Here is a 72,089-nt window from a genome sequence, read left to right on the forward strand (position 1 = left end):
AATCTTTCAATTAGGTTCTTAAAAGATCTAGTGACCCTACACACTTTGTTTTGCTTAAGACTCTTTACTTTTTCTTCCTTTAATATTTAATATAATAATGAAAGTGTCATTTTTAAGCCAATAATGATTAAATAAATGGTTATCAAAGCTTTCATGTTTATAATGTGTTTCGCTTTACATACTGATTTGTTTTTGCCATTTTTCTTGTGTTTTCTCTTTATCTCCTCCAATAGCATTGTAACTACTGCTTGCCACTTATAGAGTTTTTGTTATATATGCAAATACAAACAATTAATTTTATTTAAAAAATATTTAAATTATATTAGACGCTTACAACTATAAACCTAAATTAAATGAATTAGGATATTTTCTATAACCAATTAACACAAAGAATTAATTACTTGAGATCATACAAGAACCATACAAAGAAATATTACGAACTCATCCAAAAAATTCAAACAAAATATAGATACGAATAGATATGATTTTATCGGTAAATGAATCACCATAAGAGTTTAAACTACTAAAAGGCCATTGATAATTACAAATCAAAGTGAGTATCGTGAGGAAAACTATCTTCGAACAAAATCACGTATCCAAAACCAATATAAAGATCTAAATAAGAAAATCAACATAAAAAAAAGTTTTTTTTTAATATTGAATCATCTAAACTAGGGATTAAAAGTTACAAAATGATCTCTTGACTATAGGACGTTTTATTTTAAGTCTCCCAATTATTAAAAGTTACAAATAGTCACTCGATACATTGTGTTCCAAACTCGTCATTTTTCGTAAAAAATATAGGTAGTTTGAGTTGGATGTTAACATACTAACCGAGATATGATAGTCATTTAAGATTCTGAGATCATATTATATCATTAGTCATCAAGTTAACGTCCATTCAAACTACTATCGATTTTTTAACAGAAAATGACCAGGTTGGAACACATGAATAGTTGGGTGACCATTTTGTAACTTTTAATAGTGAGTGGACTTAAAAAAGAAATGTCTTATTGTTATAGATCATTTTGAACTTTTAATAGTCAGATGACTCAATAAAGTAACACCCTATAATCGGGAGACTATTTATGTACTTTACCGTAAAATTTAATTGATTCAAAATTTTATATATTACCTATAATAGCCATAAAAGTTTAGGATAATGTCTTATTACATAATCAATGACATAATAAACATGAACATTCTCTTTATATGTTAAACTTTAAATAATGTAGAATTCAAGATAAGGTCATATACTCGTATTTAATGGGATTTTAAAATACAATGGATTTTGTTTAATCATTATATTGGTCATAAAAGTTGAACAAGCAAAGGCTACCAAATTAAACTTTGCTTTGGGTAAACTACACGTTTAGTGCCCACTATCATTCTTGTTTGTTTGATCATCCAATTATTTCTTCAAAATTACATCTATATTACGTTTTGGTTCAGTTTGGTCACACACTGTTTAAAAAATAATAAAAATTGTTAATGCTCTATTTTTATTTTTTCAATGATGATGTAGCATTACCTTATGATGAAAGGTGATCAAAATAAAACCAAAACTAAACATTATATATGATTTTGAAAAAAACTAGTTGATTGATCAAACAAACAAAAGTAATAGTTGAGATACTAAACATGTAGTTTACCCTTTAAGTTCTTATAAATTGAGTTTTGTTTATTGTATCAATTATATATATATATATGTAGACACATGATTTTCGTCCTTATAATGTTTATATTATATATATATAATATTATTATTTTTTTTACATTTACAGGCCTGAACATGCGGCCCAACAGTGGACCCAACACCCAAGATCAGCTTACGTGAACCGCGTGGCCATCCGAGCTGCAGAAGGCTAGGGTTTCCAGCCTAGCAAGCATTTCATCTCGCCCGTAACTCCCCTCGGTCAGAGTTTCATCTCGCGCCGCAACTTCCTTGGTCAGAGTTCCCTTGCGCCTCACGCACCTCCAGCCGGTTTTCTCGGCGTCGTGATCACATGAAACAAAAAAAAAAAAAACGACCACATCAGAATCGGGACTCTCATCTACCAACAAGTTGAGTTTCACTCGGATCAAAACACTAAAATAGGACAATATTTTGTATTATAAATAGACGCATGTAATCAACACAGGGGGGTCTTACACTGGATTCACACACGAGATCACTGGTAACAGCTACTCACCACACAATAGCCAAGAAAGTTCAAGCACTTGTCAATATTTTCGAAAAAGATAAAAAGGTTTTTTTTTTTACCTTGGTTTGTGCTTCATCGTTGCATGTTGATTTGTTGCTGGGGTTTCGCTCGGAAACGACCAAAAGACGAACGGCTGAGGACCATATGGGTTTTTTTCGAGACTTGTTTTCGAGATCTACACCCCGGTAGGCCTATTTTAAAAAAAATCTTTCGGTTTTTGAAGAGGGAATTCAAAAAGCTTTTGAAAAAGTAAAATTTTTTGGGTTTTGCCGCCGATGACTGGCAGCCGGCGCCGATCAGAGGCGTCGGTGAGGCGGTGCCATCGGATTTCTGGGTTTGGGGCGACTGTGTTCTTCATTATGAAGAACACAGATGAAAACCAGAGAAGGAGAGACATTTCGGCGAGAGATGAGGATGAAATGAATTTCAAAACGTTTGGTTGAGTTAAATGAGGGGATCTGCGTGTTTCTGTTATATTAGGGTAAACTATGCCTTGTGACCCTCTGATTCCTAAACTTCCATTTACCCCCCAAATCCGATTTTTTAAACCCCATTCTCTTTTGAATTCGACCTTCAATTAGGGTTTTCTTCAATTTAGTCATGTTACTTTCGTTTTTATTTTTTTATTTCATAAATTATTATTATTATTTTTAATATTACTTTATATATATATATATACGTATTCATATTTATTTTTATGTTAATACTTTTTGTTGTGTTTACAAATTATTATATAGTATATATTATAATATAATTTTTGAAAAACATTTTTCGTATGAACTTTGTATTACAGATACACTACCAAAAAAGTCAAAAATCTCATAAAAAAGAAAAGAAAATAAAAAAGTATCGATTGTAATAAACAAAAATAATAATATTGTTTGCGTAGATATCGAATTTCGTCTAAATCAACGATTTAAGTTTGTGGGCCTTTCGAATTAAGGTGATTCTGGGCTTTGATTTGAATCTATGCTTTTAGGCCTTTAACTCATCAAATTGGTTTTTTCCAAACACCTAGGCGGGTAAATTAATTGATACAATAGACCAACATAGATTTTAATTTAGAATGACATTTGTTACAGTAAATAATAAACTTGTTACATCAAGGTGATGAGTTTGTTTGAAAATATTTTTTATTGGTATTAGGTATGTGGACTCCATGTAGATAAATGTTTTGATATTTTCACAGGGACTTGTCATGTTGAGGTAACGAGTCCATTGAGAATTTAATTTTTTTTAGTATTCATTAGATAATTTAAAGGTTAGATTGCAACAACGGGCAGCAGTGCAACGGTTAGATTGCAACAGTCAGCAGTAGTTTGTGGATGTTTAAAAACACTAGTCGTTATTATGTTGTGTTTTGGGTTATAAAGGGGTTTGAGGTTTAGGTTTTTTATTGTGTTTTGTTTAGAAAAAATTGAGAGAAATTCGAATATTTTGATTTTTTTTGAAAAATGTCTACATGCGATGAAATGTTACACATAGATGCTATTAATATTTCTTCCCTCAAGCTCAGTCCGGAAGAAGAACAGAGCACTCGTCAACGACGAATGACTCTTAAAGATCTACATCAACGAATTATTATATATTTGGCGAGAAGCTCTTGATTCGAAACCTACTAACCTGGGAACGAAAACAATTCCAAACGATGAGCTATGAGCTTAATGCCACATAAATGACTCCACTACACTACATGTGTAACACCCCCCAACCCGTACTCGACCCGGATACGAGTCCGAGATGTCACATTACCTTTTTAAAACATTACTCTTAACAAATAATAACAAAATACTTAAAATCATATTAAGAAAATACGATAATATACATATATTAATACAAGTTTACCAAAATACTCAGAGCATACACAACTTAACCCTTTAGTTACATGCCAACACCCATTTACATAACAAAATGACCTACTGATTAGGTTGCTTCTGATCTGATAGTTGCAGGAGTAATGCTGTCAGCTGCTTAACCTGTATCTTCTACTTTCTCGGATCCTACGCGTGAAACACTCACACGTTAAGTCATCGACTTAGTGAGGCAATGTAATAATAATAGCAAGGAACTGTAATGAAAATGCCATAATGATATGAAATGAATGAATCGTATACTAATCAATGTAGTTTATATCACCATGATCCTTACCCGTAAGCATATTACATTAGCTTTCACGAATTTGTATTAATAAGTTTATTGGCCCATGATACCATACTGAGAACCTAAGGTACGTGAGTATTGTGAGGTTGTGCACTATGCTGTCACCACAGTTAGTATAAATTGCACCAAAATGCTGCGTAGAGTTTTTGCACCGAAGTTCCGCGTAGAAATTTATCCCGAAGAACCGCGTAGAATTTGTCCCGAAGGACCATATATAAATTCCTTAAGAATCATATACATATGCCAAGGATCAATTATGTGTCTCAAAAGACCTCACAAATGTTCCAAAGAATATATATATATCCCGAAGGACCGCGTAGACCCTCTACCATTGGCATGCCAACTATACCTATAGTTCTCATCTACAGAACATGGGCTTTTACAATTCACATAATTCATATCGCATAGACATATCATTTCCATACCTTTATCACATAAACATTTCATTTTCCATACCTTTATCACATAATTCATATAACTTTTCCTGCATATTCATGTCACATAATGCATATAATATGAATTCATGTCAAGTATCATAATATGGAATGTGATCATGTATCAAATATTGAATCTAGACTTATCACAAGTCTAGAACTGAATATAATACTATATCCATGCTATGCATATGCACTCACCTATATTTCCTTGCTTTTTCCTCGATCGATCTTACTTGTCGATTGTTCTAGAACTCGATTAGGCTCAATATCTACATAAACATAATTTTCAAGATGATTATTAGATGCCTAACTCATGAAATTAACTTCTAATAGCCTAAACAAATTTAAGGAATTGATTATTATTTTTTTTCTTTAGGGGGAATCGGTTCCCTACTATGGGGGTATCGATTCCCCTCTGGCATTCTGGAATTTCATATTCGTTTGAGGGGGTATCGATTCCCCTTGAATGGGTACCGATTCCCCTAGCCCAAAAATCCTATTTTGAGCTCGAAAATCATCTCGTTTCAGCTCAAACCTTCATATTTTACTCCCTTTAATATTCCTAACTTTCATACACTTACTTAAACTAATTATTATCCATTAAATACCTCTAAAACTTAAAAAAAACCAATCCTCCATATAGAATTTAAGAATCTTACTCAAATTCCAACTTGTTCTAATTTTAATTCTATCACCTCATACTTCTTAATTAGCTTGATGACAAGTCAATTCCAGCTTCTAATTCTTATTATGACCTTTAATCCAAGATTTCATTCAATGGCTCCCAACCTTTAATCTCCCTTAACTTACAATTCTTTGAGTTTCTAAGTCCTTGTTTCTCTCCATCATCTTTCCTAAATCTTCATTAACCAAAATCATGCTTAACTCATAAGAATTAATCCAAAAGAAGACAACTCACCTTTGTTTGCAATCTTCACGGTTGAAGAAGAAGAAGAAGAAGAAGAAGAAGAAGAAGAAGAAGAAGAAGAAGAAGAAGAAGAAGAAGAAGAAGAAGAAGAAGAAGAAGAAGAAGAAGAAGAGAGAAATATCTGGAACCTTGTTTTCTCTCAATTGCTTTCTATGTGGTTTATAAAATAACCTTAAGGAATATTTAATTATTTCTCTTACTAAAAGACTCCCTTGCCCTTTTAATTTCCCTTATTTGCTTATCCATCCTACATGAAACATTCCTATTAAATATTTCAACTATTCAATTTATCTACTTTGGTCACTAAATTTTAAAATTTCATAATTTGATCACTAACCCGGTATGGAGGACGTTACAACATGCATCCATTAGCTACGAACACTTAATAAGTCATGCCATACTGTAACGAAATGCATTAAGCATAAATCATGGTAAAATATCATGCATCAACACATTGTACGAACATATATACATACCGGCCTTGCCATTTTATTATGGAAGTGCCTTAGCACTATTACTAAAGCGTCTCAACATGGGTACGGAAGTGTTTATGCACTGATACTAAAGTGTCATAGCAATGAGGGAGAAAATCTGGATATCTCTATTCTCAACATAAATCGAATATGCATACGCTCAAGTAACTCGGGTGTCCTCGTTTCCCGAGTGACAAACAAAGACTAGTCTTATGCCACTTGAATACTCATTTTCAGCAAATTGAATCGGTGTTCTCACTTATAGTCTTATTGGAGAAGTCTCGATGCCCTCATAACCATCTTACCAAGCTAAAAAATTAGTATGATTTTTTACCCAAACCAGGATGATGGTATCGATACCAGCCTAACAGTATTGATATTGCCCTTGTGGTATCGATACTATCCCGGTTATCAATACCAAAATAAAATTCGATGTTTCAAAATAATTCATAGTATCGATACTCCTATACTCTACCCTTGGTACCGGTACTCCCATGAGTATCGATACCAAAACTGACTAATGGAATCCACAAAGTGTCTTCAGTATCGATACTGCCATTGCCAGTATCGATACCTATTGAATGATTATTGATACCACTAACCCAAAATCCACTTTTTTAAGGCTATACGAAGGGTAGTATATGTATTGTTCCTCAAATATCGATACTCCTACCCAAAAATACTATGTTTAGGAACAAAAATGGTGTTCAAAGCCCCTTCACAGACCTCTTTAAGGCTTCTAAACATTTTTTAAATTTTATGGGAGTTTATAGCATCATAATAGGTCATTTTAACATAGTAGAAACATCAAAACTCATGTTCTCATCAAAACCCACAAGGACCCCCATTTGCACCCATGAATACAACGAGCAAGCAAACATAGTTCAATGACCTACATGTAGTAGAGGGGAGTTAGTTATCTCTTACCTTAACAATAGCTAATAGAAAATGGCTCCCTAAATCACCTAAACACTAACTCCTCTTTATTCTTGCTTTTGAGCTTTCAATCTCTTCCCTCACTAACCAAAAACAAATAAAAGGATTACAAACGTGCTTAAAGGCTCTAAATGAGTAGAAACGTGATTCTAAACATTTAAGGATGGATTTGGGACATTTCTATGCCTTAAACAAAAACCTCTCTAAAACCCCCAAATTTTTGCCACCATGTTCAAACTATGAGATTTTAAGCTAGAAATGAAACTCTAAGGAAGGAGATTGTGTAACATCTTCCATACCGGGTTAGTGATTAAATTATGAGATTTAAAAATTCAGTGATCAAATGGGATAAATTGAAAAGTTCAAAGAATTTATTTAAATGTTTAGTGTAGGATCAATAAGCAAAGAATGTGGAATTAAAGGGGCAAATGAGTCTTTTGACAAGGAAACAATTAAATATTAGTTGATGAGATTTTATAAACCACGTGGAAGATAGTGAGAAAGACCAAAAGTTTCCAGATTTCTCTTCTTCTTCTTTCTTCTTCTTTCCCGTGAGACCAAGCTAAAGGTGAGTTTTCTTGTTAATCAAATTCTTGATGAATTTAAGGTTGCTTATTGATCATTAGATGATAACTAAGCTTAAGGAAAGCTTAGGTTATCTTAAAACCATAAGATGATGGTTTAAGAAGGATTAAAGAAAGGAAGTAGAAAAGTAAAATCTTAGATTAGAGTTCATAATAAGAATTAGAAGTGGGATTTGAGTTGTCATCAAGCTAATTAAAGGATATGAAGTGTTAGAATTCGATTTAGAACATGTTGGAAATTGAATGAAATTCTTAAATTTTATATGGAGAATTGGATTTCTAAGTTTTAAAGGTATCGAATGGATAATAATTAGTTTAAGTAAGTGTAGGCAAGTTAGGGATATAAAAGGAGGTGAAATATAAAATGTAGAGAAGATTATAAAGAGATTTTCGTGCTTAAAATGACATTTATGGGTATGTGCATCGATGCACATTCAATGTGCACCGATGCATCAAGGAAAAATCCCAGAAATTGTTCGAGGTGTATCGATGCACATGAAGTGCATCGATGCACTCTTTTAAAATACAAACATCGAATGTCATCAATGCATCGATGCATAAGGAGTGCATCGATGCACCCCCTTAAATATAAACATCGAATAGGATTTATGCATCGATGCATGGTGTAGTGCATCGATGCATACCTTCATTGAAAGATGAAAATGGCTTTTCTTTTAGCCCAAGAAATGATAGTTTAGAATACATTAATTAGTATACTTATTAGCATCAATGAATTACTCTGTAGATACCGAGCCTAAACAAGTTCCAGAACAATTACTTCGTAAGATCGATCGAGGAAAAAGCAAGGAAATATATGTGAGTGCATATGCATAGCATGAATATGTATTCTTTTTAGTTCCAGACTTGTGATAAGTCTAGATTCAATATTTTGATACATGATCGCATTTCATATTATGATACATGACATGAATTCATATTATATGCATTAAGTGACATGAATATGCAGGAAAGGTTATATAAGCTATGTGATAAAGTGATGGAACATGATATGTTTATGTGATAAAGATATGGAAATTATATTTCTATACAATATAAATTATGGGAATGATGGAAGCCCATGTTATGTAGATGAGAACTACAGGTATAGTTGGCATGCCAAGAGTAGAGGGTATACGCGGTCCTTCGGGACATATATGTATTCTTTGGAACATGTGTGAGGTCTTTTAAGACACATACTTGATCCTTGGCATATGTTTATGATTATTAAGGAAATTTTCTACGTGGTCCTTAGGGACAATCTTATATGGCACTACAGTGCAATTCTACGCGGCACTTCGGTGTAATTCTACGTGGCACTTCGGTGCATTTATATGAGCTGTGGTGACAGTATAGTGCACAACCTCACAGTACTCACATACCTTAGGTTCTCAGTATGGTATCATGGGCCAATAATCTTACTAATATGAATTCATGAATGTTAATATATTATGCTTACAGGTAAAGAACATGGTGATATAAACTGCATGGTTAAGCATTTGATTTCGTCTCATTCCATTTAATTATGGCATTTCCATTACATTTCTTTGTTATCATTATTATTATATTGCCTCACTAAGTTGATGACTTAGCGTGTGAGTGTTTCACACGTAGGATCCGAGAAAGTAGACGATCAAGGTTAAGCAGCTGGACAACATTACTCCTGCAACTATCAGATCAGAGGCAACTTGAGCAGTAAGTCCTTTTGTTATGTAAATGAATGTTGGCATGTAATCAAAGTGTCAAGTGGTGTATGCTCTGATTATTTTGATAAATTTGTATTAACATATGTATATTATTGTATTTAATAATATAAGTTCAAATGTTTTATCAGTTTTTTTAGTATTGTTTTGTTTAGTCAATGTGACATCCTGAACTCGTATCCGGGTCGGGTATGGGTTGAGGGTGTTACAGATTGTGGTATCAGAGCTATGGTTTAGCCAATTCTAGGTATAAACCAGAGTCTATAATGTCTTTAAATGGAATACATGCCAACAAATAGTGAGAACTTCTGATCTGGTATAATATGAGTATGTTGTTTTGCTAATAGAGCAATGTGTTTATTTTATTAGATGTCCTGACATAATAGCTCTCGAAGTGAAGAGGGAGAAGATAGGCATGCTGAAAGCAGTAATTCACCTGCCTTGTCCAGGCAAGGTGAAGGACAGGCATCTCAGGGAGTGCCAGTACAAGATCAAGACACTTTCTTCAGGACGTTAGACGCTATTCTGACGCGTCTTCAACCTCCTACCCCACCAACTCAAGGAATGAGTGTAGCAAAAGAGTTGAGAGGTTTAGGAGCTCTCGAATTTAAGGGAGAAGCTGAGGAAGGTCCGGTTGCGGCGGATTTTTGGCTAAATGATTTAAAAATCATGTTGGATGGTCTCCACTGCTCTGAAGTGGAGAAGTTAGATGGAGCTGTCTCTTTACTGAGGGGTCAGGCGAGGATTTGGTGGACGAACGTCATCATGAGGATGTCAAGTAATCAATTGACTTGGTCTTTATTCTTAGATGAATTTAAAAACAAGTATATTGGAGATCAATTTATTCGGCAGATGAAGCAGGAGTTTATGAACTTGAAACAGATGAACCGCTCTGTATATGAGTATGAATGCGAGTTCAACAAGCTGAGTAGGCTTGCATCTGAGCTGGTGCCTACTGAAAAAGAGGTTTGTGAATGGTTTGTGGAGGGCTTACGCCCTAGATTGAAAGAGATGCTGATAGTATTGAATTTTTCCACGTTCCAAGAGATGATCAATCGTGCCAAGGCTCTTGAAAGAGCTCAGAATGAGAGATTTGGGGACTCAAGAGTTCAGACATCAAAGAGGCCGGGTGCTTCTTCTAGCTCAGCACCACCAAAAAGAGGAAGAGACTCTGGATTTTGATCACAAGCTAGATCAGAATCAGTTGAATCATCTGCTAGGGGAGCAAGTCAGGCAATACCTAGACAGACACAGTCAGTGGGATCTAGTGCTGGGAGATCTAATCAGGGTCAAGCAAGACAGTGTCAGTATTGTGAGAAAAACCATTTCGGGGCTTGTCGGATGGCTGTTAGGACTTTTTTCCGATGCGAAAATATCGGATATTTTATCCAGGATTGTCCGTTGATGGTTGGTGAGCCTGCACCATCTGAAAGAGTTGCTTCTTCCTCACAGAGAGGACGAGGAAGAGGCAGAGGAAGGAACCAGTCTAAATCCTTTGCTTAACCTGAAGTTCGGTCAACCGCACGGGTGTACAATCTAAAGACAAGTGAAAACCGTGATGACCCTGATATTATAGCATATAATTTTCAGCTGTACGATAAATTAATATTGGTACTGATTGATCCATGCTCTAATTATTCTTACATTACGAGTAAGTTAGTAAAGGAATTGAGGATTCCCTTAGAAGCTACGAGTAATAAGATTATAGTAACTAATCCTTTAGGTCATAGTGCTTGGGTGAACAAAGTCTGTAAGGGGTGTTCCATAAAGATTCAGGGAATTGAATTCCCTGTTAATCTGATGGAATTACCCTTTGACGAGTTTGAAGTGATTCTGGGAATGGATTGGTTGTTTCGTTACTATGAAGATGTTAATTGCAGATCAAAAAAGGTAACCCTGAAAAGTCTAGGAGGAACATAAATAAGTGTGATCAGTGAAAGATTTAACCCTTTAGCAAATGTAATATCAGTAATGTTTGCTAAGAAGCTATTGTTACAAGAATGTCAGGGTTTTCTTGCAAATGTGATAGATACAAGAGCTAAAGAAAAATGATTGGATGAGATTCCAATAGTTCAGGAATTTCCTAATGTTTTCCCTACTGAGTTGTCAGGATTACCTCCAGATAGAGAGGTAGAATTTCAAATTGAAGTAATGCCGGGAACAGCTCCGATTGCAATGGCACCTTATCGGATGGCTCCGAAAGAATTGCAAGAGTTAAAGAATCAATTGCAAGAGTTATTAGAAAAGGGATTTATTCGACCAAGTGTGTCACCTTAGGGAGCTCCGGTGTTATTTGTTAAGAAGAAGGATGGATCAATGCGTCTTTGTATTGATTATCGACAGCTTAATAAGGTGACCATCAAGAATAAGTATCCCCTTTTCGCGCATTGATGACTTGTTTGATCAGCTAAAAGGAGCTTCAGTATTTTTGAAGATCGATCTACGTTTGGGTTATCATCAATTGAAGATTCAGGAGAAAGATATTCCGAAGACGACTTTCAGAACGAGATATGGTCATTATGAATTCATCGTAATGCCATTCGAAGTAACGAATGCACCTGTTGCTTTCATGGATCTCATGAACATGATTTTTCAGCCCTATTTAGACCAATTTGTTAAGAATTTTTTCGATGATAGTGGTGCCTTTAACGAAGCTGATGAGAAAGAATGTACCATTTGTTTTGACTTTTGAATATCAAGAAAGTTTTGAAGCTATAAAGAGGATGCTGACAGAAACTCCTATATTGGTTCAACCGGAATCTGGCAAGAATTTTTTCGTATACAATGACGCGTCCCATAACGGATTGGGGTGTGTATTAATGCAAGAAGGGAAGGTGGTAGCGTATGCGTCGAGGCAGTTGAAACCACATGAAAAGAATTACCCTACCTATGATTTAGAAATGACTGCAGTGGTGTTCGCCCTCAAGATTTGGCGTCATTATCTGTATGGAGAATGATGTTATTTGTATACGGACCATAAGAGCTTGAAATACCTGATGACTCAAAAAGAGCTTAATTTGAGACAAAGGAGATGGGTTGAATTTTTGAGAGATTATGATATAATAAGTGACTATCATCCCGGAAAGGCTAATATGGTAGTAGATGCTTTGAGTAGAAAGGCGTTTGCAACTTTACGAGCTATGGATGCAATGTTATCTTTGACTGGAGATGGTGGTCTATGTGTAGAGTTAAAACTTAAACCAGCATGGTTGGAACAAATAAGAGAATGACAAAGTAAAGATGAAACGTGTTTGAAAAGAATTGATCAAGTAAAGAATAAAGAGATTAAAGACTTTGAAGTTAAGTCGGATGGAAATTTGTATTATAAAGGAAGAATTGTGATACCAGATTATGAAGAGTTGAAGAAAGATTTATTGACAGAGGCTCATTGCAGTCCATTGACGATGCACCCGGGTGGAACTAAGATGTATATGGATTTAAAATATCGGTATTGGTGGTGGCCAGGGATGAAACGAAACATTACTGAATTTGTGTCCAAGTGCTTAACATGTCAACAAGTCAAAGCTGAACATCAAGTACCGTATGGATTGTTGCAACCACTTTCCATTCCACAATGGAAGTGGGAAAATATAACAATGGATTTTGTTTCGGGGTAACCTCTGACTCCAAACAAAAGAGATTCAATTTGGGTAATTGTTGATCGATTGACCAAGTAAGCACATTTTCTTCCTGTCAGAATAGATTTCTCTATGGAAAAGTATTCGGAGTTGTATATTAGAGAAATTATTAGATTGCATAGAGTACCTGTTTCTGTAGTTTCTGATCGAGATCCTCGATTCACCTCGAGATTTTGGAAATCCTTACATAGAGCGTTGGGGACTCGTTTAAATTTTAGCACATCTTTTCACCCTCAGACAGACGGACAATCAGAAAGAACAATTCAAATATTGGAAGATATGTTGCGAGCATGTGTCATTAAGTTTAAAGGGTCGTGGGAGAAATACTTACCACTGGCGGAGTTTGCTTACAACAATAGTTATCAGTCCAGTATTAAAATGGCACCCTATGAGACGTTATATGGGAGGAAGTGTCATACTCCATTAAACTGGTATGAGCTCAAAGATCGAAGTGTACTTGGTCCATATTTGATTCAAAATATGGAAGAGAAGGTTCGGGAAATTCAACATAACCTAAAAGTGGCATTTGATCGACAAAAGTCCTATTTGGACCTTAAACGAAAGAAAATTGAATTTAAAGTTGGGGATAAAGTATTTCTGAAGGTATCTCCATGGAAAAAGTATTACGATTTGGTCGCAAAGGAAAGCTAAGTCCTAGATTCATCGGGCCATATGAAGTTGTTAAAAGAATAGGACCAGTAGCATATCAGTTATCTTTGCAACCAAAAATGGAGAAAATCCATAATGTTTTCCATGTATCTATGTTACGAAGATACAGGTCCGATTCTTCTCATGTTGTTGCACCAGAACAAGTAGAAGTTCAACCTGATTTGACCTATGAAGAGGAACCAATACAAATTTTGGCTAAGTTCAACCTGATTTGACCTATGAAGAGGAACCAATACAAATTTTGGCTCACGAAGTTAAACAATTGAGAAATGAATCGGTTCCGTTGGTCAAAGTTCTTTGGAGGAATCACAAAGTAGAGGAAGCCACGTGGGAACGTGAAGAAGATATGCGATTACAATATCCTCATCTGTTCGTGCAATGAAAATTTGAGGATAAATTTTCTTAAGGGAGGGAGATTTGTAACATCCTCCATACCGGGTTAGTGATTAAATTATGAGATTTAAAAATTCAGTGGTCAAATGGGATAAATTGAAAAGTTCAAAGAATTTATTTAAATGTTTTGTGTAGGATCAATTAGCAAAGAAGGTGGAATTAAAGGGGAAATGAGTCTTTTGACAAGGAAACAATTAAATATTAGTTGATGAAATTTTATAAACCACGTGGAAGCTAGTGAGAAAGACCAAAAGTTTCCAGATTTCTCTTCTTCTTCTTTCTTCTTCTTCCCCGTGAGACCAAGCTAAATGTGAGTTTTATTGTTAATCAAATTCTTGATGAATTTAAGGTTGCTTATTGATCATTAGATGATAACTAAGCTTAAGGAAAGCTTGGGTTATCTTAAAACCATAAGATGATGGGATTAGGAAGGATTAAAGAAAGGAAGTAGAAAAGTAAAATCTTAGATTAGAGTTCATAATAAGAATTAGAAGTGGGATTTGACTTGTCATAAAGCTAATTAAAGGATATGAAGTGTTAGAATTCGATTTAGAACATGTTGGAAATTGAATGAAATTCTTAAATTTTATATGGAGAATTGAATTTCTAAGTTTTAAAGGTATCGAATGGATAATAATTAGTTTAAGTAAGTGTATGCAAGTTAGGGATATAAAAGGAGGTGAAATATAAAGTGTAGAGAAGATTATAAAGAGATTTTCATGCTTAAAATGACATTTCTGGGCTATGTGCATCGATGCACATTCAATGTGCACCGATGCATCAAGGATAAATCCCAGAAATTGTTCGAGGTGTATCGATGCACATGAAGTGCATCGATGCACTCTTTTAAAATACAAACATCGAATTCCATCAATGCATCGATGTACCCCCTTAAATATAAACATCGAATATGATTTATGCATCGATGCATGGTGTGGTGCATCGATGCATACCTTCATTAAAAGATGAAAATGGCTTTTCTTTTATCCCAAGAAATGATAGTTCAGAATACATTAATTAGTATACTAATTAGCATCAATGAATTACTCTATAGATACCGAGCCTAAACAAGTTCCAGAATAATTGCCTCGTAAGATCGATCGAGGAAAAAACAAGGAAATATAGGTGAGTGCATATGCATAGCATGAATATGTATTCTATTTAGTTCTAGACTTGTGATAAGTATAGATTCAATATTTTGATACATGATCGCATTTCATATTATGATACATGACATGAATTCATATTATATGCATTAAGTGACATGAATATGCAGGAAATGTTATATAAGTTATGTGATAAAGTGATGGAACATGATATGTTTATGTGATAAAGGTATGAAAATTATATGTCTATACAATATAAATTATGGGAATGGTGGAAGCCCATGTTATGTAGAAGAGAACTATAGGTATAGTTGGCATGCCAAGAGTAGAGGGTATACGCGGTCCTTCGGGACATATATGTATTATTTGGAACACGTGTGAGGTCTTTTAAGACACATACTTGATCCTTGGCATATGTATATGATTCTTAAGGAAATTTTCTACGTGATCCTTAGGGACAATCTTATATGGCACTACGGTGCAATTCTACGCGGCACTTCGGTGCATTTATACGAGCTGTGGTGACAACATAGTGCACAACCTCACAGTACTCACATACCTTAGGTTCTTAGTATGGTATCATGGGCCAATAATCTTACTAATATGAATTCATGAATGTTAATATATTATGCTTATAGGTAAAGAACATGGTGATATAAACTGCATGGTTAAGCATTTGATTTCGTCTCATTCCATTTAATTATGGCATTTCCATTACATTTCTTTGTTATCATTATTATTATATTGCCTCACTAAGTCGATGACTTAGCATGTGAGTGTTTCACACGTAGGATCCGAGAAAGTAGACGATCATGGTTAAGCAGCTGGACAACATTACTCCTGCAACTATCAGATCAGAGGTAACTTGAGCAGTAGGTCATTTTGTTATGTAAATGAATGTTGGCATGTAATCAAAGTGTCAAGTGGTGTATACTCTGATTATTTTGATAATTTGTATTAACATATGTATTATTGTATTTTAATAATATAAGTTCAAATGTTTTATCGGTTTTTTTAGTACTGTTTTGTTTAGTCAATGTGACATCCTGAACTCGTATCCGGGTCGAGTACGGGTTGAGGGTGTTACAGATTGTGGTTCTAATCTTCGTAAATTCGAGCTTAGATTGTTGGCGAATAAAATTTCTACCTTTTTGTGAGATTTGGAGAGGAAGAAGGAGGAAGAAAGAATGAAGAATAAGATAAGGTGGAGACCCCCTTTTCCTAACGTGTGACATATACACAATTAAGGGGAACCAACTTTTGATTCAAACTATGAAAAAATTGTTCCATAAGTCCTCAACATTTTGACCCTAATGCAAAAAGGCCATATTTTGAACATTTGTGGGTTTCACCTAAGGCCTAATTCATCCCCTACCTAACACAATCATTTAAATTAAGCCTACCTAAATATTCTAAGCCCAACATCATACCCGAAACTACTAACCTGATTTTCGAGGTGTTACAGTGATAATAATATATAGCTATATATATATGTTCTAAATTACAAGTTTACCTTTAATTTTTATATCCAAATAGAACACATGTTCTTCTCATGTTTAATTTTTCTTTTTAGGAAAAAGAAATTTAAATTTTCTTAATGTTATTTTTTGGCACTAAAACATTTAGAGACAACAATTATGTATATGTTTATAATTATATCTGGTAATGGAAAATTTGATGCTTTGTATTATTTAATTTTAGGGTATAGGTGTAACACTCACAGACCGATGCAGGTGACCTGATCCGATCTGAGGTGTCACATTAGGGCCACCGGAGCGACCCACAGTAGAAATCCCAGAAAAAATTAAAATTTTCTTTTAAAACGAGTAAAATCATAAAACAATTTATTATTTAAAATATAAGTTTGGAAAATCATTCATATATTACAGACAGAACTAAAATCATACACGTTTCAAACTCGGATATAAAAATAGAATACCACATACATGTCCCTTAAACACATGCATCGTACTCTGCAAGTAACGGCGGTGGAACTCTAATACTGATGTCGATAGTTGCACTGGTTTAATCCTTTTAACATGAAAGAGTGAGTAACAGAGTGAGCTTTGGAAAGCTCAGTAATACAGAACCACCAAGTTATGTTGAAGGACATGCACATAATAGGAAAACATAAGTTTCCTTATTGATTCAGACATCTACATATTTTTTTATGCTGAGCTGAGGTCTCACTGATATCTCAGGTAGTAAAAGACATGAAGCTTTCAGTTCAGAGTAAATGTTCGGAAGAATAGGTTCAGGAGATTAGAATAGGGTGTCTATTGTGTTCCCATAAAACCAGTGAAAAATACAGATATTTTTAAAATATTAACAATTTAAAACATATTTTTAAAACCGTAGTAAAACTCTCTAACCGAACGCCAATATGCAGTTCCCTAGAACTGCATCCATAAGAAATTACCTTAGGCCCAAAGGGTGTAGGTGCCAACCTAAGGGAGCACCTTGGGTCCATAAGGTCTTACCCTAGCCAAACGTATATGCCTACCTGAGGGGAGTGCCTTCAGGCCCATAAGGACTTACCCAATGCACATAGCAGAGGAGCCACCCTAAGGAAGTGCCTTAGGATCTATAAGGTTTTACCACTAGGCCTATTAGACTTAGGAGCCCACCCAAGATTCATCTTAGGTCTATAAGGAATTATCAATTGGTGCTGAACCTATACAAGGAATTACCAGCATCGACTGAACCTTCCAGAGTCTTCAGTCATACTAGAGTCCCAGAGTACCCGTATAAAAATAATTTCAGTCAGTATATTGATATATAAAAAATCATAGCAGAGATCGGAACATAAATCAGAGATCAGAACAAATATCAAAGTTCATGAAAGAAATCAGAGGTTAGATTGTATTTCAGATAACAGAGACATACTTTTAAAATCAGAGAAAACATTCGCGTGATCAGGGAACACATTAGAGGTTCCAGATATTATTCGGAGGTAATTGGTATTTATTAGATAGGGAGTCATGAAGCTTCTGTAAACTGATTAAATTCAGAGACGAGATCCCCATAAAAGGGTTTGATAGCTGAAAAATTCATCAGTTATTCAGAACGTGATTTATCAGGATCATATAGTATTCGGATATTTTTCGGAGACATTATGTAATCAGACAGGTATTCAGAATCTTTTGCATCAGAGTTGCTTGTTTTTCAGATATGACATGAGTGATTTTATTATTCAGGAGATTCGAGGCATTTTGGGCATTAGGTTCTTGGAGAATTCTTAGTGATTTGAGCTAATAAGGGAGAAACGAAGATTCAAGGCATTTACGATTTATGTCCATCTATCAGAATATCGAGTTAACTCGAACTGAACAACTCCCAGCACTAATGCATGTCAATCGGTCTATTCGTTGCACTTATAGATTATTTACTCTTTAATACCAACAACTCTTGTTCATAGATTATCTTCAGAATCATTGCTGAATGTCTTAGGGAGACGAACATATATTCCAATGGTCTTTATTTCATTTCTATATTACAACGATATCAGGTAATGTCGACGTGCATGATCTGGGGTTCAAAACCCTTATGGATGGTACAACATATAAGATCATCAGTGTTTCCAGACTTATTCAAGTCGCCCACTTAATCCTAATTCATTGAAGTTACTTAGATCATTTAGTAGTCAAGTCTACCCTGTTCACTTCAGAGTGTCCAGAGTAATTCTATCGTTTTCGAAATTCGAATACATTTTGTATTTCCAATCCGTTTAACTTGGTCATATAATATAGTCATATTGGTATACGATGTTGATTTGTTCATTTCACAGCTGAGGATATTAGTTATTCCAGGGATTGGGCATGTTTCGAATCATATTACACTTCAGGGGCATTCCAAATAAATCAGGAGTTTAATTGATGATTCCAAGATTCCAATGGATCATGATAAGTTCTCAGGTCATCTCCATTATCATAGTCGTTCATATTCCTTTTTACACTTTAAGGGTATTATCGTTATTTCATTCAATTTTTTAGTGGCATTACTTCTGATAACTTAGGCTTGAAGTATTCTAGTTCCTTTAGAATTTAGAGTACATTGTTCATTTGATTACTGGAGATTATTTTCACCACTAGGGGATGTCTTGGTCCTTTTATAGTACAAGAGCATTTTTGTAATTTTACACCATAGTGCTATTTTTGGTAATTTATTATCCAAATATTTCCATCATTTAATCTTTAATGAGATTAATCAAAATTTATGCATTCTGAGATTTATTGATTTACTGATTAAATCATTGAACTGAAATTTGTTTTCGATCAGTCTACCAATTTCTTTTTCGAACCGTTAGAGTCTTATACAGAGTGATCTATCTTTAATTCAATTTTTGTCTAAGTCCAAAGATATTTAACTACATTTAATTGACCAATCATTTACATTCATGCATTTATCATTTATCAGTGAGTTCTGAAAAGCATACAAAAGGTAGTAAAGTATTATCTCGATTTCCGTACTCCACTGATTGAACATTTAATCTCCATTTGATCATCCTCAAACTTTAATTCAATGTCCAATAATTCCTCGGATCTTATCAAACAGATTTACGTCAGAAACTGAACTTAAATGAGAAACCAACTTGAATCCAAAGATAAAACATTGAAAAACAACTTATCGGGTGCTAATTTGGCAAAACGGACTTCTGTTGAAAACATTTTGATGTTTCGATATAATCGTTGTGCAATTATTTTCTATTTTCTGCAAAAGCTTCCACCAAAATTTTTATTGCCAATTCACCCCTATTGGTTATTTCATCGATTGATTAACTCAACAACTTCAGATTCGAACTCAGGACGTCGAAAAACATAAAATATGGCTTTTCAAAAAAATTTACTTTTTATGTCAAAGTCAGAGTCAACGGTCAAATCGGTCGAAGTCAACAGTATGACCGATCAAATTCAACGGTCTGACCGGTCAACGATCAATGGTCAGACTAGTTCAGGTTAGGCAGGCGGGTTGAATGGTTCAGACCGACTAAACCAGTTTTAGAAGAAACCAGAGTGGGGGAACGAGCCCTACGCACACTGTTGGCGACGGGAGGACTTCAGACGATAAACCCGGTCGGCTACTGAGTACTCCGACAGCTGCTACTATTCCAAAACAATCTACAACAACTATTAAATCAACCCAAAACAACTTAAACTAATCGAAAAAATTTGAAAATTAGCCCCTCCCAAAACGATAATCTGTGACGGGAGGACTTTCAGACAACAAACCCGATAGGGTTCTGGTCAGAATCATCTAGGGAGTGCAACTGTGACGGCGGTGAGGTAAGAGAACGATCGTGGTGGCCGAAAAATTTGAAAAATCGAGAGGTTGCTAGGTTTTCCATCGATCTTTCAACCTTCTTCCACGACGGATGGCGTGGAGTTTTGATGACCGGACGGGTGGTTTTGGTCGGGCTGGCGAGGCATGATGACTGGAGGTGGCGGTAACCTGCACTTCTGGCCAGAGCAGGGACGATGATCGAAACGACGTTCTAAGGGTAGGGGTTGGACTTGCGAGTGGTTTGTTGAGGGCTTACACCCAAGTTTAAAAGAGATGCTGATAGTGTTGAACTTATCCTCGTTTCAAGAGGTAGTAAATCGTGCTAATGCCTTAGAGAGAGCTCAAAATGAAAGGTTTGGGAATCAAAGAACCCAACCATCTAAAAGAACTGGGGCTTCATCAAGTTTTACACCACCTAAGAGAAGTATAGATTTTGGTTTCCGATCTCTAGCATAATCAGAGTCGATGGCATCCGTTGCAAGAGAATCAAATCAGATGAGAGCTAGATAGACTCAATCTGTAGGGTCTGGTGATGGACGAGCACAACAGAGTCAAATTAGACAATGTGAAATTTGTGGAAGAAGCCATAGCGGAACGTGTAGGGTAGTTACTGGAGCTTGTTTCCTATGTGGTGAAGTGGGACATTTCATGAGAGATTGTCCATTGGGGACAGGAGAACCAGTACAGTCGGAGCGATCTACTTTGATGTCTCAAAGAGGAAGAAGTAGACGAAGAGGTAGAAGTTAACCTGAATCCTCTACTTAACAGGAAATACGCTCCACTACTCAAGTGTATAATATTAATACTAATGAAGATTTTGATGATCCAGAGATGATAACAGGTACCTTTTTATTATGTAATAGATACGTTATGATATTGATTGATCTGGACTTGCATATTCATATATTAGTAGTAAATTGATGTGAGAATTGAGAATCCAATTAGAAGTTATTTATAGTGATGTGGTAGTGACAAATTTATTAGGGTACAGTGTTTGGATAAATAAGATATGTTGAGAATGTTCCATTAGAATTTAGAGAATTGAATTCCCTGTTAATTTGATGGAATTACTATTTAAATGATTTGAAGTAAGATTGAAAACTATAGAGTTAGAGGATCTTTATCGTTCTGAAATAAATTAGTTTCTTTACTTTAGTGACAAGATAAGGTATAAGGAATAGGTGTTAGTAGGGGAATATTAAAAAAACAAGTGATGTATACTATCATTTTGGAGGAATTGGAAAATATGTACATCAGTAATCAATTTATAAGATAACGGTAAATGGAATGTTTGAATGCGAACCAAAGAAATTGTATTATGGATAAGTGAGAATGAAGGTTTGATAAGTTAAGGAAATGAAGGACGAACTATTTTTGATTGGGAAGAATGTATAGTATATGAATGGTTTGATGGTGGGGTATGTTTTTATTGGAAGAAATGAGTTAAATAATAATGTAGTATGATAGTGAGAGTAATAAAGATATAGGATTTGTATGTTTAACGGAAGTAAGAATTGACAGAAAAGTTTAAATTGATAAGAAGGGATAAGTATAAGGGATATAAAAGGAATGTGAAAGCATCAAGGAAAAAAGTAATGGAAGAATTAAAGTAATGAAGTAAAGTTTATGATAGCACAAAAGATTTATTGAATAGGTGATATGTGAAAATGAATAGAAGATGTGTAGATAGTATCTTATCTCCTTGTGCGATGAAAATTCGAGGACGAATAAGAATAATGCCCATGGTATACGATATGAGAGCTATAGGTATAGTTGGCATGCAAAGAGTCGAGGGTTTTACGTGGTCCTTCAGGACATATATATATATATATATATATATATATATATATATATATATATATATATATATATATATCATTTGGAACATTTACAGGGTCTTTTGAGATAGATTTGATCCACTGGAATATGTATATGGTTCTTAAGGAGTGGTTCTTCGGGACAAATACAATACATAGGTCATTCGGGACAAAATTTCATAGCCCCTAGTGGGACCCCATATGAGCTGTGGTGACAGTAATAGTGCACAACCTCAATGTACTCGAATACCTTGAGTTCTCAAAAATATACATGGGCCTATAAAAGGTTATCAAAGGTAATTGCATTGTTATAGTTATATGTTACCATATTATTATTGTTTACATTGAATTGTATACGACATGATTGAATGGATTGCATGTTCATATTCATACGGAATGCATTATTATTATATTTATATGTCTCACTAATTCAATAACTTAGCGTGTAAGTGATTTACACGCAGGTACCAAGAATCAGGAAGAGCGGAAATAGGGCGGCAATAACAATAGCAGTGCTAGAAGATCATATCAGAAGTAACAAATAAAGTATGTCTTTTGTTGTCTATAGTGTTGGCATGTAAGAAAAGTGTCTGTTACAAATGCTCTGATCAGTTTTGTCTTGTTTTGGTTAACTTGTGTAAAGTAACAATGTTATTTTAATGAAAGTTTTAAATTTCCTTGAGTTTTCGTCAAGAGTCAAGGTTTGAAAAGTCAATGTGACACCTCGAACTCGTATCCGGGTCGGGTACGGGTTAAGGGTGTTACACACCCTAAGAAAGTGTCTTAGGATCTATAGGGTTTTACCACTAGGCCCATTAGGCCTAGGAGCCCATCCAAGATTCGTCTTAGGTCTATAAGGAATTATCAGTCGGTGCTGAACCTATACAAGGAATTACCAGCAGCGACTGAACCTTCCAGAGTCTTCAGTCATACAAGAGTCCTAGAGTACCCCGTATAAAAATAATTTCAGTCAGTAAATGGATATATAAAAAATCAGAGCAGAGATCAGAACATAAATCAGAGATCAGAACAAATATCAAAGTTCATGACAGAAATCAGAGGTTAGATTGTATTTTAGATAACAGAGACATACTTTTAAAATCAGAGAAAACATTCGCGTGATCAGGGAATACATTAGAGGTTCCAGATATTATTCGGAGATGATTAGTATTTATCAGATAGGGAGTCATGAAGCTTCTGTAAACTGATTAAATTCAGAGATGAGATCCCCATAAAAGGGTTTGATAGCTGACAGATTCATCAGTTATTCAGAAAGTGATTTATCAGGATCATATAGTATTCGGATATTTTTCGCAGGCATTATGTAATCAGACAGGTATTCAGAATCCTTTGCATCAGAGTTACTTGTGTTTTCAGATATGACATGAGTGATTTCATTATTCAGGAAATCAGGGGCATTTTGGGCATTAGGTTCTTGGAGAATTCTTAGTGATTTGGGCTAATAAGGGAGAAACGAAGATTCATGGCATTTACGATTTATGTCGATCTATCAGAATATCGAGTTAACTTGAATTGAACAACTCCCAGCACTAATGCATGTCAATCAGTCAATTCGTTGCAGTTCCAGATTATTCACTCTTTAATACCAACAACTTTTGTTCATAGATTATCTTTAGAATCGTTGATGAATGTCTTAGGGAGACGAACAAATATTCCAATGGTCTTTATTTCATTTCTATATTGCAACGATATCAGGTAATGTCGACGTGCTTGATCTGGGGTTCAAAACCCTTATGAATGATACAACATATAAGATCATCAGTGTTTCTAGACTTATTCAAGTCGCTCACTTAATCCTAATTCATTGAAGTTACTTAGATCATTTAGTAGTCAAGTCTACCCTGGTCACTTCGGAGTTTCCAGAGTAATTATATCATTTTCGAAATTCGAATACATATTGTACTTCCAATCCGTTTAACTTGGTCATATAATATATTCATATTGGTATACGATGTTGATTTGTTCATTTCACAGCTGAGGATATTAGTTATTCTAGGGATTGGGTATATTTCGAATCATATTACACTTCAGGAGCATTCTAAATAAATCAGGAGTTTAATTGATGATTCCAAGATTCCAATGGATCATGATAAGTTCTCAGGTCGTCTCCATTATCATAGTCTTTCATATTTCTTTTTACACTTTAAGGGTATTATCGTTATTTCATTCAATTTTGTCAGTGGCATTACTTCTGATAAGTTAGGCTTGAAGTATTCTAGTTCCTTTAGAATTCAGAGTACATTGTTCATTTGATTATTGGAGATTATTTTCACCACTAGGGGATGTCTTGGTCCTTTTATAGTACAAGAGCATTTTTGTAATTTTACCCTATAGTGCTATTTTTGGTAATTTCTTATCCAAATATTTCCATCATTTAATCTTTAATGAGATTAATCAAAATTTTTGCATTCTGAGATTTATTGATTTACTTATTAAATCATTGAACTGAAATTTGTTTTCGATCAGTCTACCAATTTCTTTTTCGAACCGTTAGAGTCTTATACAATGATCTGTCTTTAATTCAATTTTTTTCTGAGTCCAAAGATAGTTAACTACACTTAATGGACCAATCATTTTCATTCATGCATTTACCATTTATCAGTGAGTTCTGAAAAGCATACAAAAGGTAGTCAAGTATTACCTCGATTTCCGTAATCCATTGATTGAACATTTAATCTCCATTTGATCATCCTCAAACTTTAATTCAATGTCCAATAATTCCTCGGATACATATCAAACAGATTTACGTCAGAAAATGAACTTAAATGAGAAACCAACTTGATTCCAAAGATAAAACATTGAAAAACAACTTATCGGGTGCTAATTTGGCAAAACGGACTTCTGTTGAAAACATTTTGATGTTTTAATATAATCGTTGTGCAATTATTTTCTATTTTATGAAAAAGCTTCCACCAAAATTTTTATTGCCAATTCACCCCCTATTGACTATTTCGTCGATCGATTAACTCAACAACTTTAGATTTGAACTCAGGACGTCGAAAAACATAAAATATGGCTTTTCAAAATATTTTACTTTTTCTGTCAAAGTCAAAGGTCAAATCGGTCGAAGTCAACAGTATGACCGATCAAATTCAACGGTCTGACCGGTCAACGATTAATGGTCAGACCAGTTCAGGTTAGGCAGGCGGGTTGACCGGTTCAGACTGGCTAGACCGGTTCTAGAAGAAACCAGAGTGGGGGAACGAGCCCTACGCACACTACTGGCGACGGGAGGACTTCAGACGATAAACCAGATCGGCTACTGAGCACTCCGACAACTGCTACTCTTCCAAAACAATCCACAATAGCTATTAAATCAACCCAAAACAACTTAAACTAATCAAAAAAATTCGAATATTAACCCCTTCCAAAATGACGATCGACGGGAGGACTTTCAGATAACAAACCCGGTTGGGTTCTGGTCAGAATCATCTAGGGAGTGCAACTGTGACGGAGGTGAGGTAAGAGAACGATCGTAGTGGCCAGAAAATTTGAAAATCTGAGAGGTTGTTAGGTTTTTTATCAAGCTTTCAAACCCTATTCCATGACGGACGGCGTGGGGTTTTGAAGATCGGACGGGTGGTTTTGGTCGGGCTGGCGAGGCGTGACGACTGGAGGTGGTGGTAACCTGTACTTCTGGATGGAGCAGGGACGACGATCGAAATGACGTTCTAAGGGTAGGGGTTGGACCGTCAATCGTTGCTGAGGCCGATGACACCGACGACGCAATCAACCGCAGGCTGGAGGGGCTGACTGGAGGGGCGACGGTGGGGTTGTTTGGTTTGGGGTTTGGGTTATCGGGGTTTATGAACAGGTGAAGAGTTTTGGGAATTTTCTGGGTTTTTGGGATTTCACCGGGGAAAGGGGTTTATTTTTCACTTACTCATAAAACTGGGATGATTCGGGTTCAAATCCCTGAATTTCCCACAAGTTCCACAAAAAAGCTAAAACTTTAAAAATTATGATTTAGTCCTCAATTTCTACCTTTATACGACTTTAATTCGATACTTAAAAACTAGCCCCTAAATTGGGGTGTTACAATAGAGTGCTACTTTATTGAGTTATTCGACTATTAAAAGTTATAAAATGGTCTTCTGGTTATAAGAAATTACATTTTTTAAGTCCCCTGACTATTAAAAGTAATAAAATGGTTACCCAACTATTCATTGTGCTCCAAACTCGTTATTATCTATTAAAAATTGATGGCAGATTGAGTTTGATGCTAACCCGCTAACTGAGATGTGATATATCGATCCGGGTCGCACGCCTGACTTTGGTGGGTGAGTCTCCTAGTGGGGATTTTCTGCATACACAATGACTCAAACATAAGACCTTACTTAAGCGATATCAAGTTGTTTACTACTTAAACCAACTCATTGGCAACTCATTGGTTATCTTTAGTTTTATTAGTTGCGTTTGAATGTATTACTTTTATTTGTAACAATAATATGGTTGTAATGGTACCTTTCAGAATGATTAAAAATATAAGTTAAAATGCTGCCCATAATATTTTTTTAGATGAGATGTTATATTTTCTAAATAAGATTAGAGTTTAAATTCTGATAATATAAATCGAGTAAATTATAATTGAAAAAGTCATATTAATTATAAACTATAAACGTTTACAATACTAAATCAAATTAGTTTCAAATCATCCACAATAACTTTGAAAATATTTTAATACAATTAGTATTTAATCAAACGAAGTATATTCAGAACTGAAATCAACTACCAACAATTAGTTGGTCTAGTGGTATGAGGAACTAGGTTCCTTAAGCAAGGTCAGGAGTTCAAATCCTGGTGTTTGCGAATGAAGCAAACTAAGTTAGGAGGGTCGCTCTTGCCTCTGCAGTATCCGATCTGGATTAGTCGGTCAATAGATTGGATACCAGTGATTAATTAAAAAAAACTAAAATCACTTGATCGTATCATGTTTTAGATATCAAAATCAAAAGATGCTTCAAAATGTTTTAGAACTGAAAATTTTATATCCATTTTCATTTTGATTTTTTAATCGATAAATAATGATAATAAATTTGCTTCAAAATGTTTTGTAAAGATCTCCATTTTCTACGACCTTTTTTTTTCTTTCTTTTTAATCGGTTGTTTTAGTTGAACCCCTACAACCAATATCTGTCTCGTTGGAAAGATGCTGAGAATTTGAATTTTGTCCAATTATATTTTAAAAAATTATATTAAGATTCAAAAAAACAAAAAACAAATTGGGACCATTTCTATTTTAATTACGTTAATTTTCTTATTCTATATTTATTGTATGAAAAATTTTACTAAAACTAGCTATATATAGTTTTTGGCAATCTATTAATTAATCTCTTTAGGGTTTCTTTGGAATATTATATTTCTCTTCCAAAAAAAATGAAATAAATACACTTAAAAATGCTAAATCAAAACTAGACCAATTCACATACATATATACAGTACATACTTAAAATATGTATATATGACACATGATAGAAGATATCTAAAGAAAATTCTCATTGGTTTCACCTACCCCTTGTATATGGAGGAGAAAATAAGTTGTGGTTGGTGATGATCATGACTTGCAAGCTTAACAATTCCCCTTATTATTATCTTTATCTATTTATTTATCTATTTTTAATGCCTCATTCAATCATCATCCTTATTCATTGATACCTTTTCTTTTATGTTAATTTTGTTTAGTTTTCTTTGGATAATGCAATATTTTTTTAACCACAAAACCTTGCTTTTCTAAGCTGAAATAAACACTTCAACAACACTTTATTTTATTTTTTTGGAAAAAAAATAAAAAGGTCTACTCCCTAGGGAGCTTGATGTGTCTTTGGGTTTACTTAATTCTCACATAGGGTTTTCATTTCATGGGAAAATATAATTATAATCTATTTTGGAACATAAGAAAAACCCTAAATGTAAAGAAAACATATTGTCTAGAATATTATTGATTTTTTATAATTATGATTAAAGTTGAGAAAAAATAAATTTTAATTTGGATATTTTTAAATTTTTTTAGGATAAAAATGTGATGAAAGTTTGATATAGGGAGATAGTATTTACAAGTGTGACTCATTAGAAAAAAGAATAGACAAAATTATTGAAAAATAATAACAAAAAAGAAAAATAGAATTAGAAGAAAACTTAGAGTCCTTCAAAGGGAAGTGGATGTAGGAAGATGTATATTGTTGACAACACCCTACCAACCTTTAAGCAATTAATTAATTGAAATGGATTTGGTAGATTTTCCACTATTGTATTTATATAAGTGGTGGAAATTTCGTAAGAATATTTTTCAATATATATATATATATCTTATTTTGTGAAAAATAATTTAAAAACCCTTCTTTGAAATGCATTCGGACCTTTTCAAATAATTGATTTTTTACAAAAAAAAATTATTTTTAAAAATATCTTGCAAAATAAACTAAACCTTACTATTATAATCTCATTTTATCGGGTTTATCTATTTATTTCCAAATGAAAGAGATTTTGTCATTTCCATGCAAAAAGTAATTATAGAAAAGCAACTTAGGTAGAGAAACTTACCCAAACAATTCAAACCAACTTCTAAAAGGACATTACCAAATAAAAAAAAATTGTTTGGCAAAGTTTAAGTTAGATTAAACTTAAACATATGGTAGACATCGTCCTCGAACCTCAAAATCTCTGTAGATAAAAATCATTCTTTTAATCATTGATGTCGCTTGATTTGTGTTGTTTTTATAAATATTAATTACTTAATTAATATTATATTATTAAAATGTTCACAAAATTACATACAACTATTCTAAAAACTTACCGTTTTCTTCCCTCAATGTATATATATTAAAGTTGAGGTCCAAAGCTAAAGTTTGGGCATCATGGTGAGTTGTATAATTTTTTTATATTATTTATTTTTCAATTAAATTATATCACATGATATTATAGAAACCTATTATAGAACTAACCCTTCCAATTTAATTTTCATCATTCAATTAATCCGATGGGAAGATAGATTGAAAGGAGATCTTTTTTCCTGATAGTTTTAGGTCGTCAGAGCGACGATTAGTTTAGGCGGCGATGAACAATAACAACGTGAGAGAGAGAGAGAGTTAATTTTTTTTTAGAAACGGGAAAAATTAATTAAATTGATATTTTATTTATAATTTAAGAATTAGATTAAAAAATTAATTTTTTTAACTTATCACTTCAATGAAATAATGATCAACATGTAATAAATTAATAATGTAAATGATTAGAATTTTTTTGGGAAAAGAATATGTTAAAAAACTGACAAAAATATTTTAAAAATCAAAATCAAATTATAATTTTCTAAAATTAAAATGTAATTTACCATTATATTTAGGGTAAATTATAATATGGGTCCTTTTTTATTTATCTTGTTTTGGTCACCAAATTTGAAAAAAAAAAATTGTTCCAACCGCTTTTTTAATCTATTTGATTTTGATCACTAAGTTGTTAGCTTTAGTTAGCTTGATGACATGAAACATTACTAAAAATAAACTCCAAAAATTTAGTCGACTGAATGTAACTTTTTCAAAACTGGTATCAAAATAAAATAGACGGAAAGAATGAGACCACCAATGTAGTTTACCCTTATATTAATTATTTAAAAAAAAACAGAAGATAATCTACCATTTCAAAGTCCACTGCATAGGCACTTTTCTGCCTTTGTCTCCATAAGAAGAATGAGTTATGAAAGAGGTTTCGGTCTTTCTTTCAGTCTTATTCAAGATGTTTTATAATGACTTTAACTGTAGAATCATTATCGTTATTCATAGATTGACAAGTTTAACAGATTTGATTGATTAATTGATTATAGAGGATATAAATTTTTTTATCAAATATCATGTTAAAAGATTATGTATTTTTGAGAATGTTTTATTCTCGAAAGAAAAAGAATTCTTTAAAGATATAAATGTATTCTTATCCTTAGAGGAAGAGTTCTCCTAAATAATATTAGAAAAATAAAAAAATTTATAGAAATTACATATTTAATTGTATTTAATCTTATAATAAAAAATTACCATATTAACTAAGTTAATTGAATTGAAACTCTTTAAACTATTAAGAGATGAATTGAAATGATTATATGATCTTGAAGATGTTTCATTTATTTATTTTATATGATAATCCTACTATGATATTATATACTTTTTATAATTTTTCACAGGCCAGATATATTATTAATAGTATTTTTCCACCTATAAAGGCCAAATGGTAATTTTGCACTCAAAGGATTAAGGGTGACGCCGTTGATTTCGTGTCTCCCCGAGTGCTCACCAACCCCCATCTCTCTTTCAATAAAAAAATTTCTTGTACTTTTATGCTTAGAGGTTTATTTGAGCGGCCACCAATCAAAGAAAACCACGTGCCAACATCTCAACAATGGAAAACCATGAAGATCCAACGGCCACATAATGTTCTCAACTAACCCATCGGCCAACCTACCCAGCCATTTTCATTTTTTTTAAATAATAATATTTTTCCTCTATTTAAAGCTTCGGATTATCGTTCAACGAACTCAGGAAAATTTTCATTTTCCCGGAAAATTTCCTTTTTTTTGAAAAACAACCTTTGTTTTTCAATCATTAGCCATTGAATTCCGGCTTTAGCGCTTCTCATCGATGGAACCAATGGAGATCGTTACGGGTAACTGCAATGGCGGAAACAGTTTCTGCACAGTTACTGCCGCTTCTGGTGATCCGTTGAACTGGGCCGCGTCGGTTCAGTCGATGAAAGGTAGCCATCTCGACGAAGTGAAGCGAATGGTGGAGGAGTACAAGAATCCGGTGGTTCGTCTCGGTGGCGAGACGCTAACGATAGCTCAAGTAACGGCCATTGCCAACCGCGACGCCGCCGTCCAGGTGGAGCTCTCGGAGGCGGCTCGACCGGCGGTCAAAGCGAGCAGTGATTGGGTGATGGAAGGAATGAAAAGAGGTACGGACAGTTACGGCGTCACCACTGGCTTTGGTGCAACCTCTCATCGCAGAACCAAACAGGGCGCTGCTCTCCAAAAGGAGCTTATAAGGTAACTTTGAATTTCCTATTTTTACGTCATAATCATATAAGGTATTTCGTTATTAATATCAAATTCATATCATCTATACTATCTGAACTAACAAAATGTTTACAGGAAATAAGAAATTTTATCTTAATTTATTTCTACATGATTATATTTACGTGTTATAATAATATTTAAAAATTATATAAATTTCAATATATTAATTAACATTATTTTTATGAATTAAAAAACACTTATATCTAGCGTTAAATTATAATTTTTAGGATTGTTGGATTGATGAAAATAGGTAAAATTTTATCTATTTCTTCATTTTTATTAATCTCAATGGTTTATTTTATTTATTTAATAATTTTAAAAATATAAAAAACTAAATATTTTATACGAGATGAATGGATCTTATATTTATTTTTATTATATCATATAATATATATAATTTTTTCGTATAGATATGATATTCCATAAACTTAGGTAACTAAAAGCTAAAGAGCCGTTAAATTGGCCATAAAGCACAACACACTTACCGCCGTGTTTGGTGTTGTATTTATTTTCAGCTATCTTCCTCATTAATTAATTATGTGAAAGACCCATGCACTTAAAACCTTTGTTTTTGTCACCTGCCCGAATCTTTTTCTTAATTTCTCATTTAAAAAGAAAATTTTCAAAAGTATTAATAACATAAAAATATAAATATATTTATTCTATAGATATAAAATAACATTTTATGTTATCGATCAAATATGTGGTATACTCACTTTAATTCTGATTGAAATTAAATTTGAAATAAACTTCGAGTTTTCATATTAAGTTGTGTTCTTTTTCACGTTTACCTTCATTTTAAGTCTTCATGTAGGGACAAATTGAAGACTGACAAATATTTTTGTATGGATTTTACTAATAAAAAAAGGAAAACCAATCTTGTTTTCTTTCATTTGGTTGGTGTTGAAGTAACATTCAAGAAACATTAGAAAAGATAAACAAAGCCGGCAATCTCTCACCGGGTCTAGAAATAGTAAAATTCTTGTTGAAAATTTTTACTTATTGAATAAGTTATAGGTTTTATCTGCTAAATTTTGGTATCGATTATTATCGGATATTTTTGAACGTTTAATATTATTTAAATTTGCGTAACTAAACATAATTTCAAACAGGTTCTTGAATGCCGGAGTTTTCGGCCAAGGGACCGAGTCATGCCACACTTTGCCCCACACAGCGACGAGGGCCGCCATGCTTGTACGGATCAACACGCTGTTGCAAGGCTATTCCGGCATCAGATTCGAGATCCTAGAAGCTGTCACTAAGCTCCTCAACGTCAACATCACACCATGTGTGCCACTGAGGGGCTCAATCAGTGCATCAGGTGACCTGGTTCCACTCTCCTACATAGCTGGCCTTTTGACCGGCAGGCCAAACTCTAAAGCTTTGGGACCTAATGGTGAGACCTTGAACCCCACTGAGGCCTTTGCCAAGGCTGGAATCAATAGTGGGTTCTTTGAGTTGCAGCCCAAAGAGGGTCTGGCTATGGTTAACGGAACCGCGGTCGGGTCCGGGTTAGCTTCCTTGGTCCTCTATGAGGCTAATGTGTTAGCTGTTCTATCTGAAGTTATGTCAGCCGTTTTTGCTGAAGTTATGCAAGGGAAACCTGAGTTTACAGACCATTTGACACATAAACTGAAGCACCATCCGGGACAAATTGAGGCTGCTGCCATTATGGAACACATTTTGGATGGCAGCTCTTACATTAAAGCAGCTCAGAAGTTGCATGAAATGGATCCTCTTCAGAAACCCAAACAAGACCGATACGCTCTTCGAACGTCTCCTCAATGGCTCGGTCCTCAGATTGAAACGATCAGGTTCGCTACCAAAATGATCGAACGGGAGATCAACTCTGTGAACGACAATCCCTTGATCGATGTCTCGAGAGATAAGGCATTACATGGAGGGAACTTCCAGGGTACCCCAATCGGTGTATCAATGGACAACACTCGTTTGGCCATTGCCGCGATAGGCAAGCTCATGTTCGCTCAATTCTCGGAGCTTGTTAACGATTACTACAACAACGGGTTGCCTTCGAACTTGTCGGGAGGCCGGAACCCCAGCCTGGACTACGGTTTCAAGGGGGCCGAAATCGCGATGGCTTCATACTGTTCCGAACTTCAATTCCTCGGCAACCCTGTTACCAACCATGTGCAAAGTGCCGAGCAACACAACCAAGATGTGAACTCTTTAGGGTTAATCTCAGCAAGAAAAACAGCCGAAGCTGTCGACATATTGAAGCTCATGTCATCAAGTTTCTTGGTAGCCCTCAGCCAAGCCATTGACTTGAGGCACTTGGAAGAGAATTTGAAGAACACTGTGAAGAACACAGTTAGCCAAGTGGCTAAACGAGTCCTAACAATGGGATCCAACGGCGAACTTCACCTGTCCAGATTCTGCGAAAAGGACCTTCTACGAGTCGTCGATCGCGAGCATCTATATGCCTATGTCGACGACCCCTGCAGTCCGAATTACGCATTAATTCAAAAGCTGAGACAAGTACTAGTAGACCATGCATTGATGAACGGCGAGAAAGAACTGGACTCCACCACTTCGATCTTCCAAAAGATCGGCGCATTCGAAGAAGAGTTGAAAGCACATCTGCCTAAAGAAGTCGAGAACGCTAGGACGGAATTCGAGAACGGGAATCACGCTATCCCGAACAAGATCAAAGAATGCAGGTCGTACCCATTGTACAAGTTCGTGAGGGATGTCCTGGGGACTAGTTTGTTGACAGGCGAGAAGACGATCTCACCGGGAGAAGAATGTGACAAGGTTTTCACGGCGATGTGTGAAGGGAAGTTGATTGATCCATTGCTGGATTGCTTGAAAGACTGGAACGGTGCACCTTTGCCTATATGCTAAACAAGGGAGTGTGTTTTTTTCTTCCATTTTCTCAAGGTTTGAAAAACTGTGACAAACTTAACTGTTTTATAAGTTATTTAATTTGTGCTCATAGTTTGTTTTATTTCCCTATGGAAAGTTTGTGAAAAAACAAGAACCGATTGATGTTTTAAGTTATTGTTTATTTAAACTTTTACTTTTATTATTCAAATGTATGTGTATCAATAACTTCACTGCACAAACTGCAATCAACATATTTATATTTATATATATATATATATATAAATATAATCACCGATATTTAGTTTATTGATTAATTAATTTATATATATATATATATTATAAATGTTTATTATAATATATTTTTAAGTGTAATTTTTTTTTCATTCACAATATCAATGTTCTAAATACGTTTGTAAGTTATAAATATTAATTACATATATATCTAAAGAAAAAAAAATAGATTTCAATATGCCGAGAATCCTCATACTACAAATTTTAATATTTAGTCTTCATACTTAAATTTTTAAAAATTAAATTCCCGTGTTATTTTCAAGTTTATTGTTAACAATTGACCTGATAGTTGTAAAAATAATTTTTTTATTAATATAATATAAGTACAAGACATTATCTGTTTAAAGATGACTTTCAGTATTTTAATGTTAAACATTAGCACCCATAACATCTATGGTGCTCGAACCTAAGTCAATAAATATTTTTTTAATTCCCTTACATTTGAATCTTTTTATCAAATTGACTTTTGATCCTTAAAAATATATAAAAACAATTGTTGGTTGAAGAATATAGTTTTTAAGGTCTTTGATAAAACTTATAAATGTAGAAGATACAAAATGTTATTTTTTCAGTTTTATAATTAGCACATATTTTCGAACTCTACACTTGGTAATAAACTCGGAAACCAAAGAGAAGACGGATTAAGTACAATAACAAACGGTGTCTTTATTCTTTACAGTTATCATATGCCTGAAAATGGATTATCAAATGAAACTAACCAAAGAAACCACACTCCCTAATGTACAAAATGAAATGGGAGATAAGGTAGTGTAACTATAACCTAAGTAACTAAGTTTAATCATCGATTCTAAGATGCACAAGAAAAGATATGGCGCCATTTACCGACATATTGCAGTCATCGCTCCCACGATTTTCGTGTTGCTGTAGGTTCGATGGTGCCACTGGCCTTTAGGACCGAACTTCAGATGGAAGTAGAACGGGACGAAATGTTCGGATTTTCACTTCTTCTGGAATGTGATCATACCAAGATATGCGATTGAACGGCTGATTACACCGGTGAGAATGAGAATGACTATACAAAGATCCCACTCATCTAGACTATAATCGCTTTTCAGAAGAGCTCCGCATCGAGTAATTAACCACACTCCGTAATACCTGAAACATAACACGACTATTTCGGTAAAAGAGACTTTCATAGCAAAGAAAACCGAAAAGCTTCCGAAGTTCACTCGGGATAGCAATGCATACACATGTATCTGAAACTAAGGAGCAATGCATACAATTTTATCTGTGATCGCCTGAATAGATGAAAGAGCTGATACTCGATACAACATACGGCATACCTTTCGGCGTTTGATATGACAAAAGCTTCCAAAGCCCACTTGGGATAGCACAGATTAGATATCCTTTTCAAAACTTCATTTTCTTGAGTCCGAGTGGCCACGAGAGTCAAGACAACAGGAACAAGAACCGACCACTACAAGGAAACAAGAAGATATACGACATCATTAATCAGTAAAAGACATTTCCAACTCGGTATGGTCAAATCTTGCTTACCAGTTGGGCAGGACCAGGTTGAAAGAAGATGGCAAACGCATAGCCTATACCGGTCACACAGTAAACTAAACACAGCAAGACGGTATAATTTTCCGCAAACGAAGATCTTGGATTTGTGAAGAAAAAGAACATAGAGAGATACACCACGGGCTTGATCACGGTATTGAAATGGTCAACTGTATCTTTGGCCAAAAAGTAAGCCAAGCTGCTCATGCCAGATGCACTCTCTCTCCAGTATTGTAACTTATCGAGCGAAAATGATCTCAAAGCAGCTATTTTGCATAGAAGGGCTGAAAACATTGAGACATTTTATGGTAAGCAATTCGATATGGCAATTTATGTTCAACGAAATCCTTGTATCATAAATAACATTTCTTGGACTTACAGACTGCAATTATGGTATAAGTATAACCAACAGCCCCGAAGTTTTCTTCGCCTGTTTTAGCTATTGTTCCTAAACAAGCTCCAGCAAGTAGTAAGATAAGATAATCGGTTGCTTGTACTTTGGCTTCCCTCATTCGCTGCTTACAAAGCCTGAGATGGTGCAGAATTAAGAAGCTGATTATTTTGTCGAGTAAAAAATAAATGACGCGAAGAAATCGAACTGTTTTCACCAGGGATGGTTAACTCGAGATATCATAGTACTTACCTCCCGAGAAAGTATCTGTATTGCCAGAGTACACCCGGAGTCCTCCGCCTCGATAAGTCCTTATACTTCAATAAATTGTGACGTATGCTATCCCGATGTATCTCGACTTTACTCCGGATGTCTTGCCATAACTCTCCAGCAAAAGATGTTTCCTCTGTTCCAGCATGAAGAGGACTTGTCCCATTTATAGGAGCTGGACTAGATGAGGGTGTAGCTATCCTTGCAGCAGTTTGCTGCAGATCGGGGGGCACTGGGTAGCCATTGTGAAGCATCCACTTAACCGGAAGCTCTTTATAGTTCACAGCAGAGCTTTGAGTTGGTTTTACGATACCCTCTAAAATGTCAATAAAGTGATCCGGAGGGTTGACACGATCAGGGACATGGATCCCGAGGCCTGCAAAGTACTGTTCCGCTTTCTTTGCTGAACCATGGTAGACTGTGAATCCCCCTTTCGCCAAAAGGACTAGATCATCAAACATTTGAAACAAGGAGTAGCTGAACCGGAATTTTCAGCAATTAATACATAAAAAAAAGAGAGACTAAACTCAAGCTTTAGATTCTAAAATGAAAAGTAGACTTCGGATAAGAATTTGTTACCTTGGTTGATGAAGCACCATGCAGATGTTTACTCCTTCAAGAGCTTCATGTCGAAGTGCTCGAAGAAGCTGCAGAGAGGATGCACTGTCCAAACCAGATGTCGGTTCATCCAATATCAAAAGTGAAGGTTCCATCACCATTTCCAATCCGACATTTACTCGCTTCCTCTGGCCTCCTGAGATGCCTCGCTTTTCTACGGTTCCCACCAACGAATCACGCACCATCTGAAGCCCCAAAGACTCTATAACTCTTTCGACGACAAGAACTTTATCCGGTTTTGGAAAATGAGCAGGCAATCTTCCATATGCAGAAGTTTATCAGATTGGATAATGGCAGCAATCAATATAAAAGAAGCGATAGCTAAAAAAAACCACGATATATAATTTAAGCATGCACAAAAAATCATCAAACACAATTTTTCAAGAAAATGATTTCAGAAATACCACTAATAACAATAAGTACATGTTTCATGATGTATGTCGGTAATGTAAAACGGGTTTGAATTTTGAAACTAGCATACCTGCACTTTGCATTAAACCATAGATTCTCTTCCACTGTCAAGTTCCCATGCACGATGTCATCTTGTGGCACATAACCTATTATTTTCCTATACGAGCGGATTGATTCGTTTTTTCCGTTAATAAGAATCAAACCGGTCATCTTGCAACCCATTGCCTTTCCAGCCAGAGCAGAAATAAATGTCGTTTTTCCAGCACCAGAAGGACCCATGACGGCAGTGATGCGCCCAGGCTTGATTTTTCCGGTAACACACCTCAAAAGATGCTTTTCTTTTCCTTTCAATGTGAGTGTAAGGTCTTTGAAAGAGACCTCGATCAGAGGCCTTTTCCTCATTTCGGGATTGGTAGCCATAGAAACCACTCCTGAGAATGTTAGATCCGTATTGTCTTGTTGCTGTGCCTTCTCTTTCTCGATTTGAGCATACGCATACTTAAAAATCTGGCTATGTGTATGAGGTTTTTTCCCCTTAGTAGTTTGACCTTTCGATTTTCTATCATGGCTACCAACATCGAATGCGTCATAATTGTCAGACTCATCTTCAATTTCATGCATCATCTGCATCGAATTGCCGGGTTCTATTTGTTGTCCACTGGATGGTGCAGATGATGATAGAGACTCACTTGAAGTGCTCATATGTACTGGAGAATACAAGTGCTCATCCGTTTCAAAATTTGTTTCATCCAATATTTTAAGTTCCTCATCGGGATGTTTTGTGGCTTTTTTGAAAGAAAATCTCTGGGAAATATGAGTTTGCAGTCCGCTTGCATGTTTCTTAGCAGCATTCTTAGCAGCTTTCCACCTCTGCCGTGCTTTCACCGTCTCCCTTGCACTCCTTGCTGCTGCTTCTCGGGTTTTGGCCAGTCGTCTTTCCCTTGTAGTGAGAACTTGGTCGGAACAGTTGTAGATAATCAAGAGCAGAGTAACAGTAGCAGCCTGCATAAGCAAAGAAGATTTTCATGTTTACTTTCTGACTGCTGTCTATGAAGCTATAAGCATACTTCCGTAAGCATGTCCGATTCGAATCTAGAAAAATAAAACGAATATCAAACAGAAAATGGTAAGGTTTCAAAAAAAAAAAACAGTGATCGACTTACAATAAGCATAGCTCCATAGGCATGCAGATCTTGAGTTGATGTGTTTGAATTGCAAGAAGTCAACTTGAAGCAGCCTGTAAGATCAATGAGGGTTAAACTAACAATCCGGATAATATGAAGATTCAAGATATGTTCCGAGTGCAGTCGGAACTCAGATATAAAATTTAATAGTCTAAGTATAGGGCTTACGCTTCTCAGATGTCGAACCCGTCCTGCAGTAATGTCTGGAAAGGCACACGAAAATACGATAGCATCAATAAAGATGAATATGAAAGCAAGAGTTCAGGATGAGATAATTAACTACTTTCATATAACAAATGTAGAAAGAACGAATATTTTCAAAATTCAGAGGAAAAACAATACCCACTACTGCAAGGCTTTTCCTGTACCGTCGTTGGACAATACGACCCCGCTGAACAGAACACTTCACTACTGGTACGAATATCAGCCCATATGTTGGCTCCGCCACAGGTATGGTTTGGCTGTCCCGGAGGCAGCTGGTAGTTATATCTGAAACCATATCGATACTTTTTTTTAATAAGGAACTTGTTAAAACCATAGGCCATTCAACTTGGAACTAAATGTTATTAATATTCCGAACTTACGGCTCACATAGGCCAGTTTGGGTATTCAGTGTTGCACTCGGACAATGGGAACCCAGCGGACAAGCTTTAGGAAGACAGAATCCGACGGAAGCATGTGCAAAAAGTAGAGAATTACATGTTACGGAGACGCTAACTAAGCATAAATGATTTTCAAAAGATTAAAAGTTACAAGGCCGTAAACTAACAAAAGATACGCGATAATTGTCGGTATTAACGTTAAATTAACAGAAGATTCATATATACTTACGGATCATGCAAGTAAGACCACGAGGGCAGAAAAACCCTGCACAACACGGTTGACAATCAGTAGTTCTAGAAGGAATGACCCTAGAATTCTCAATGTCAACCTGCTCATTCGGACCAACACGGCAAGCCCATCCCGGCTCACAACCGGACACCCATGAGGTTAAATTACAGTTCCTGTTAGGCCTCAAAGCATTGGCATTTGAACTTTTGAAAAACATATCGAAGTAGAATTTCGCCTCCGCTGCCGTGCACACACGCCTCATAATACTCCCTGTTCGACCGATAAACACGAAGATACCGGAACAAAATATGAGAACATAACTGATAACTCTATACATTGTTTGTTTTATGCAAAGATATCTTACAACATTAAAAATAATACTCAAAGAACACAATCACACTATGATTCTCTAAGAACCAGCATCGAACACATAAAACCCGTATCCGAGTAACATATTTCCTTCATCCATCAAAGAAAGAAAGTACTTAAATTCATTCAAACTACAGATATTGTACCTTGAGTTTGCTGGATACATGAAGCCAAGAAATCCAGATTTGATGAAAAATTAAATGCTTTGTTCCACTCAGCTTCCCTGAAACACAAACACATTATCAAAGTTCAAACTCAAACAATATCCAATCCCACTATTTTCACAAATATTCAATTTCATCCTCAAATTCAATTCAAGAACAAGAGAGAAACTCACTGGTCCTTAATGCAGAAACTAGCTTGGTCACTAATGTCCTTGCTAAGGACATTGGTGAGATTAGAAAGTCTGGCATTAACAACGGTTGTAACAAAGGGAAGAACAGCAGGATTGTCCACTTGATCATAATCATTCACATCTTGACATTGTACAAAGTTCATCGACAAACTCAAAACCACAAAAACCCAGATTGAAACTGACCAGAAAGTGAAGAATTTCAACTTCTTCAACCCCATTTTGAGGATTTGAAAAGGAACCCAACAAAGAGAACAAATTTTTTGTTTTTGTAGCTAAAGAAACATGAGGATGAAGGGATACAAAGAGATCTAGGGTTGGATGAAGGGATTTAAAGGTCAAAGCTTTTGAGATATTTTATGAAAGCTGTTTAGCCATCTCCTTTAATATGAAAAGGGACAGTTTCAATTTTTTTTTTAATCTGCAAATGGCTTACTGGGTCACGTAAGTTCATGGAAGGTAGGACCCTTGTAAGAAGAGACCTTGTCTTCAGCGTGTTGTTCTTGGTGTCTGGTTTCTTTGAGAAGAAAAACTGTGTACTAACGAAAAAAAAAACATGAGGTAAATTATGAAAAGAAAAATACTAGTAAATAGGTCTGCCAAAATATGAACTTTTCAGGAATGAGTATAGTAAATTACTGTATTTGTGGGTTAATAACCTAAGATTTGGTTGTTTTAAGTTTAAACTGTGGCGGCCCCTTGTGAAAATGTTCAAGTCAACCATGAATGCCTTCAGTCTTCACTCTTCATCAATTGAAGCTCCATTTACACCGCATGCTTCAATTCTTTGCTTATCCTCAATGCCTTTAATGCAAGTAATTACATGATAATCGAAATAAATAGGAATCTAAATGAGTCAAAGTCAAGTTCCAATATTATTAAATTCAATTTGGTTTCAAAAAATTTAAAGTTGAGTTTTATTCGATTTGAAAGTTCACGAATTTAAAATTATCAATCTCAACTCGAATTTGAAATCAGAAAATGAAGTTAGATTCGAATCGAAAGTTCGCGAGCTTAAATTTTCAAGCTCGACTCGAAATAAAAAATCGAAGCTCAAATCGGGCTTGAAAATTGTACTCGAAACATTCTCAAATTTAATGTGATTGAAGCTCAAATTCGAGTTTGGTTTAAGTTCGACTCTAAATATTAAGTACATTAAAATATTATATTGTGTTTAATAAAACAACATATAAATATTAATATTATTAATAATTTAATTTAAAAAATTAATATATTACTTTTTTAAGTTACTCACGGTTTTTCGAGTTAGATATCAAGTAATTTACTTCAACTTAAAACTCGAGTTAAGTTGAAACTCAAGTCAAGTCTATCTTATTCAAGTATTAACTGAATAAAATTCGAATAATTCACCACTAATTTTATCTCATTTACCATCCTAGAAACAAACCACACGATAATAAATCGAATAATTTAAAGATTTTTAGAGTGTCGTCATGATCTTTCTCTTAAAAAAACATGAAATAAAAAAATTGAGATTAAGAAGATATATAAATTTTAAAAAATATATTTTTAATTATTAAAAATTTTGATCGAAGAATTTAAAGATGTTTCAAATTAAAAATATTTTTAAGGGTATGACCATACAAAATTTATTGAGAAAGGGAGAAACTTGTAAAGTAGGGTTTTGTTGGTCGTCTTTTATGAAAGTGAGGTATTCAAGTTTGGGACGCAACAAAGGTCCGATTAATTCTTTCATTATTTTAAAAAATATTTTATGCAATTATTTTTGAAATAATAAAGTTGTTTTTTTGACATTTAATGAAAAATATATTAAATATTGTAATCATACATAAGAATTCAATTGATATAGATTTTTTATATTATAGGTCGAAAATTTAATAGACGATTTTATGTCAAAGTTACCAATTTTTAAGAACTTACTTGAAAACTTTAAAGATATAATATATTTTGAATAGTTTGAAGTAATTATAAGGTAGTGTATGTTTATATTTGTTTTAGTTATTAATAACATATCTTGTAGACACAATTGTTCTGGACCAGTGACATATCAATTAGCGTTGCCACCAAAGATGGAAAAGATTCATAATGTTTTTCATGTGTCTATACTTCGGCGATATCTATCAGATCCTGCTCGCATCATAACTCCAGACGAGATAGAAGATCAATCTGACCTGACATATGAGGAAGAACCGGTGCAGATTCTAGCGTATGAAATCAAGCAGTTAAGGAACAAGACGATTCCACTAGTTAAGGTTCTATAGAGAAATCATAAAGTAGAAGAAGCTACGTGGGAGCGTGAAGAAGATATGAGGAAGCAATATCCCCACCTCTTTGTGCAATGAAAATTCTCGAATTTTCTTAAGGAGGGAGATTTACAACACCCCAATCATTGGGTCGTGACAAAAATGTAAGAATTCAAAACTTAGTGGTTTGATTAGAATAATTTGAAAATTTAAGGATTTAATTGTGGAATTTTATGTAGGATTTGATATTAAATTTGGATTAGTGGAGGGGCAGTATTGTAACATATCAAAATCAGAGCTAGTGACTAAAATGTAAAGTTTGGAAATTTTGTGCTCAATTTTAAAATAAGTTAAAAGTTTAGGGACTTAAGTGAAATATTTTAGTATTGGATTAAATGGTAATTATGGAAGGATTGAAAGGGTAATATGGTAATTTAGCTTAAAGGATATTTTATCTTCCTTATTTATAGAGATAACACGTGGGGATGGGAGAATTATCTGGAAACTTACTTCTTCTTCTTTCTTCTTCACGTTGGCTTCCATTTTAAAGGTAAGTTGATTTTAGCTGTTGAGTTCTTGAATTTTTAAGTTGGTTTTGAGTCTTTGGGGATTATATAAGCTTAAGAAAAACTTATATAAGCTTAAAACTCAAGAATGAACAAGATATAAGAGATTTGGTAAAAGAAGTTTTTGAGTGAATTATTGGAATAGAAGAAGTTAATGGATTTTGAAATGAAAATTTACTTGTCATCAGTCAAAATAAGAAATTCAAAGTGTTAGAAACGAATTTAGAACATGTTGATAAATTGGTAAGATTATTGGTTCTAAATTTAAGATAGAAGATTGGAATTAAGATGAGTTAAAGTGATATAAGTTGGCTAGAATAAGAGTAAATAAGTTTAAAGAACATAAAGGAGGTTATATAAGAAGAATTAAGTGAGTTTGGGTAAATTTTCATGCTTAAAATTGATTCATGGGCTGGTGTGTATCGGTACACATTCAATAGGTACTGATACATCAAGACTAAAATCAGGGAAATGTTCAAAGTGTATCGATACCCTCAAAATATCGAATGCCATTTGTGTATCGGTACACTGAGGAGTGTATCGATACCCTCAAAATATCGAGTGCTATTTGTGTATTGGTACACTGGGGAGTGCATCGATACCCCCAAGTATGAATTGAAATATAGGGTTCTTATATATCAAGATATTATGATTCGATATAATTGAGATAAGATTGATATTAATTCTAGATTGTTGTGTAGTGACTAAACGCAAGTGAATTACCAGTTAGCTTGGTAATTCGAATATCGACATTCAATAAATTTCCTATTCGTGTAGATATCGATCGGAAGCAAAGTTCTGATAGGTCGTCAGAGTAAGATTCGCAAGAGAGATCAAGAGCTTGGTAATATCTATTGAGACCCCTGTGAGTACATGATAGTAAGTATAAGTTATGTTACGGAATTAAGACTTGTGATAAGTCTAATTCCAATATTAGGTTACAGGAGTATGCGATCTATGTGAATAAATGTCTTAGTGAATATGACTTGTATGTATTACATGTATGTGATTTATATGAATATAAATGGATAAAATATAAGATAAATGAAAAGATATGAATTATATGTGTTTATATGTATATGAGAAGATATAAGAACAAGAAATAAGCCAAGTGATATGTGAATATGAAATCATACGAAAACGTGACATGAGTTACGTGATGACATGTTATGTAAATACAATAACTTGTGATATGAGATATATGATAAAAGATATAAAAATCCAAGTGAGTATTACACGATATATGTGATAAGAAGACTTGAGCTTATATGTGTATATGAGATGAATATGTGAAAATGTGAATATAATAATAATGCCCATGTTATGTGTATGAGAGCTAGGGGTATAGTTGGCATGCCAAGAGTCGAGGGTTCTACGTGGTCCTTCGGGACATATGTGTTCTATATGGTCCTTCGAGACATAGTGGTCCTTCGGGACATAGTGGTCCTACGGGAAAAATTCTACGCACCCCTAGTGGGAATTATACGAGCTATGGTGACAACATATGTGCACAACCTCTATGTACTCACATACCTTAAGTTCATAGAAGTGTGCATGGGCTTTAAAAACAATAAATAATTTGATATGATGAATGTGTATTTCTCGTGAAATGGTATATGTGATATATGACATGTATAAGTGATAAGTTAGGATCATATGATAATAATGATAACTAGTGCATATGTGTAATTGTGATATGAGATACCGTGTATGATATGATCATAGTAATTGTTCATGTATAGAGGTGGTTTAGAGCTTATATAATATGTTCATGTTAAGTATATGCTCATATGATATAAAGGAATTAGTGATAATTAAATAAGGATAAGCATGTTAATGATGTTGTATTGCATGATATGTGCATACATTTGTTCGTTTATATATGTATTTACATGTCTCACTAAGTCATCGACTTAGCGTGTGAATGTTTCACACGTAGGTTTGGAAAATGAGAAGAGAAGTAAAGAGGAGCAAGACAGGTTAGCATCTCCCTTACGAAGACCAGATAAGAAATATATTAAATATATGTATTTTGTTATATAGAATTTAGTTGGCACGTAGTTACAAGATTTGAATTGAATATGCTCTGATCAGTTTTGTAAAAACAATTTGATTGTAATTATTAATGTAAAGTACCCATTTTCTTAAATGGTGAATTTAAGATTTTGCGGATTTGTAAAGAATAGAGTTTTGAAAAGTCAATGAGACACTTCGGACTCAGATCCGGGTCGGATATGGGTTGGTGGTGTTACAAGTATGGTCTTTTCTCAATGAAAGATTTTTATCTCCTCTTTAAGGGATAAACACCTGGTAGAGAAAGGAAAAGTATGGAGCTTAAGTTATTTTCTTTCTTCTTGCTCGTGGAAGCCATTTCAAAGGCAAGCTTATGAAATTTGTTGGTTCCTTCAATTTTTGGGTTGGTGTTGAAAGCTTGGGTACTGGATAAGCTTAAGAAAGCTTGTATAAGATTAAAACAACAGGAGGAGTGAATTAAAAATGAATTTGTAAAATGGGTTTTGAGATGAATTATTGATATGGTGTAGTTTTTGGAGTTTATTGATAAATTTGACTTGCCAAGGATCTAACTAAAGAGTTAGGAGGATTAAAAATGATTAAGAACTTGTTTGAAACTATGGTATGATTTTGAGAGGTAAGAGTTTTAGTGAGATTTTGTATGTTTAGGAGTAATAAATGGAGGCAAGTCGGTTTTGATGAATGAAGTTGAGTTTAAAGGTATAAAAGGAAGTTAAAGTAGGAGATTAGTTAAGTTTTGGGTAATTTTCGAAATGGAAATGGTAAATTCTGGGTATGGATATCGGTACTTTAAGAACAATGCCAATACTTCGAGGCTAAATCAATTAAAAATCGAGGATCAATTTCGATATTGATTAAAGAGATACTGATACTGAAAGGGGAATATAGATACCAAGAGTAAGGTATCGATACCATTTTCAAGTTGAAATTCCAGTTTGTAGAAATGATATCGGTAACAAAGGGGGTATCAATACCATAGAAGGGAAGTATCAGTACTGAATTAGGAGTACCGATACTATTAAGCATAAAATGAGAAATTAAGTGTTTATTTCAGCTTAAGTTATTATGATTGGATATAAGTGATTTGAATTCCGATATTTATTTTCGATTGTTTTGTGTAGACGTTGAACAAAATCAACTTCCGGTCAACTTGACATTATAAGTTTCGATCAAAAGTGTTAAGGACTTCAGTGAGGCAAAGGTGAGTGCAACTCATTGGTTTCATATTAGATTCGAGGGCGGCTTGCGATAAGCCAACTTTAAAGTTTTCGATCGAAAACCTTTCAAATTCTTTTATTTTATATTTTTACAATGTTTTATTCAAGTTATATTATTTAAGCTATGTTTTGACGTTTATGGATGCATGACTATGAAAATGTGAAATGTGAATACAAAGATATTCGATGTGAAGTGCCTATGTGAATAAGATATACTTCGAATAATGAATGACAAATAATTATGTGGTTAAAAGCCCAAGGTACATGTATGGGGATTAGAGGTATAGTTGGCATGCCAAGAGTCAAGGATTCTATGTGGTCCTTCGGGACAAAATTATGTGGTCCTTCGGGACAAATTATGTGGTACTTTGGTGCAAATTATGTGAGTTGTGGTGACAATATTAGTGCACAACCTCAATGTACTCAAATACCTAGAGTTCTCAGTAGTATATGTTGAGCATTGAAATATATAACTTTAGTTGCTCATAATTGCCTCACTAAGTCATCGACTTAGCGTGTGATTGTTTTACACGTAAGTTTGAAGAAATCAGAAGAGTGAAGTTTGTCGAGGATAGTATACTCCCTTGAAGATAAGATCAAGACAAATTGAATGTAGGTTTTCTGCAATTTTGTAAACTGTTAGCATGTACTATACGTTTAATTTGAAATGTTCTGATCTATTTTTGTAAACTTTTACTTTGTATTTATGTAAATTATTAAATACTTTTATTAAGTATGAATGTGAGTTTTATATTTTATTTTAAGTTAAAGAGTTTCATCTTGTTAATATGAATAAAAGTTAAAGTTTTCCTTATTTGTTATGAATCAATGTTTTGAAAAGTTAATGTAACACCTCAGATTCGTATCTGGGTCGGGTACGAGTTAGGGGTGTTATAACTATTGTTTTTAAACTATGTTTACATTTATTTCTAGTTTCGTGGGAACACACTAGACACCTATTTTCAATCTCCTGAATCTATCCCTCTGAACGCTCTATTTGAACTATGGATTTCATGACTGTTACCTGAAGATTTAAATAATGGATCTCAACTCACCCCTAGAACATGTATAATTTTGGATCAACAAGAAAGTTTTATGCTTTTCAATATATCTACTTGTCATCTAGCATCATCTGATAGTTTTGTATTACTGAGTTTCCAAAGCTCACTCTGTTACTTACCTTTTCAGGTTAAAGGAATTGATCATGTCCAGTATCGACATCGCTGTGAGAATTATTTCGGCATTGCTTGCAGAGTACGATATCCGTATAATTAGGGTCATGTTGGTCACATTTGGTTTTATATTAAGTTTGAAACTTTTATGATACGATGTACGATCAAATTATGTTTTTAATATACGAATGATTTTATGAAATTATGTTTTTATTTATAAATTATTTTACGGTTTTTAAATGGTTTAAGAAAAATTTTAAATTTTCTCGTCATTTTTACTGTAAGTCGCTCGAGTGGCCCTAATGTAAAATTTTGGATCGGATCGTGTCACTCGTATCGATATGAGGATGTTACATATTGTTTGTATCTATATTTTCCACATTATTGTTTAGTTTTAAATGAATTGATCAACCGAACTAAAATTTAGTTAAATTAATCCGTCAGTTAATTATATATTAAATCAATTTAGGTTTAAAATAATTTTCAAGGTTTGTTTATTAATTAATCCTTCCTCTTCATTCTCATTTACATCCTCATCCTCATCTTCTCTATGTTCATCGTCTTACAAAAGCAAAGAGAATCATCGTTAACGAACTCAACAATGTATACATTTTCATTGATTCTTATAAGTCTGAAGCATTTGTTTTACGGTAGATACAACAACAAGGGAAGTGGGAACAATCTCCAAGGAACCACCTTCCATGGCTAAGTCTTTCTCACTCTTGCTTTCTCTTTTTCTTCATGGTCCATCGTCAAATACAAGCATCTAACCATCTCAGTGCATCCCATGGTCAAATCGTTTGAATTGCATTAAGGAACTGTCCAATGGATCTTAAGAAAAGAAGATGACCAGTTTCTATCATTTTAAACTTTTCGACAGCTCCTAATGTTTAGGGCTCCAAAGCATCGAATATGTTAACAAGGATTTCAGAACGACAACTTCCATTTGCTCTTGGAACATCCCCGATGCTAAACATTTGAAGCGAGGGAAGGTCGTGCGTGGGTGGCGAGTGTAAATGATTAAGGGTATAATGGATAAGACGAAGAAAAAGACGCCTGGATTTTGTTGAAGGGAGCTAAGACGGTTGAGAGTAGATTATGTGAATGTACCATGTCAATTATGGTTATTGATTTAACAATTCAATAATTAAAATATTTTTTTTTATAAAAAATTAGCATTAATGATCACAAAGGTAGTTTATCCTAAATCTAATTATATTATATAAGTTATTCATCAATTACTATTTTTATTATACAAATGAATTACTAATTCTAAAAGGTACTTCCATTGATGCGTTGTCCAAATCAATATTGAAAGGCAATAAGAAAAGTGGTGCATCACATAGTCAACAATAATACATGTATCTCAATTAATTATTTCTTGTGAAATTTAAATCAGTTCTAGCGAATTACCATTGACTTTTTCTCTCTTATTATTTATTTATTTATAATTTAATTTATAGTCATCGAATTTTTTAAAAATTATCGACCGTTAATGACAACTTAATTCAAGAAGAACTCTTCGACGTTGCTTTGTTGAGTCATTTGGCTATTGAAAAGTTACAAAATGGTACCATGATTATAAGACATTGTTCTGTTGAGTTCCGGCTATTAAAAGTTATAAAATGATCACCGACTATTCATATGTTCCAAACTCATCATTTTCCACTAAAATATTGACGAACTTTTGAACTGAATGTTAACCTGCAAACTAAAATATGATAAAATTATATTTTAATGATGTTTATTGACACATCATTGCTTTAAAGCATTGATTTGACGGCATAATGTAAATAAAGAGTTAATGCACAAAATATAACTCAACAATTATCAGATCAGATGTTGTCATATTCTAGTATGATGTTCATTTTATATTTTTAATAGTGATGAGAGTCAATAAAACAATGTCTTATAATTGAAAAACTGTTTTATAACTTTTAATAATCGATACTCAACAAATAAACGGATTATAGTTTAAGGTAATTTACCCTTAAATTTATAATAAATCACTATTATTTTTCCATTTCACAATAAATCTCTAATTTTGCATGGTAAAACAGCTTACGCTGACACCACTAGAAGTTAGAACTACCCTTTATTCGTACAATTTTATTAATTTTTTGCTCATGTATTCCTCTTCTTGTAGTTTATATATATATATATATATGTATGTATATATATATATATATATGAACAATTAAGAGGCCATGGTTGCAAGCTACGCCAAATTCAATGGTTTCCAACTGCCAACAACCTTTTCAAAAAAAATTGAAAGATGTGGCATACCAATGACTCGTTCTCCGTGATTTTTTCACCTTAAAAATCCTTTCTTTAGATGAAAATGACACCCAAATCTCCATCTCTTTTCACTCTTTTCTTCTTCAAACTCCACAATTAATACTATAATCTCATTTAGTTTTTTGTAATTATTTTTTTGGATTTTTGTTGATTACTCACTCAAAGCTTTTAATTTTGCCAATGGGGTTCTTGGTTGTTGAGCTACAATTCATCTGCTTTTGCATTGACTTATTACATCATGGAGAACTCGTTTCCATTTCCCTTGGATTCTCCTTTCTGGGTTTCTTTTTTTATATCTTAGCCTCTAAATTCTAGTAATTTGTTGTTTTCTTTTGTGTTTTGGGAGCAGATCATTGATCAAAAGGTCAGTTCTTTGTTGAAATTGTTTCATTTCTGTATGGAAAGTGTTTGAATTTATGCTTCTTTGGTGAAAGTTGACATATTTGTCAACATAATTATGGATTTCACATTGTTGACGAAAAAGAAAATCTTGGTTTTGATTGTTTCTTTTGAAGATGAATTCTTTGATCTGATACCAGGTGGTGTAATTTAGCTGTTGTTTGAGTTGATCATGTTTATTGCTTCATTTTTGTTCATTTGCAGTGAGGTTTGTTTGTTTTCATTGGGTGGCAATGAAGTGTTTTCATTTCTCTGGTAAAAAGAAGAATGATGATCCGAAAACTACGAAGTCGATTTCAGTTCGATCCTCTGAATCGGTTTCCATGTCGACTGATCATGAAATAGGAGATCAGGGTCCGAGTTTAATTCTCAGAATGTGTCCGATATTAGCAGCACCGAATCGTCGACGACAAAGAACTCGTTTGCTGCTCTGTCTCAAAGGCAAACCAATCTCAGAGAGTTCACATTCTTGGAGTTGAAGGCTACAACAAAGAACTTCAGCCGGTCCCTGATGATCGGAGAAGGCGGATTCGGCTGTGTGTATCGAGGTGTAATCCGAAGTACCGATGATTCCAACAAGAAAATCGATATTGCTGTTAAACAACTCGGCAGAAGAGGATTGCAGGTGAACTTTCTGCCTCACCACCAATATGCACTGGAATGGTATCTGTTATTTAACTTTCTTAACTGTCTAAATCTGTATTAGAATCCAACAAGGCAACAGCTCCGCGGAGTCCTTTTCGATTGATAATTTGTTCTACATACCGAATTTCGACACTTCATATGTTCCTTAAGATCATTGATCACATGAATGAAGATAATATAATGCTGTTATTCTAGGGAAATACATATAGGTTTGTTTAGCTGATCTGTATTATGACATGTTCTATGAATACCCGGTTATCTCCTTAGGCACATCCTTAGCTATCACATCACCGGAAAACCCTCATCGTTATCTGATAAATCATGTAATTTAGACCTTCAATCATCGACATTATGAAGCATTTTACCGAGTTCAAAGAGCTTGATATACTAGTTTTGAAAACCGAAAGCTCTGATGATCTAATAGGTTCTCATGATATGTTCTTTACAGGGGCACAAAGAATGGGTCACAGAAGTGAATGTTTTAGGGGTAGTTGAACACCAAAACCTTGTCAAATTGTTGGGTTACTGTGCTGAGGATGATGAAAGAGGAATACAGAGGCTACTGATATATGAATACATGCCGAACCGGAGCGTGCAGGATCACTTATCGAGTCGGTTTCAAACAGCTCTTCCTTGGGGCACTAGAATGAAAATCGCCCAGGATGCTGCTCGCGGCTTAACGTACCTCCATGAAGGAATGGATTTCCAGGTTTGTTTTACTGCTCAGAAGATATGGATTTTCGGAAATCGGTAACTATGAAGCTTTCTTTTGTAAACAAAACCCGAAGTCACCTCATTGTTACTTATAGCCTAACGAATTTCTGGTTTATTACTGCTACAGATTATCTTCAGAGATTTCAAGTCTTCAAACATACTCTTGGATGAGCATTGGAATGCAAAGCTTTCGGATTTCGGGTTGGCCAGACTGGGGCCTTCGGATGGATTAAGCCATATCTCAACCGTGGTAGGTTCCTTTTCCAACTACTTTGGTCTGATCTCTTTGATATGAGGTACCGATATGTCTTGGTTTTGAGCAGGTTGTAGGAACTATCGGATATGCAGCTCCGGAGTACATTCAAACCGGCCGCCTCACAGCAAAAAGTGACGTATGGAGCTATGGAGTTTTTCTTTATGAGCTCATAACTGGTAGACGTCCATTGGACCTGAACCGCCCCAAGGGCGAAGAAAAGCTTTTGGAATGGGTGAGGCCGCACCTATCCGATAAGAAGAGGTTCGGGCTGATCTTGGACCCGAGGCTTGAAGGCAAGTATTCCCTCAAGTCTGCTCGTAAACTCACAGCGGTAGCCAACAAATGCTTGGCTCGGCAGGCGAAACAACGCCCAAGAATGAGCGAAGTTCTACAGATGGTGAATGAAATCGTGGAAACTGAAGGTATGTTAAGCCTGCAATCCACTACAAAGAGTTCAATTCGGGAACATGCTTCGGAACTATCGAAAAGAGAGCTCTTCAAACAAAGGTTCATCGATCTGATAACCGGGGTAACAAAGGGTGGTAAACATGGAAACCAGAGTTCGCTAGGAAAAACTATTTAGTACGAATTTTGTCAACATTCGTATATTCGTGTAAAGATCTCTTGGAGATAATCAACTGCAAGTGTTATGTATATAGGCTCTGCTTTTGTAGGTAAGTTATATATTCATATATATATATAAATTACTTTAACAGAATGCTAAATTAACCAAACTAACAAGAAAAGATTTTCATTTTCCAAATTCCAGAATTCACTCAAAAAGAAGTACGAAAATGAGGAAATTTAGATAAAGATTTTTATTTTCTCAAATTCTCAACAATCTTGGTAAGCGCTGAGTATGTTCCAAAGGCCGATGAAACTACTCCCACTGCAATAATTATAATACAAACTGCAGCCTGTAAAAAAATGAAAAGATTTTCAGTAAATTAAAGCATTTGTGTTTAACATTCATGTTCGATACATGCTCGTCCATTTATTATACGATCGTACCTGAATACGGCCTACTTTACCTCTCAGGATGCTTAAATAACAAGCAGGGGGAAGTATCAAGGTCTGCCATGGAAGTAAATTATCAGAAAAAGAACATTAGTGTTGAGCTCTATGTTTATTTCAGCTGAGCATGATCAACAATGACAGAAGATGACTTACAACAAGCATTGTGAGTAAAGATCCTATCAAAGACAATACCAAGCCTGCAACAAACAACGAAAATTTTCCGATGATAAACCCGGAAATTCGAACGAAATTCTGAGAGGTTTTTGCTCATGTAAAGACGCTTACCGAAGAAGGGAACGCTAAGACCGACGAGCAAGGTAGACATCACCAGTAATGTTCGAATCAAGATAGGGTAGATGTGAGACTTGAGATGCCGTGATGGTAACAATTCCTCAAGACTCATTGCCACTGGAGACAAGGTTAATGCATATTTGGTAAATGGATTTACAACCTGCAAAAGAAAAACAAAACATATGGACATGATTTACTAAATGCTACTCGAAAAAAGTACGTGACTATGTTAGTCGGAATCTTCATTTAAAGTACTTTTGTTCGTGTATAATAATCTAATAAGACGAGCAACGTACCGTTGCCCACACGGCAATTTTTGAAGCAACCAGATCTTTAGGCATGTTAAGTGTAAACTGAGATTCCGTTGCTTCTCCGAACATTTTGTACCCCATAACTGCAGTTCCAGCATACAACAAAGTGCAGATTCCAAAACCGCAAGGAACATCAAAGACTCGGGTCATAATTATGTGTTTCGAAGGGTCCTAGGAAGGTCATATCGGTACGTTCGATACGATGCAACACCATAAATAGATTTGATGAGCTTTAGTGTACCATGATAAGAGTACTGAATTGAATTTAGCTGGTTCTGTCATTGAAGTGTATATATTTGGGAAAACAGCATGGCCCGAGTAGCAGAAACCATAGAGTCCGACGGCGACCGGAAGAGTAGCCAAATTCAATGATGTCCCTGAGTTATGAAACCCAACTTGGTCTACCAAGCCAACCCAGAACAAGCAAATGACCACCAAGAATGATGCAAAAACTCCACCAGCTGGAACCAAAAAAAGACAGACTCCACTTAGACAACTTTAAACCATGTCACGAATTGTCATCACAAATAGATTTGTTACCTGAGATATAACTAAGAACACTGAGGTCTCTGAGCATAACCGTCGGAAGAACGGAAAGGGTTGTCATCAAACAGAAGAGATGATGTGAGTTCAACTCGAATCCACCCAAAGTGAGATGTGCATTTGGGAATAAGGATGATAAGTTATCACCCTCTAGGATTATATAGTCAACACAAGAAGCCTACATTGAAGATTGTAAGAGTAAACTAACTGGTATAGAAGAGAATCAATGTTCATACATACACATACACACATGCATAGTTCCTTTAGGAAAAGGGCAGCTGTACTTACATATAGCTCCACATACAAAATTATCTGCACCCACAGAAAAAAAAGGGATGTTGATACAGGTTTGAACATGAGTATTTCAAGAAAAATGAAAAACCGAAACAATGTAGAGATTACGACTCACAGAAAGGGTAATTCTACCGGCGGCGCCGAACGCCTTTTGACCGATATCAGGGTAAGTTGCAAGCTCAGGTGAGCTATCCAGACATTGGCGCAAAAGCAGACCAGTGTAAAAAGAAAGCACAGAAAATGTTAATAATATTATAAGCCCTAACCAGCCTCCTTCCTTTGCAGCATATGGGGTGGAAAGGATTCCAACACCACATAGAACATTGATCCCTGCACAGTAACAGAATTAAAATTCTTTATAATTATAAAAAATACATAATTATATTTTCTTTTCATGTGCAGCATGTGCTGTGGATGTCATGGCATCCCATGTCCATGCATGATGACATTAGTGAGCAAATGGACATAAAATTGCAGACATGAATCCAAATTAAGAAAATTTCTTAAAATGACATAATTTCTTTAACATACTGCAAGTATAATAGTGGATAAGGATATATAACAAATCTATGGTGTGGGTTTTAAGCCATGTGATGTGAGGAGGGATGGGGGACCAATGGTGACAACGTGATTTGTCTCTTTTTAGTTACTAATCGAAGTAATGTGTTCCAACAGATTTAGCCACACATCCCGCTTTTTGTGCTGGTAAGTGTTCATCAGTCGGTACAACTAACCATTCATCACTGCTTGACCATATGAACTCTGGCGACCGAGGGGATTCCATGGCCATGGTCGACCTCGAAGATTTTGTCATCGAATTTTACCGATGGTTTCCTCGATGGCACCAAAGAGTGTGTACTATGTTTATGCGGTTGTATTTTATCGTCTAACGACGATGGTAGCAGCGGTCTCTTTGCCGACGGATGTAATGTTTCTGGTGTAAACCTTCGAGTTAATGATGACGAGAGAAACGAACTCCCTAGTCTTGATAGTGTAGGAGTGCCCAAGAACCCAATGGTGGGAGATGGCACACTACTATACAAATCAATAGACTGCCTGCAAATGGAAAATCAACATAAAACTTAGGCATTTGAATTCATCAATCATACAAAGTGTATGATAGACAATCTGGACTCGAACTCGAGTGTCGGGTACGAGTGCATCTGGTATCCGATAAATATCATATCATATACTCATGTTCAAATATGTGTCGGATTGTCTCGATTACGAGACCAAAAATCAGAGAAAAACACAGCACCTGTAACTTTGAGGCCATTGAGTAGTTTGATGAGAACTGGGTTTGTTTTGTTGCAGATTCTCATCTGAAGAAAAATAAGTATAAAAATCATTCTCATTGGCGTCCTCTTCTCCATGTCTGTTATGCTCTAGTTTCTCCACTTCTTCTTCATCTTCACTTTCAATGTAGAAACTCTGATCCGAAACCGAGTTCTTCATTCTCTTGAATCAAATCTCCTGAAAAAATCTCAATAATTTTAATCTGGGATATATACCTTATGTGGTAGTATTCAATTCTTCTCTGTGATATGGCTGGGTATGGCAAGTAGTTCTTTCACCTAAAAAGTGTCAAATACATTGAATGAGATAATGGAGAGGGAATTGAAATTTGAAAAAAAAAAGATTAACTTTAAGAATTTGCTTGGACGTGGAAGATTGATATTCATATTCCCATATGTCTAGGAATTCCAAAACCAAACAAAAACAAAACCCTTCAGAGACTTGGACGAGTAAAAAGGACAGAATTTCCCCCATAAATTTCTGGGGGAAATCAAACAGAAACCATTGACTATACTCAAAACACACTTCAATGGCTTCTTTCTTGATAAGAAATATATATATGTATATGTTATGTATACATATTAGAATCATAAAAGCAAACCTTTTTCTTAACATCTGATATGAAAAGAGAATTGGGTTATTCTTGGGATGAATATCTGAATACAAAAACGAGGAGAAATATAGAAACTCAACCACGGAAAATGGATAGAAACTGAGAGAAGTTGTCTGTTAGGAATTAAACTGGGTGATATATATATGTGTGCAAGTATATAGAGAGAGAAACACAGTTTTTTTTTTCACATTAAATTTTAACTAAAGTTATTTACGTGAATCATGAAGAACAGAGAAGAGATTATGAATCATGACGACACAAGGCGTTTTCCTTATTTTAGTTGTTAATTATTTAGAGTGCCAAGCTGTTTAATATAACCTGGTATTTGGATTCATGTGATTATGGTTGAGGATGGTAATTTGACCAAAATTTGTTAAATTTTAATTTAATTTTATAGAATCCAGTTTAAGTCGGACCAAAATTTATAAAAGTGAAATTAGAATTAAATTTGAATTAAGGTAGAACATTTCGACTCTATCCAAAATAATAATATATTCTTTTATATTTCATTTTTAATTTTTTTATAGAAAATAAACTATTCACAAATTTCATTCTGAATTATCATATACATTTAAAAAATCAAAAATATTAATTTTTAGTAATTAATTTTATTTACAGATTATTAAACAAATATGAGATTCGAGATCTAAACAAATTAATTTATTTGTCCCAATATGAATAAAGTACAGGGGGATTTTGAATTTTAGAAGAGATTTGATTTTTTCCCCTCTAATCATGTTTATGTTATATAAATTCACGGGTAAAATACATATTTAGTATTCAAACTATTACTTTTGTTCTGTTTTGATAACTAAATTTTCATTTTTTTTTCTTTCAAAATCATACATATATTTACTTTTTGTTTCGTTTTTGTATCTCGCCGATAAAAATTTAATGGAAATGTTGTACTTGCTACTTTTTTATGGGTAAATTACATCATTCATCACTCAACCATCTTCTCACTTCTATTTAGTCATTGAAGTTTACATTTATTAATTTAATTACTTAACTTTCAAATTACTCCTAATTTAATCAATTTAATTTTCAAATTTAATTTTTATTTTAATTATATATTAATAAAATAATAATAAAAATATAGTGTCATAAAAATTATTAATAAAATAAATTAGAGTGATTAAAACATGAGCAATTTGAAAGTTGAGTAGTTAAATTGAAAAATTTTCACCTTTACTGATAAAAATATGAGTGAGAAGATAGTTAAGTGACGAATGATGTAATGTGCCCATAAAAATGTCATACATAAGTTATATTAAGTTTTTAACAGCGGATACCAAAATGAAACCTAAACTACAAGTTAAATATGATTTTAAAAGAAAAAAAATAAAATTTAAATATCAAAAGAGAACGAAAATAATAATTTAGATATTAAACGCATAATTTACTTAAAATTCAATTAAAGATTGTTTTTTTAAAACTATTTTTTTAATTACAAGAAAGCATAAGATAGCAGGCTATGCATGGCTAGTGTCATTATCTTGTTGTGCAACAACTGCTTCTAACTTGAGAAGGTCAACAAGCTCATCTGGGGGAGTTAAAATGAATCAAACTGAAGTGGTTCCACGTTGCAAGCTTTGCATCTTATCTACAATCTTGTTCCCATTCATGCTTATCTATTGAACTTTTTTCATCCAGCATTCAGACGTCGTTGTCTCATAATTGTGTGAAGTAAAGGAATATGACTATCAATGGCAGCACTATCTTCGACCAGTTTCACTACTCTGCTACAATCAGATTGTATCAATAGCCTGGAAATCCCAAAGCTCATTGCAATGAGTAAACCTTCATAGATGCTCCAGAGTTCTGCGTGCAGGACCGATGTTATCCCTATATTCTTTGTAAAACATGTAATCCATTCATCAATGGAGTTGCGAAGCATACCACCAATCGATCCTCGCCCATCAAGTGTCGCAACTGCACTATTAGTGTTTAAACATATCCATCCTTGGGGTGGCAGAGACCACGTTGAAGCAGTCACATGATGTCTCGGGCGTTCAACAGGAGTTTTGATACTTCTTTCATAGCATTTGGCCCAACTATAACTACTATGAATAATCGAATATGTTTTATAAGCGGCTCCCTTAAAAACATAATCATTCACTTGCTTCCAGATTAGTCAAATGAGAGCAACAAAAAAAGAGGACCAAGAAGGATCACCACATATAAGGGACGTTGCATGTTGATGTTTTAAGTAATCCATGAATAAAGGTCAGCCCCGAAAAAGCTGTTGCAGGTTGATTGGGGTACAACGTGCGACCACAAGTGTCGGCTTGGTGGACAGTCACGTAGCACATGAATTACAGTTTCAATGGCATCACCACAATTCAGACATGAATGGTTATTTGTGAGCATTCGTCTTCTTCGTTCGTAGTTTGTCATGATTTTTTTCTTTATAAGCAAGCCATGTAAACATGCATATTCGTTGAGGAGCAGTGATTGACCAAATATTCTTCCAAACATAGCTTTTTTTAGTCCAGTTACCTTCCATGAGAAATGTATAAGCTGACTTAATCGTAAAGTGGAGTTCAGGATTCTATCTCCAAACCAGGCATCGGCTTTATCATTTCTATCAGGGGTCTAACGATGATGACGTGAGGGATGACTGTCGGAATAGAACTCGAGATAGAGCTTCAACGTCCCAATGGCCATGATCATCAACGAAGTTGTGAATTTTCTAAATTAAATCAGCATGTATATTATCTCAAGCATAATCACGTAAAGGCCCCAAGCTCGACACCCACATGTCATTCCAGAAGTTTATAGTGTTTCCATTACCCACCGACCAAACCAAACAGGAGAGCATTTGCCTCCATATTTTCGATATTCCTCTCCATAATGGGGAGTAGTTGCGTTTTTCAATGGATAAAGGATGAGCCTCTTGAATTTTATATTTTTGTCTGAGTAGTTGGACCCAGTAAAAGTTTGTCTTCACCATAAGGGAATAACCAAGCTTCATCATTAAAGTTTTGTTTTGCTCAAGAGGCCGGACAAACCCCAAACCACCTCGATCAATAGAATTACAGACAGTAGCCCAATTAACTAGAGAGATTTTCCTACTATATGGTTTTGATCCCCAAATAAAACATCTGGCCGCGATTTCTATCTCATCACAGACCCATTTAGGAAATGACATGACTTGTAGAAAATACGTCTGTATGGCTGAAAGGACTGATTTAGTCAGAGTAATACGTCCTGCCAGCAAAAGGGATCGATCATCCCAACCATTTAATCTACCCTTGAATTTGTCAAAGATGAAATCAAAATCAACAACTTTCATACGACTATGAAGGACCAGAACTCCAAGGTACTTCCCCATAGAGTCAACTTCTTGGAACCCAAGACATGATAAAATGGCAGATTTCGTGGCTATGGCAGTATTAGGCGAGAAGTATATATAAGTCTTCCGTTTACTGACTTTGTGTCCCGAGATGTACCCAAATTGCGTGAGGGTTTTCTCAATGATTTTCACATGTTTTAGATCAGCCTTAGCATATAACATAAGATCATCAGCAAAAAATAAATGAATGATGGGAAGGTCCTGTCGAGCAAAAGAGAAGCCCTTCCAATCTCCATCATCAACACTTTTACGAAGGCTATGGCCAAGACGTTTCATTGCTAAAACAAAGAGGTATGGAGAAAAGGGGTCACCTTTCCGGATACCCCATTCCGGTTTGAACTCAGAAGAATTCTCACCATTCAATTGTACATTTTTAATACTATTAACAATATTAATATATGGATATTTTTCTCAACTCTATTGTACATTTTTGTATGTTTCATCAATATTAGTTGTTTTTCTCTATGTTATTAGATATGAACCAAACATGATATTATCAATATTAAAATAACAAGAGCAAAAATTTATCTCTAATCCTAATAAAACAATTATTTTTATTTCTATTAATTTTTAAGTATTTTGACATTTTACATTATATTTTGAAACAAAATATTTTCCAGTTAAACGATAATCGTTACTTGGTCATCTACTAATACTTTTCACTAATATAATATTTATATATGTCTATAATGATGACAAAACACATCTCATATGTCTAAAGTGATAACACACGCTATATATTTAAAGTAATGATATAACATGTATCATGTAGTAGTGTCGTATTAGGACTTTGTATACGTGGTGGAAACCATGCCATCACTTTAGACACATATGACTTGTTATATCAACAACAAACATTAATAGTTAGTTAATAGCTATTTTCATCTAATCAAGAGGTATAATTAAATATTAAAATAATTTTTATCATTATTTAAAAAATTATTCATAATTTTTATCGCAATATGTTTGTGCAGGCAAAACTTTCGATTTCTGAAATTTGTATAATTATAAATAATTTAAGTATTACATTAAAAATAAAATCAATAAAAGAATATTGTTTTAAAATTAAAATTTAACACTAACCAAACGATCTCGACCGTTAAGGAATTTATTATTATCCTTTGAAGTTTTAAATTCGAACAATATATTTCAAGAATATGAATATTCATTATAAAAATGATAATTTTTTTAAAAAAACATTATCTTGTACTCATCTTAGATTTATATTAAAAAAATTAAAATCTACGATTTTATTATACACCTAGAGAGAGCATGGATGAGTATGAGATGTAGATATAGGTAATATGCCAATATCCTCTTCCACGATGTAAAATCAAACTTGATATATAATTTTGTTTTAAACAATAATTGTAGATCAAATCTAGATGCAAAACAGAATAAAAATAATAATAAAAATATAAAAAACAAATCTCTATTTTTGTCAAATTTATATATAAAAAGGAGTAATTATTGTGAGAAATTATGTCCACAAGTATTGAATGATGGATGAGATAAGAATGCACGTTTAGAATCTATTTGGAAAATGAATCCCTTGTAATATCGAAATAGACAAAACTAGGGATGAGTGCCGGATCCGAATTTGATGGATGAGTACTTGATCTGAATTGTTCGGGTCGGAGTTTAAAAAAGAATTAAATGTAGATCTTGTCGGATCATTTTAGAGATTATGTTCGGAAAGATTGGATTTGAGTTTAGAGTAAAAATATATGACCTAAATCGATCCGAAAAAATATAATTTTACCTTATATTGAGGGATAATTGCAATAAGATCCTTATATATGTATATATATATTAATTTTTTCAATTAAATCCCTAATTATTGAATAAAAGTAATATTTTATAAATATATTATTTCAGGTTGAGTCGAGTTTTATCTCGAAAGGACTGGTCGGGTGGAGGGTGTACAATTTTCAGGTCAGATGGAGGTATATAGAGGTGTCAATTCGGTTATTCGGTTGGGTCATTTTGGGTCTAGACTATTTCGGTTTAGATTCGGTTTGGGTTGGGTCGGATCAAGTTCGAATTTAGTTTGAGTGTATGAAAATTCAGTTCATATCGGGTATCGAGTCGAGTCAAAATCAGATCAATTAATTTTTGGTTCTGGTAAATATCAGATCGGTTGGTTCTGAGTCGGGTCAATATATGGTTAGTTGTTTTCGGTTCAAGTCAACCGTTAAATTTTTGGATCAATTTGAGTTGGTTTCAATTCGAGTCAACCTTTATATTTTCAAGTCGACCATTAGATTTTCATGTCAACCATTTCTGTTTTTTATCGACATAACTTTTGGTGCTACTCAAATTACTTATAATTCAAGAATTTTATGTGAGTATATATTATTGTGTCTCCCAAATTCAGAGTTAGAAGTCTTAATTTTAATCAATCGAATCAATAAATCTTTAAAATCAAGTCGAGTAGTTGTGTAGCGCGTAAGTAGACCCCAAGAAAAATGAGAAACAATAGGTAGTATGGATGAGTATTGAATCAGAGTTGTACAACAAAAGCGTAGAGATCAACGTTAGGAGATCAAGAATCATCTTCATATCTTTAGTAGTCGGCATCGAGATCATGTATGAAAAGTGTTCGTAAGATCTCATATTGTAGTTGATCAAGTTATTCAAGTCCAGTAGGTCAAGAGGTTTATAATATGGTGCAATTACTAACTCGATTAAGTGGAGTTAAATAGTGAAGGGTTCAGGGATAACAATGAGTCGTGGAGTATCATTTTCCTTGTGAAACGTTTTAAGTATTCAGTGTTAGGAAGGCCAGAGTAAGTTGTTACTCAATCTAACTAAATTTTGAGGACAAAACTTCTTTTAAGGAGGGGAGAGTTATCACGCCCTAAATTTTGGGCTAGTAGTTTCGGGTTTACCCGAGATGTAGGATGGCCTCATCGATTTTATAATTTAAGTCGTTGGGCTTAATTGAGTTGGACTTGGGTACAATTAGCCATAAAAAGGAGATTTTTGAATTATAGAAAATGTGGAATGACCAAGAGTGTAATTTCACCTTTTATTAAAGATGAGAGATTTTATAAATCTCTCTTTATCTTCTTCCCTCATTTCTCTTCATTCTCATTTCTCCATTTTCCTTCCAAGTTTCGTAGCTCAAATGTGAGTTCTTAAACCTTTTTCATGCTTTAAATTCGTTCATAATTCATCCAACAACATCTTTTAAATGGATCAAGTCTTTGTTTAATTCATAGCTAGAGAAAAGTGGGGGTTTTCATCCAAATCACCAAGAAAAGGTGTTTGGCTAAGCAAATAGATTCATTTCGGGATCTTAGCATCAAGGTAGTGTATTATTAAGCCTTTGTGGTGTTAAAACTTTCTTAAACATGAAGATTTTCTAGGATTTGAGTATTTAAGTAATTTAGGGTTTATACTTAAATTCATAGTTAGATGAATTTGATGTAAAGAATATGTTTTTATGTCACTTTATGACTCTAAGTAACTCCTTAAAGCTTCAGAATATGTTTAGAAACCAAACTATGGCCTTTAGGGTGATTTTTAGGTGTTTCCTGAGCCTAAACAAACAATTTCTGGGTTTAAGTATCTATATTGGGATGAACAATATCGATATTGGTTGATTTGAGGGGGGAAATTAGGGTTTCCAAAAGGTGATTACCGATATTGTTGGGGAAAGTATCGGTACTGCTCATACATATCGATATTGTGGGTGTCTGGTATCGATACCGAGCCATTTTTTAGTACTTCAATGTTATTTTTGGTACCGATACTCATAGGGGTATCAATACTTAACCTTAGGGTACCGATAATACAAGTAGAGTATCCATACTACCCATTTCAGATGATTAGATTCGACCTAGTTAAGGTTCGTAAAAGCTAAGGATGGTTTGCAGTGGTATAACATAGTCCGTGAGGGACGTAAATGGCCAAAAGGGGCCTAGAGACACTTGTAGGAGTATGTTAACACTTGAGTAACCATGGCAGGCGTTATACGCCTAAGTACTTCTATATGAACGCGTAGCGAGTATCTAAGATCAGAGGATCATTACAGAATGTGTACCGCAAGTAATAAGACAAGATAATTAAATTACAAAATAGTAAAGTTGCATGTAGTAAGAATGTCAGTGAATGGAGAACGAACAATTATCCCTCTAATTCAAGGGTGAACTGAGGGAATGCTTAGTAGGAGAAAATAGAGAGTTGCTACCCAATGTTGAACCCGAGCAAGATATCGGGCTAGCAAGTGTTACATACAGTGAATGAACAGCTAAAAAACCATCGTAAACTCATGAAACACTTAGAGACTTCTTTAGAGACAAATTAACTAAAGCGTCCTTAAGTGACGAATGACCAGAATAGAACAATTTAATAATTAACATTAGTAACAGACTAATGAACCTTCACATAATGTTCTAGATAAGAGAACGAGCGATGTAGTAGCTAGGTGAGAGAATGACCTCACTTCAGGGTATCTAGTCATGCTAAGGTGTAGTTAAACCACCTTAGTTTCCCTAGTGGGCATTGTTAGTGCGAGAGGCACTTCAAGGGCTAACTAGGGCACGAGGCTCGAACACTCACGAGAAGTGGGTTAGCGATGTTGGTGTTGTGTGACCTCTGGGCCTTAAATATGCATGTATAGTTGTATCAATCCAGTATAATAAAATCCTTAAAGTTTTGCTTGAAGGCTATGTGAGAGCGAGCCAATGCTTCAGTTGAGCAAGAATTGTACCAATTGCTATAGGATGATCGGTTCTCCCTCAATGATCTACCTGATAGTTATGTGAGGACCATGAGATCATTTAGTAGCTTAGTGGGAATTTCACCGATGTTATGTGTCACTGGGTTCCCTCAATTAACTAGTATTTGATAGCTATGTTAGACCATATATTAGTCAGTATGACATTTAGATAATGCAAAGGAGTGTCAGTATCGCATCTAGATAATGCATAACAGTCATAATCATTAGCGTTAAAGACCCTTTAGTGGTGTACTCATGGCAATGCCCTTAACAGAGGATTAAGGGAAGCGTGAGACTCCTACCCCAGTGATCAAGATCATGCATGTACCTATTTCTTAGTACCATGTCTTGAGCATGCTTGTGTTTATGAAACTGTTAATGTTGCTCTAGATTAGCGATTATACTGTTGGACTTTGTAAGCTCAGTCTTCTGATGTTTTCTGTTGGCAAGTCAATAGATTGAATAGTTTGTAGAGCACCATCGTAGTAGGACTTCCAACATCTCTTTTAGAGTACTGTACTGTAGTTTAGTGGGCCTATGTATTTATAGAACCTTACTCAGGTATTCAAAACTTATATCTTAGATGTTTATTATTTTGATTTTTAATTATGTGTCTCGAGCTCCGTTTATAAAAATATTTTATAATTTTTATTTAAATTTATTATGATATCATTCAGATTATTTGAAAATAAATTGAATAGGTTTTGAAAATCAGTGGTTGCCTCGGTAGCCCAATATGATATTTTAGGCTCAAATCGAGTTTAGGGTGTTACACTGCCAATGCCATAAAGTATTCTTTTTTTATACATATATTCCGGTAAACCTGGAAAATGGATCCAAGCGATCACAGTTGTTGGGTAAGCCTGAGAGGTTCGAAAATCTATCGTCCAAGGTTGAACGGTAAGATATTGGCCATAAATAATCCATGGTCCCTCCGCCAGGACTTTCCCATAGTCATCCTCGTTTTATAAACGAGCCAGAAAATATTCGTTTTCCAGACCCATCAGAGTGAACGATTTCGATGGCTTCAAAATAGTATAGGCTTTGCTGGTGTGAGCATTAAGCCCTATATTACGATCGAGAAGTTTGAGGATCACAATCCTAGCCATGCTTTCTTCCATAAGCTTGTAGACACGATCAGAGAATTGGATTGAAGGAAGGCCAAATTTTGTACCCTTGATGAGATCTTCCGATATCTATATCATCTTCCTCATCGGTATGATTTACCTCCTGGTTAGGGGACTCCCCCACTTTTCCGGCCAAGACTGAGGCATACGAGGGTTGAGATTCCACCTACATCGCCTCATGATCTTCTACTTGCATCGTTTCCTATGATTCTATCGCCATCAAAAATGCTTCTGGATGGTCTGGATCTTGGCCTTTGAAGGAACCTTTTTTGTGGCATCTGGGTTGACCGAGTCCAGGCGAGGAAGTTCCGAAGTGTCGTTAGCAACGAGAGAGTTCATCATCATTGTCTAATTATGTCTTTTAGTTCCACATGTTTTTATGTTCTATTTTATATTTCAGACCTCTAGAGTTTTACTTCAACCATTCATCAGGGCTAAGATATAGATTTGATCTTTTTGATTTAAAGTATCAATACTTAAGTCATGATATTAATATAAAAGATTTAATATTGAAAACTTATGATTTAGGTTGTAAATCTCGTTTTTTAGTGTTTTTTTTATTAATATGTGGTAAATACAAGTTAGTATTTATTTAAAAGTAGCTCTAAAACATTTGACATTAAACAATTATATTTCTTACATTTATAATGTTCGAACTCGATACCTTAAAGAATAATAATAATAATAATTTTTTTACGAGAACACTCGATTTATATCATTTTTAATAATGACCCTAGGAATACTTTCCAAACCACCAAAATCTAGTGCTCTCATACTTTTTCTTTTCATTTGTTCTTCGACCATCAACCTCTTAAACTAACAACGCAACTCGATGATTTCAACTTTTTTTTATTAATAAAATTTTGTTTATATTTTTTTTGCATTTTTCGAGGAAAGAAGACAAAATTTTCATAGCTAAAAAAATTTAGATCTTATATTGATGTCATGTTTTCATGGAATTGTTGAGCAAAAGGATCTGGATTTGCTCGTAATATTTTAAAGGTATCATCATATAATAATAGAGACTGCCTGTTATGGTGGAGCTGCTCCAAAGGGGTGTCAATTGCTCCGATCAGTTATGCTGTCTCCATTGCAAGCTTGTGCCGAAAGAGGTAAATCATGCTCTTTGTCATTGTTCCGTAGTTTGGAATGCTAGGCAAAGATGGTGCATTGTGTGGAATGTTAATTTAGTATTTCCTAAGAACGTTAAATTATTGATTGAGGTTTGGTTCGCGTAAAGCGTTAGATCGAGAGTAAAGCCGTTGTGGCATCTTGGATTCTTCGTTTGATTTGGACAGTCTGGATCTGCAGAAATAATACTAGATTTAATGGGGCTTCTTTTACGGCGGATCAATATTTTTTAAAGCTTTACTGCTGATAGCATTATGGGCGAATTATTTATGGCCGAGTTCTTATCCTGTGGTGTCGGACTTTATTCGAAATCCGACAGCTTTTGCCCGTGGTTGCGGTTAATGGCGTTCCCAGCTGCTGCTTTGCTCCCGCTGTTCGTCCTAGCGATGGTTAGCCAGTTTGGTTTCTGTTCTGGTCTAAGTTTGCTTCCATTTGAATGAGTTATGTTGCCATTAGTGGTGCACTGCGTGGATTCTGTTTTGGGCAGCCAGTTCTGGTTTATGATTGGTCTCAGTTTACCATCAGTTTGCTTCTGTTTTTTTGTTGCGTTTGGTATGTACTGGAATTATGCAGTGAGTTCACTGTCATGATTTCATTTAATGCTGATATTTTCAGTCTCTTATCAGAGTCATTCCACTCAGGTACACTCTTTTACTCCGACTAAGTTTAGGACGAGATCCTTGGAATGGTTACTTTGTTATTTCTTCAATACAAAGTATACTTTTACAAAAAAAAAATAATAATAGAGATTTCCCGCGAGGGTTGAGGTTAGATCTACCCTAGGACAATTCAATAGTTGGGCAAATCCTCACTGGATTCCAATGATAAAATGGGTACCTTATAAAATACTTCTTTTTTATTCACTGAGATTTCCTACTTATTAATGAATATACACTTCGTTATCAAGTATTTTCTAATAAATAAAATTATAATAAAATCTCAATTAAATATTTTCAATCACATTATAGGTAGTCTCTAACTCTTACTACTCTCCCGTAGAATCTCATTGAGGGTGACAAATGGTATCGTCCTTACGGTGACCGACAACATTTTCATTTTAGTTCAAACGCAATGTTTGGGGAAGTACGTAAGATTTTATGTTATGAGACGAACTTATAAAATTTTAGGGAGGATGAAAAAATATTATTAATAGAAAATATAAAAAAATCTAAAATAAAAGATTTTATAACATCAAACGATGATTATCGACAAACAAATAAACACGATCGAAAAGAAAAAAAAGAACACCAGATTTACGTGGAAAACCCAAAAGGGAAAAACCACGGGTAGAGGAGAAGAATTTCACTAATATGAGGAAGAAAATACAAGAGGATTTTGATGAAAGAAAAACTTGATATTTAACCCTGACCTTTAGTGTCTATTTATAGATATAGATACTTGATTACAAACGAAAACTAAATAAACTAGAAATCTAATTTAATAAAAAAAATTACTTTTAATCACACTGAGTTCCCTACTTTCCCAATATTTATTTATTAATTAACTCGTGCCACTTTGAATTCGAGTCAAACTTTAACAAATCTCCACATTGACATGAATTCTGAAAGTACAAAGGTTTCGAGATAAACACCTAAATTCGATGTGACACCCAAACTCAAAAAAAAAAAAAACAATTCTTCACTTCAACGAACAAGTTCTCCATCTCTTCCACAACACCCCTCAAAAGGGTAATCTTCAGTAATGAACACCGATCGAATCCAAGTTTTTTCTAGGTTTTGGATTTAGTCTTCACATCGTCATGGTTATCATAATTGTCAACTTTGCTCACAAATGTATCACCACAAGCAATATCATGCACAACACGATCCCTATATTTTTCCTCATTCATCAATTGAGTTACTGATTCCCATCAAATCATTCTATTACATCGTCGAGATCTAACAGTACAAGAACATCATGAATCTTCACCTGCAATAGCGAGAACCTAGTGTTTTGATCCAACAACAGAATATCATACTTCATTGTTGTTATAATCTTGAACTCAAAGCTCTGATACCAATTTATTATAATATCAAAACGATAATTATCAGCAAATAAATAAACATGATCGAAAAGGAAAAACAAAGAACACTGAGATTTACGTAAAAAACCCAAAAGGGAAAATCACTGGTAGAGGAGAAAATTTTAACTAATATGAAGGAAGAAAATACAAGAATATTTTGGTGAAAGAAAAATTTTATATCTAACCCTGACCCTTAGTATTTATTTATAGGTATAGATACTTGATTACAAAGAAAAACTAAATAAAGTAGAAATCTAATTTAATAAACTTTTATACTTTTAATCAAATTGAGTTTTTTACTTTCTCAATATTTATATATTAATTAATTTGTACCACTTTAAATTCGAGTCAAACTCTAACAAAAGAGAATTTGAAAATTTTAGGAAGAGTTATTGTCTCCACATATCCCTCTTTGATCCATCTATGAGAACATCCCCATATGATCCGGTATCCTTTAGAGATTTAGGGTTTAGCAGGATATCTAACCAAAGTAAACTAATCAGATATCCGTCCTCAACCTTGTAACCCTAAATCAAACCTTAGTGTTTGTAATGTTATATATGTGTATAGTACATGAAACTTTAATGGCCGTCATAAAATCCGCAAACCAAGCTGTTTGTCATCGGTTTAAACTTTGTATGGGTTGTACAATGAAAATTTTTATGATCATTCAATTCTTATCATCATCCCCTTTCAATTTCCTACTGTATTTTTCTTTCAAAGTTGTGGTAGTACTCCTGTTATCATCATAGTCTGTCATGGGGGACCATTGCAGCCCTACATGAATTCCATAATCGAAAAAAAGAAGAGTCATAAATATTTGGACTCGAACTTTAAAAATATTAAATATCGTTTAACTTTTCTCGATATTTGATCTTACTTTGTTTTCGATCAAACCCATTGTCATGTATGAGAAGGGGACCATGAATTTGTCTGATTCACTATATTTCTTAAATTTGATGTGTGAATAGCATAAGCCTTGAAGGTATCGATAACATGTAGAAATTAAGCTGCCTGACTAATATATATTCAATGAATAGTGACATGCAATTCAAGCTATACCAAACTTTTTCGTTTTAATTTGAAATAACATCGTATTTGATATCCGTATTATCTAAAACCTTTTTTAGAAAATCAGTAGTTTTTTTAAATAAAAAATCCAAAATTATAAGGAAGATTTACAAGTATAACCGTAAACCTAAAATATAATTATGGCATTTTACTATTACCATAGAGACAAAAATTAGCCACCTAGATCAGTTAAGAACCAAAGAAGGAAAAAGTTAAAAAAACTAACAAAAAAGCCAAAATAAAATAAAGATACAAACAAATCTTAAAATACAAATCTGATTGTATCGGTAAACGAACCACAAAAGGGGATGAAGCTCCTAAAAATCACCGACAAATCGCAAATCAGAGTCAAGCGGCATGAGAAAACTATCCACGAACGCAAAACGTGTATCAAATCAATCCGAGGGTCTAAAGGAGGGAAGACCATCATGATAGTGTCATGGGGCTAGATTATCAGCTAGCTAGTCCATGTGGCCCTTAGATGCCTTGCTCAATTGCTCGACGTCTAAGTTAGCCTAAACTCCTCAGTTACTGCTTCTATAGCGATAAGAACGACGAAAAAGCATTGAAAAATCGTAAGTAAACATGTGTGGGAAATTTTTGGCATGAATGCCTGATTTTATTCACACCAAATTCTCTATGTTCAATGGAGGTGGGGAGGCCTTCTTTTATAATGAAATCCCCTTACATATCATGACTACTCTAGTCTAACTACAAGTAAAACTCTTTACTTTAGTTGAAACTCTAATGCTTGAGTTCTATTCAAACAAGGACTATGCTACTTTGCTTTATTTTCCAAGGGATGGTCAGCTTTGATAGGTGGACAGGCCCTAAGTCGGTGCTAACCTCGGCCCTTAGTGCACCCTCGGTGTGCACAGGCCTCGGCCCTGTGCCCCCGATATGTACTGTTATCACCCTAACTGGCCCCCTTTGTACATTCATCTCGGTTTTAGGGCACACCCGGTATGTGTTGGCCCCGACCTCGAGTGTGTCTCGTTACTTGTTGGTTAGAGCCATTGGCTGACCTTGTCGTGCGTTGGCCTCAACTCTAGGTGCACCTTGATGTGCGGTGGTCACGACCCTTATGTTTGATGGTCGTGCCTGTGGGTAGTTTGGGGCGGGCGTGGCTTGACCTATTCGGCTCTGTGTACCTTTGTCTCGATGTGGCCCTTGTGGGCCGCTTGGGTTGCGTCTATCGTACCCTGGTGGGTGTTGGTCTTGGCACCACAACGAGAGCAGGCCTTGTGTTGGTTGCTGACCCACGGGTAGTCTGTTGTGGGCCGACCTTTCCCACAAGTTCGCGGTCTGTGATAATAACAAATAAGTGTCATCTTGATCAGTCGTGGCGATGTCAAATCGAACCCTGAAAAAAAGATAAACAAAAACGACAAAAAACCGTAAACAACGATAAAAAATTGTAAGCTACCAAAATACAGGGAAAAATATGCCACAAAGACTGAGATAAATGTATCATAAAGGCAAAGAACATGTCAAAAAGTCTAATTATTATTCTTAAAAAAAATTAAAAAAAACAAAGGAAAAAGATGTCACGAATGAAGGAGAACAACAAAACGAAGGGTTCATAAGTGAAGCGAAGGAATTGGGGAAATCAAAGAAATGGTTAGGGATTTTGAAAAAGAGAGCAAGCCCAACAGTGAATCCAATTGGGAGCCCACCAGAGATGTTTGCCTTAGTTGTAGCAAGAGAATGAAGTTGTTACAACTAATTATAGAATGTACAGCTGTCGAAAATCTATTAGCCATAATACATTGTAATTATATAAAACTATGTACTGAAGGAGAGAAACCTTACCTGATGAATGAATGAAGAAATCTTTTTCTGTATTCTCTATTCTTCTATTCTAAATCCTCTCATTTTCTTTGATCTCAACTTCTCTATTTCTCAAGGTTCATAACAAATTGGTATTCACAGCCTTCATTCCTAGCTTTCGATATCTACTATGCCAAAGAAAAACCATACAATGACACAAAATCCAGAACTTTCTGCACTACATAAACAAATTGAGGATTTGACGCTTTTGGTGAAGAACGCAACAGATGACACTAATCCACCAAGTGTGGGAGGGGCAAGATAATCGAATCAGCTCATTGGAAGTCCGGATGAATACATATCAAGGTTATGTCAAACAAATTTTGGGTATACTGATTAGAAAGAAGGACATGCAAGAACCAGAAAGCCCCGACAGTAAGCAGGTGAAGACTCCTGAACCTTCAAAACCCGATGGTAAACAACCGGCGGCTGTGACAATAATCAATGAA

At 34.6% G+C, this 72,089-nt stretch overlaps 2 protein-coding genes and 2 pseudogenes across 3 annotated transcripts; 2 read left to right on the forward strand and 2 right to left on the reverse strand.

Annotated features, from left to right (window-relative positions):
• Nucleotides 1–30,886: 30,886 nt before the first annotated feature.
• On the forward strand, nt 30,887–34,415 carry LOC120115569 (phenylalanine ammonia-lyase G4-like). Its single transcript, XM_039136238.1, has 2 exons — nt 30,887–31,371; nt 32,514–34,415. Exons 1-2 carry the CDS (start codon nt 30,968–30,970, stop codon nt 34,261–34,263), a joined length of 2,154 nt encoding a protein of 717 aa, XP_038992169.1. The 5' UTR covers nt 30,887–30,967; the 3' UTR covers nt 34,264–34,415.
• Nucleotides 34,416–35,243: 828 nt separating this feature from the next.
• On the reverse strand, nt 35,244–40,748 carry LOC120115568 (ABC transporter G family member 24-like). 2 transcript variants are annotated; one of them, XM_039136236.1, is made up of 14 exons: nt 40,472–40,748; nt 40,281–40,357; nt 39,766–40,035; nt 39,519–39,582; nt 39,277–39,423; nt 39,103–39,137; nt 38,914–38,987; nt 37,821–38,752; nt 37,301–37,597; nt 36,704–37,198; nt 36,440–36,588; nt 36,055–36,344; nt 35,841–35,974; nt 35,244–35,652 (listed from the first exon to the last, which is right to left on the reverse strand). In XM_039136236.1, exons 1-14 carry the CDS (start codon nt 40,705–40,707, stop codon nt 35,496–35,498), a joined length of 3,357 nt encoding a protein of 1,118 aa, XP_038992167.1. In that variant the 5' UTR covers nt 40,708–40,748; the 3' UTR covers nt 35,244–35,495. The 2 variants fall into 2 exon arrangements, with proteins under 2 accessions (XP_038992167.1, XP_038992168.1); XM_039136237.1 differs by lacking the exon at nt 40,472–40,748 and having other exon boundaries at nt 35,250–35,652; nt 39,766–40,031; nt 40,281–40,351.
• Nucleotides 40,749–50,030: 9,282 nt separating this feature from the next.
• On the forward strand, nt 50,031–52,558 carry LOC120115541 (annotated as a pseudogene).
• A 220-nt stretch (nt 52,559–52,778) lies between these two features.
• On the reverse strand, nt 52,779–56,492 carry LOC120115571 (annotated as a pseudogene).
• Nucleotides 56,493–72,089: the final 15,597 nt, after the last annotated feature.

The sequence above is a fragment of the Hibiscus syriacus genome, unplaced genomic scaffold, assembly GCF_006381635.1.
Source record: "Hibiscus syriacus cultivar Baekdansim isolate YM2019G1 unplaced genomic scaffold, ASM638163v2 tig00110266_pilon, whole genome shotgun sequence".
Classification (NCBI taxonomy): Eukaryota; Viridiplantae; Streptophyta; class Magnoliopsida; order Malvales; family Malvaceae; genus Hibiscus; species Hibiscus syriacus.

What these genes read in the sequence shown, in the direction of transcription:
- LOC120115568 (XM_039136236.1), bottom strand. Translation starts at nt 40,707, where the DNA reads ATGGGGTTGAAGAAGTTGAAATTCTTCACTTTCTGGTCAGTTTCAATC. An exon ending in TGGTTTAATGCAAAGTGCAG is followed by an intron (nt 37,598 to 37,820) that starts GTATGCTAGTTT and finishes TGCATATGGAAG; the next exon opens with ATTGCCTGCTCATTTTCCAA. An exon ending in AACCTGGTCCTGCCCAACTG is followed by an intron (nt 35,975 to 36,054) that starts GTAAGCAAGATT and finishes GTTTCCTTGTAG; the next exon opens with TGGTCGGTTCTTGTTCCTGT.
- LOC120115569 (XM_039136238.1), top strand. Translation starts at nt 30,968, where the DNA reads ATGGAACCAATGGAGATCGTTACGGGTAACTGCAATGGCGGAAACAGT. An exon ending in CTCCAAAAGGAGCTTATAAG is followed by an intron (nt 31,372 to 32,513) that starts GTAACTTTGAAT and finishes AATTTCAAACAG; the next exon opens with GTTCTTGAATGCCGGAGTTT.